The sequence below is a fragment of the Gadus morhua genome, chromosome 12 (genome assembly GCF_902167405.1).
Source record: "Gadus morhua chromosome 12, gadMor3.0, whole genome shotgun sequence".
NCBI lineage: Eukaryota > Metazoa > Chordata > Actinopteri > Gadiformes > Gadidae > Gadus > Gadus morhua.
In genome coordinates this window covers 18,263,397-18,335,485 of record NC_044059.1, presented here as the reverse complement: position 1 = coordinate 18,335,485, position 72,089 = coordinate 18,263,397, and the positions used below count along the sequence as shown (strand labels likewise).

General features: G+C 42.6%; 3 protein-coding genes across 3 annotated transcripts in view; all 3 read right to left on the bottom strand.

Annotated features, from left to right (window-relative positions):
• LOC115556372 (uncharacterized) overlaps positions 1 to 2,452 on the bottom strand; it is an 8,341-nt gene extending 5,889 nt beyond the window's left edge. Inside the window, exons 1-4 of the mRNA XM_030373596.1 lie at positions 2,283 to 2,452; positions 2,078 to 2,194; positions 1,766 to 1,841; positions 1,423 to 1,680 (exon numbers count right to left, since the gene is read on the bottom strand). Of these exons, the coding sequence (XP_030229456.1) occupies positions 1,423 to 1,552 (130 nt within the window). The 5' untranslated portion in view covers positions 1,553 to 1,680; positions 1,766 to 1,841; positions 2,078 to 2,194; positions 2,283 to 2,452. The remainder of the gene's footprint in view (positions 1 to 1,422; positions 1,681 to 1,765; positions 1,842 to 2,077; positions 2,195 to 2,282) is intronic.
• LOC115555032 (uncharacterized) lies at positions 2,279 to 7,297 on the bottom strand. The gene is made up of 7 exons (XM_030371712.1): positions 7,062 to 7,297; positions 6,260 to 6,413; positions 5,734 to 5,950; positions 5,526 to 5,652; positions 5,083 to 5,155; positions 4,924 to 4,979; positions 2,279 to 2,344 (listed from the first exon to the last, which is right to left on the bottom strand). Exons 1-7 carry the CDS (start codon positions 7,230 to 7,232, stop codon positions 2,279 to 2,281), a joined length of 864 nt encoding a protein of 287 aa, XP_030227572.1. The 5' UTR covers positions 7,233 to 7,297.
• A 26,556-nt stretch (positions 7,298 to 33,853) lies between these two features.
• Positions 33,854 to 68,824, bottom strand: artn (artemin). The gene is made up of 3 exons (XM_030373485.1): positions 68,450 to 68,824; positions 52,972 to 53,158; positions 33,854 to 35,014 (listed from the first exon to the last, which is right to left on the bottom strand). The coding sequence occupies exons 2-3, from the start codon at positions 53,153 to 53,155 to the stop codon at positions 34,605 to 34,607; spliced, it is 594 nt and encodes a 197-aa protein (XP_030229345.1). The 5' UTR covers positions 53,156 to 53,158; positions 68,450 to 68,824; the 3' UTR covers positions 33,854 to 34,604.
• Positions 68,825 to 72,089: the final 3,265 nt, after the last annotated feature.

The following is a 72,089-nucleotide window of genomic DNA, read 5'->3' as shown; positions in this document are numbered from 1 at the left end:
CAGTGTTGCTGACCACCTTGTCAGACACACAGTTCTGTAGATCACAGTTATTACTGAGGGATCTGGTGTTCAGCAGACAGAGTTTCAGACAGGTGAGTGGAGTGTAGCAGGTTGCTTTGAGCAGAGGGGACAGGACACTGTGATTGACGGGACTGACCGTAAGGGCTGTGCGAGGAAGGGGGTGGGGCCCAGTGGACCAGAAGGAGCGGATGTTTTTGTTGCTGGTGTGAGTGTACTGAAAATTCCGTCCAGAGCCTCGGTGGATGTATTTTGGTCGTTTGAGAATGTCCTGGTGGGATGCAAGCTGAGGTGGTTGGGTCCTTGAGAAGATCCGTAGACGTAACATCTCCGTTACCGAGTAACTGAGCGGCAGAGATGCGCTCGTTACGTGAGAGTCAAACATAGCGCAATCCAGAGGAACAGGTTAAAATCCACAGGTTGTGAAGTCGGAAGAAGCCAGCGGTAGATCCAGGCGATTATGGTGAAGCCACAGAGCCAGCACAGCGGAGGCAGAGGAGTGGAGCAAGCCGGTTGTAGCTACGCTGGAGACGGGGAAGCCAGTTGGACGGCGCCGGCGCCGGGGGTTATCACCAGTCTAGCCGGCCAGCAGGTGTCATCCACCAACAGCTGCACGACTCCACGCACAAAACACAAAACAAAACACGCAGACGTTTAACGTTCAGAAATAAATAAATAAATCAAGAAAACTGACGCAGTCACTTAACTTAACTTTGTAGTCCGATCCAAGGTCCAGAAGGGTCCAGAAGGGTTTCAGACAGAAGGTGTTGAAAGTAAGCAAAAGAAAACTGATGAAAAAGTTAAAAGACTAGAAAGAAAAAGAAAATCGCGAAAAAATAATGTTCAAAAATGACGTTCCGGTGAGCAGCAGCAGCAACAGCGTTCAAAAGGCAACAGCGTCCACCAACTGTACGACCTCACGTAAAAACACGTAGAAATAAAGAAAACTGGCGCACTGACAATAGCGAAAAGTGACTATATATAACTAGTAGACTTAGCTAAACTACTAAAGACCAAAAAAAACAGCAAAATGTTCAATGCAATCGTGAGAAATATCGGAAATACTGAATAAAAACAAGCCATACAGAGCGGCGTTAGACTCGCCAGCGTCCCCGTTACTAGGCTACTCACATATGTTTGAGTAGTATGAACATTTTGATTCTATAATATAAACTAGTGACCACATTTATACCAAATTAACGATAAAAATATTGTCATTTAGAGCATTTTCAATAAGTAATTTAGGGATAACGATTTAAGAAAAATCCAGACTGGTGGCTTAATTTATTTTTCTTTGCGGGGCTGTATATTGATGGAGTGCTGTGGAACACAAATTAACAAAGCACCAACAAGAACTTTGACCTCTAATCATATTCAGCCACACAATGTAGTAGTATGTTGTACCTGGTTCCAGCCACTGCTTGTTCCTTGCTTCTCCCTCCAAAGGGAGATGTGCACAGGAGGGAAATCCAGGACTGTCATGTTCATGGATGTCCTGAACATGGTTCACCATGCTTTGCCACTTGGCCTCCATTACATTTGGATCCCCATTAGGTGTGGAAGCTGCAGTCCAGTATAGGTGGTTGACAATCGATGGCCTCCACAGGTTAAGGTCCTCACAATCCCCCTCCTTTGCAGCAGCATCTAGCGCTTTTCCTATGCCTGTTTCAGAACATAAACACAATTTTATGTTTCTATTTTAACCAAGTGTTCATCTAAACAAACCTATAAACATCAAGTTACTTACTTTTACCAACATGCCAGATGTCAAAGAAGTGACTTGTTCCTTCAGGGCACAACTCCTCCCGCACCCACTTGGCAACCTAAAGAATGAGACAACATTTCTTAAAATTAGTAAGTCTGGGGTGCCAATGGCACAGTGGGTACAAATATGTCTAATAAAGCAAAGAAAATATCGTACAAAAATAAATAAATTAGTAAGGCTTTTTTGAGCATTTGCTCCTTACAGCGTGTCAAAATCAACAGCCCACTGTAAAATTAATGTAGGGGAACATATAATGAATACACTGATACATATGTCTTTCTTGTTTGTCTTTACCTGGCGATTTCTATCGGTAATAAGGGCTGAAACTTGCAAGTGTTGCTCCTTGAGAAATGCTATTGTTCGCTTCAAACCCTCCAGCTCACACCAGTTGCTGCTTGGTACCTCTGAGCTCTGTAAAAAACATTAATCAGTCATATAAGAAAGTGTGCCACATCAAAAAGAGAACAACTGATTTGTGTGTCCACTAATGGTAATTTACTTGGACAAGTTGAAGATCCAAAACCTGTTGATGCGGTCCTCAATCACGGTGTAGGTCCCATACTTGGCACAATGACCAGGAGAGTCTGACCTATGATTGTCATGAATAGCTTAATTAATTAAAACATTTAAAGGCCCACTATGCAACTTTTTTAGCCAAAATTACATTAAGTATGCAGGTTGAGAGTTATGCTGATGGTTCTGCATCCATTTCTGGGTCGATTGGTGGGTGTGTCATTTACCCATGTCGCCTCTCCAGTGAAAAAGCGCATATGCAACTTGATCTGTTCGGACCGACACAATCCGGATGTGACGCAGCGGAAGTATCCTCGAAAATGTAGTCAGATTGTAGTTTCGAAAATGCTTTATGGCACAGACACACACCCAAACATGGCACCGGCTAGATATAAACAGCCAGTTGCGAGGCAATTGTTGCATTCATCATGGATCAATCGACTAATGGTACGGCCACACCAACCGCTACGCGCCTAACCTGACGCTTGATCATTGTGTGTCACAAAAATGGTTCAACGCGCCTGTGGCTGCGCTAGAGTCCGAGGTAGGAAACCCAAACGCCGCCGTGTTTGGGTGCATGATAGAGTTTAGATCGGGTTAGATTAAATAATCTCGGATATAAATAACGATCTCATCTCATCTCATCGTCATCCGTTTATCCGGGGTCGGGTCGCGGGGGGAGCAGCTCAAGCAGGGGGCTCCAGACTTCCCTTTCCCGGGCCACATTGACCAGCTCTGACGGGGGGATCCCGGGGCGTTCCCAGGCCAGTGTTGAGATATAATCTCTCCACCTAGTCCTGGGTCTTCCCCAAGGTCTCCTCCCCAATGGACGTGCCTGAAACACCTCCAAAGGGAGGCGCCCAGTGGGCATCCTTGCCAGATGCCCGAACCACCTCAGCTGACTCCTTTGTAAGTAAAGGAGCAGCGGCTCTAATCCGAGTTCCTCGCGGATGACTGAGCTTCTCACCCTATCCCGCGACGCCAGCCACCCTTCTGAGAAAACTCATCTCGGCCGCTTTTACCCGCGATCTCGTCCTTTCGGTCATCACCCGACCCTCATGACCATAGGTGAGCCTTGCGGCTCAGCTCTCTTTTCGTAACAACGGTGCGGTAAAGCGAACGCAATACCGCCCCCGCTGCTCTGATTCTCCGGCCAATCTCACGCTCCATAGTACCCTCACTCGCGAACAAGACCCCGAGGTACTTGAACTCCTTCACTTGGGCTAAGGACTCATAAATAACGATAATCGGGTTAAATAACTTCACATGGTGTGTCTGGTGTGTTTCCAGCATTCGTAGTGTTGATCAGGAGAGAAATAGTCCGCCAAGACGTTGAGGTTGCTTAGCAAACAGAGACTCTGTCCATGCAAGTGAACGGAGCGTTCACTCTTCGTCATAACTATCAAACCGAACATCCTTCACATTCACCGAGCGAACATTATGAAAGTAAAATGCACATTTCTCGCTAAAAATGTTTCCATAAACGCATTTAATGGCGTAACTATGTTACTATTTCCACCCAGAATAAAGAAAGATGTCGGCCGTATGCTTCTGTGCAAGGGTCACTACAGTAACGAATTGCTTTACGGCACAGACCCCCAAACACGGAACCGGCTCGATATAAACACAAGTAACTAAGGGATTGTTATATTCATCATAGATCAGCCGACTAAAAAGAGACAGAGAAACCCAATGTCGGAGGAACAGAAGAAGAGAAAAGGGAGACTGACCGACCGAGAGGCCAGACACGAGTAAACGTTGGGCAAGCTTTTCAGGAATAGCGTGAACTGAAAGAAAAAGAAGACTGCAAATCAGACGCCGACTCGGCCGTGTTGCTTTTGAAATTGAAAGTACCCTTGGGTGAACTTTGTCTTCGTGGTATTCTTGATTCTGATAGTCTCTGTACAAATGTGTTTGCTCAACCATTTAGTTGTGAGCCCTGTAAAAATTGTTTTCTCGACCGTTTTGTTGTGAGCCCTGTATGTTTCTAGCTTGCTTGCAACCATATAAACACCTTTGTTTCCATGGGTGTTTTGCTGTTCGTCTGTCCCCCAGATACAGACTGAATCCCCGAATCCAGGTTCTTGTTTATTTCGATTATTATGTTGGCCAAACCTCTTACACTGATTGTTCTGTTCAACCTAAGATAAAACAATTATAACCTAGGGTATAAATTCTCCCGGTGAACTATAAAAAAGGATGGATTTATGTTTATTGCAATGCAAATACACCCTTTTAAAAATGTATAACCTTGCCTACACTTTATGAACATCTACTTCGGACATGGCTCAACGCATTCGCCGGCTTCTTTGAAAACAAATGCACATGGCTCGCGTAGAAGTGCATGGGGAAGGGACGTCAACGAGTTGTTACGACAGTGTTGTGAAATATCTACTACGAAGCTGTAGGGGGCGCTGTGTAGAGTAATGTGCGTGCCAAAACCAAGAAAACAGCGAAGATATTCCCGAAGTTGCATAGTGGGCCTTTAAGCCAAAAAACACTGCAATGGATACTGTTACTTAGCTACTCGGAACCACAAAAATAAACTGAAGGCGATCTCCACACGCGAAGACGGGACACATGCAAAGATTTGGCAAGGATCAGCAAACAACACACGGCACCCTCACTGGCGACCAATAGAAGCTGGCCCTATGCTGCTGGCGGTCACCGGTAGGGGGGAAGCCTGAACATAAAACACAAAACGAAACAAGCCCAAAACCAACACACTACGGCACGTAACGGTAACATATAAAAGTATACAAGCGAGGTGTTATACCTGCAGTCACCTGAGAGGATTAGACCCCCCCCCCCCATCTCCTTCAGCTGGCTGACTATGTCAGCTTGCTCATTCTTCCACGCCTGCACAATGGTGGGAATTGTGTAAAGGCGTTGATGGCGGAAGAATGTGTTTGCAGTAAAACATTGAAGGCCAAACAGTTTTAACATCCTAAGTGTTTGTGTAGCCATACAACCAGAAAAGTGGATGGCCCCTCTAAGCATCAGGTTGCAGGCTGGCATGTTTCTATGAAGCACTGGCTGGTTCTGCCAGACACGCTCGAACCCACAAGCTGCACAGACCTAAGAGATGTGTATGAAAATGACCATTAGAACAGTCAAAAAAGTGAATTGATAAAGTAAAAAATGACAACACAAAAAACACACAATATATACAATATAAATACAGGTTAGCACACATCTTTACTTTTATATGAGTACAATATCCTCTTACTTGCTTGATCTGAACAAATGTTCCCTGCTGCTGCTCCACGTTACCATTGGTTTCCCCACAACAGGCAGGACAAATGATGAAGAGAGCCATCAGCTGGGTGAGACAGACAATGAACTTGTCTGCAACTCTGGAAAAACAAAACACTTATTATTTCTGACGGACAGAATTTTGAAAAAACAAAATCTAAAAGTTAAGGAAGTTGTCTTACCCGAAGTCCCACTGAGAACCCTGCTTTGGCTCTGACTCCTCCTCAGAAGATGACACGCTCATCTCTTCCACTTCACTCCATGACCTGTCATCTGGTTGATCTCTTGAAACAGAGGATGATTCATCCTCTGTTTGTACTGGACTGGGCAGTGGAATTGATGAAACACAGAGTTCGGTCTGTGTCCCCACACTGACAGTCTGTGTCTGTACCTGGATAGCTAGGTTGAAAGAGATTTACTTAATATACTGTAAATGTAAAACATCATATATTCAATGGCCACTACACCTAAACAATATAATGCAATCAGATACGACAAACCTGGAATAAAATCTACTTTTACAAAGTATCGTTTAGTTTTTGTAGTCATTTGGTCTGAGGTGTTCTTATTCATGTAAATTAAAGTGGATATACTGTTGAGCTATCCCAGCTATAAAATAGATAATTATTGTGACAGTATGTAAAGAGTGAATATGTTGGCTAAGAACATGTAGAGCTAAAGCAAGATATAAGAGTTAAGTCACACTACCTGATGAACGATAAGGAGGTCTTATGTGACACTGTGAGCCAAAGTGAAGCACAGATTTTGGCTGAGAAGCCAGTGAAGCGACGGCCTCTTGCTCCGAGTCTTCACTGGCTGTAGGCGCATCTGTGGCTTCAAAACGTGCCGTATTTCCCAGCAACTAATAAGAAAAACATTACATATACAATTTCATTTCAAACTGTTTAAAATCCCTGATAGCCGATAGCCTGATAGTCTACTAGTTTATTTAGAAACGTCAACATATCGACAGGCAGTCTAGTGCGCACGGTGCGCACTGACGTAGTAGGAAAAACCGCTCATGTGGTAGCCTAGTGCCTGATGTTCGGGAAAGCACAAATACCGCTCCAACAAAGTGAACAGCCTCGGAAACTGTCTCTGAATAACGTTTTAACCACAAGAAATCGAAAGTCGTCTCAAAGGAGCATCATCATGGCGTCAGCCTGTCAGTGTCAATCACCTAGCCAAAAAATCGCTGACTCACCCCCTATCCCATATATATTTAATTAAACTGTATTATTTTAAAGTTGTTTTATAGCATTTTGAATATTTGAATTGCTTTATGTTCTAGTCGACGGTTTACGGCTAAACAGGTAACTGTTAATGACGATGATTTCATAAAAGTTTCATAAAATAGGATGCTGTTGCTAGCTAACATTTTAGCATGTTTAGAGTATAAACTGATGGATTTTACAGGACAGCAAAGCTGCTTTACAATAAAAGATACTGACCATAAGTCATTATGTTGACTAACGTAGGAAGTTAGTAAACGTCAGAAAACAAAACTTACAGTGCACAGTTCACGTTTCCGAATCGTTGAATCTCTGACCGGTCCGTGATCTTCACTGCCGCCGGTGGCTGAGCCCGAAGCTGCGGCTGGAGCGGCATGAATTGAGGGAATCACACCGGCTTTCAGCCTCACTCTTTTCTCGCTCCGAAAACCCATCTTGAACTCCATCATGTCCCCGGAAACATAGTCCTCAGCAGGGGTCTCATTTATAACCGTTGCGTACGCACAAAACGGGGCTGAAATTGGCGTACGTGACTTTTCACGCCAAGGTTGTGATCTATAAAAAACCAACTTGACGGGAAAATGTGCGCAGCCCTAAGCAAACTCTGACCCATGCGTACGCATGGTTTGGAGGAAAAGGAGAATTGGCGACACAGACGGTGTGGTGGTGAACTGAAGTCAGACCGAAGAATTGCAGAGTGAGAAGAACGATTATGTTTTATCATCGCCCTTCATCAATTTAATTTCAACCCGTATCATGCGTTAAATCCTAATCAGAATAATTTAAGTCCACTGCGTTATTTCTCAGTTATAACTCCAGAAATATCTCCTTATAATAGAAATAAAAAGAAATTCTCTATATTTAATCCCGTCACTCCATACTGTCCACTGACGGCGCGACTGCATGGAATAAAGCATCTGTCCAACATGTGTCAATAACATAATATTTTTATGTGACACTGTAAACACATGATCGAATGTCAATTAAATCCCAAGCGTGAAAAACCAAGCCACACTCATCACAATCGTTGTCCGTTACTCTTGATGCTTTTCATGACAAATCAGGCATTAAAAAGGGGTTATGTTCAAGAACATTTTACGTGGGTAATTACAAACTGATTATCCAAGGAGTTCTCGTCAGTCTTATTACCGTAACCCTATAAATACAGAGGTGAGCGCCGTGGTAATGCTGCACCATATGGCACTTCTGGCGGACCATGCAAATGGCAGGATTCGGAGGGAGAGGGTATTTAGGGACCATAACGATTTATTGGTAGGCTAGATAAAAATATGTAACTATGTCAGACCACTTCTTTTTTTAATTCTGGGACAGTGCGCTCCGTGCTACTGACAGAGTTCACTGCTGCAGCAACATGTTGCCACTCACTCTGCTTTTTGTTGTTGGCGATCCCAATCCCGTGACCGCCGAACAAAACTACCTTTCGGGCCTCCATCTCACCCACAAGTGTCTCCACTTCAACCTCCGTGAAATTTCGCTTTTTTGATTTTCTCAGTACTTCTGCCATTGTTTCCAACAAGACATAATACCGGCATCTGAGTCTGTTTTATATGCAGATCGCATTCATGAGGTCATTTGCATTGACCATTTATGGTTAAAAAGGGGCGTGTAGAGGGCGGAACGTGAAGCTGATTCAGCTGCGCACAATTGTAGTCAGTATGTGATTTATAAAGCAAAGATTGCGTACAGGTGTGCGTACGCAGTGTTTTATAAATCTGAATATTTTTTGGCGCACGCAAAACTTGGCTTCTGGGCGTACGCACCTTTTTAGTAACGATCCTACGCACAGTTTTATAAATGAGACCCCAGGGGCCTCATGTACTAAGACTTGCGTGGATTTCATACTGAAACTTGGCGTACGCCAAAACCCAGAAACTGTCTTACGCACAAATAAATTCAGATGTATCAAAGTGTGCGAACGCATGGATCCAAGCACGTTTCTATTGTACATCTCGATCAACGTGGAATTGAGCGCACATGCCGAGGTGCCAAACTCCTCCCTGTCCACGCCCTCATTTAAATATGCAATTTCATTTAAATAGGCCTCTGGGCCTGAGATTCACCACTTAAATCCGATCACCTGGCGCCATGAACAGAGGCAAAAAACGAAACTTCACGGAGTCTGAGCTCGAGATTTTGCTCCACGAGGTAGAAATGCGCAAGCAGCTATTGGAACCCTGTCAACAGGGATAAAGGCAAAACAAAAGAGAAGTGAGTGGGAGTGTGTTTGCGAGGACGTCAATGCAGTGGGCTCTCAGCAGCGCACACACTCTGAAATTAAAGAAAAAAGTGGTCAGACCTCAAGGTGGAGGTGAAGCGGAGGGTTTCTGCCCACCGCCGAAGCGTGACCGCAACAGGTGGGGGGACGGGAGTGGGGGAACTCTCCCCCTTCGATTTGAGAGTGGCCGCTTTGATCGGTGACACAGCTCTCACCGGAGTGGTGGGAGCCCATGAAGGGGACGCCGATCATCCCCAAGGTAAATATGCTGAAGTCATAAATGCTGTAATTATACTGGTCATAAAATTGGCTGCTTGCAATACACATAAGTCGCGCGTAAAGATGCCAGGATATTAAAGACTTTGACTCGTGTTTATTAACTTAATTTTTTTATTTTTGAATAGACAAGCAACTAGAGGGCACGGATTCGGATTTGACCATTTGCGATGTCCTCTAACAACGCTAACGCAGCCATTTTTAAAACAATTGTCTTCATCCATTGCGCATGCTTTTATAGCCACCCATATAATTGCAAGGTGTGTTAATTGTTCATTAGTGTGTCTCTGATGTGCAAATCACTCTGAGTCATTGTTTTCACCTTTTTTCCCAGTTTCCCAGCGTCACCTCTAAGTGTCGCCAAAGGAACAATAGCTGTAGAAACGTGCGTACGACAGCTCTGGAGCTGGCGTGGGGACCGCACATTTTTACGGTCATTTCACGTTTTGTACATCTGAACGTGAGCGTGGAAAAGGACGTACGCCACGTTTTTGTGCGTACGCAACCTTAGTACATGAGGCCCCAGGGCTGTAGTGGAGGGTAAACGCACGTAAACGCCGCACGTACGCACCTCAAAGTTCCCTGTGCCTTGTATTCTGCCGTTGGAATAATCGGAAATAAATTCAGCATCATTTTAAAACACCTAAGACAAGGTTTCATATTGTTGAACAAATAAACGCTGTAATCTGAATCATTTTCATCTGCGCTGTTAGGCCTATGCTATGATGGTCTGTGACCCTCCAATCAGTGCCTTGCGGCTGCGGCAGCGACACCAATCAGGATCCAGGAAAATATGTAAACAGGAAGTATGTAAACACATGGCCCTGCGCGTTGTGGATTATCATACCTGTCATTAATTAGCCATGGATATCAGGCGATTTTTGAAGAGACCTTCGAGTGTTCCCACTCCAACAGATGCCCGAAAAAGGCCTCAAGTACAAAGTAAGACTGAAGATGATCAATTCACATGAGTTGTTTTTGTGATTTATAAATCAATTTTACTTGACGAACTATTAAGTGACTACGAGCATTCAGATTGGCCAATGCGTAGTCATGCTATCCGTGTACTGCCCACGTCAAAATGAGTGAAAGTCAGTCAGAGTTTTACTATCCATATTAAACTCCGGTTTCGGCGTATCAACTTCGCTATAGCTTGGTCGCTATGTTAAAGCCTCAATTTGGAGATGCGAGTTAGGCGGTTGCAGCCGTGGACTCCGCGGCTGAACCGTGGATCGGGCGGATGACGCGACCAAAAAAATATTTCAATTTCAAAAATATATTTCAATTAAATTCGGGCGGTTGGCGGTTAAACCAATAAAAATATAAATATTTATAAATATTTGTATTTTATATATTATAAATATTTTTATTTTATTATTTATTTTCTTTAGTTATTTTCCCAGCAAACTGGCCTGTTCCCTAGAGGAGCAGTATGGGGAATCCAAGTTGAAACAACTTGCCCAAAGGTTCAGACTTGATGACAGAAAAATTCTTGAAGGCTATAGGGATTTTAAGGATAACTCAAGCATCATTCCAGAAAACCTTGCACCACTCCTGAATATCGACCATCTTATTCCAGTTAGCACTGCTGAGTGTGAGAGGGGGTACAGCTTAATGAACATCATAGTGTGCCCCCTGAGATGCAGTCTGCACTTGGTCACTGTGTCGTCCTTGATGTTTATTCAACTGAATGGCCCACCACTCAGCCACTAGGGGTGAAACGGATCAGTGTGTCCACGGTTCGGTTCAGATAACCGTTTTGGGCCTCGGTTTCGGATACGGTTCGGATTAGGATCATGTCCGTGGTAGTAAAAAGGCGGACTTTTTTTTGACGGAGGGTTTGGGGGAGAAACACAAAAATGAATGAGACCCACAGGCTATTTGCAATGTGTTAATTGACTGCAATCAGACAAGTTGCAAGGCTTTTTTGTGCAATAAATGTTCCCCTAAATGCATTTCAAAACATGGTGCACTGAGTGTAAGATGTAAGGGATAACGGCCGACGAGGCAGAACTCTGGCGACGAGCGCAGCATGAAGCCAGAGTTGCCTCTACCTGTCCATTATTTCCATCGAACCGGTCGACCTCGAAGGCCGTTATCCCGCTTATCACCCGTTTGTATTTATCTCCCGTATATTTAGAATATAATTGTATCAATTACTTTCTTTAAATTTAGGAATCGTGCGCTTGAACTTCAGAAAACAACCTATTACAGCTACCTCATTGGCTCGGGCAGCACTGGAGAGAATGCATTCCGCTGGGTCCTAAACACCCTTTTGTATCGGACGTAGGCTACAGCAGGCAAAATACGCTACATAAGGCAATGCCTTCATGAAACCGAAATCCGCGGATCTCCAGAATGCTCCGAACTGTGGTAAACGAACCGAACGGATTCGGATACAATTCGAATCCGCTGCAGGCCTATGAGCCACCACAAAGTTCAATCCAACACGTATGTGAAGTCCTGGCTGGTGAAGCACAGGGGAGCCATGAACCCCAGAACACGCCCCTGCAAGGCAGGACCTGACGTGGAGGACATGGAGGCCCTCTGGGCACTACTGTGAAAAGCATGCATACTAATACACACACATGCCATAGATAGATAGTTCTTAATCTACCCATACTTTTCTTTACTGTTGAAATTTGAATAACTTGAATAAACTACAAACACATTCATTGACTGTCATTGATTGATTTAATATGACTTTAATTGATAACATAATGGAATATAGCCAGGCTAGCCTTACAGAGTCGCAACACTTTGCGTTGCGTTGTGTCGAGGTCGGTCTGATCAAAAAATTCATAGTTTACCCACCTCTAATTTGACCACTACAGCCCTGGTCCTCAGGTCTAAAGTGAGCCGCGCAAATGAACGAGTGTTTGGTGACAGAGGCGAAAAAAAAGTCCTTTCTCTTCACCTGAACAAAATGCACCCAGGCTCGAAAGCCTGCTCCCTCCTTCCTCCGATCGGGGAAACTGTGAAATCGGTGATGGTCGGACAGTAGGTCGGAGTTGGAACAACCCCCACAGATACAAAACCTCATCTCGCCGATTAAAAAAAAACCAAAAAACGAATATGGTGAATACAAGACCGCTCACCGCGGTAACTACTCACAACTACGCATAGAGCTGAGGCAACGGTTTTTGAAGCCTTGCTCAAAATAGTCACTTTAAAACTGGAATTTTTGCCGATATAATATTTTTAACTGATAAAATCCTGCATTTCAATTTCAAAGGGCAATTTTCAGAGAATGTTATGTATAAATATTTTAAAAAAAATTAACTTCCAATACGCACTTTAACTTCGAGACATTCACCATTTTAACAAATAACCATAGGTAATACGTCTCCCATGTTGGGACAGAGACACACACAGACAGACAGACAGACAGACAGACAGACCAAAACACAACACACCGGGGGTCCCTTTGTGCAGGCTACAATTGCCTTATCAAACAGCCAGGAGCACCCAGGTCAAAAATGACACTTGTTGCCTTCAATAAGTGTGTGCTTGGAGAGAGAGAGAGAGAGAGAGAGAGAGAGAGAGAGAGAGAGAGAGAGAGAGAGAGAGAGAGAGAGAGAGAGAGAGAGAGAGAGAGAGAGAGAGAGAGAGAGAGAGAGAGAGAGAGAGAGAGAGAGAGAGAGAGAGAGAGAGAGAGAGAGAGAGAGAGAGAGAGAGAGAGAGAGAGAGAGAGAGAGAGAATACCTTATGGTGGCCCGGCTTAACTTCGGCACATTCACCATATACCTTATGGTGGTCTCGGCTTAACTTCGAGACATTCACCATTTTAACAAATAACCACAGGTAATACGTCTCCCATGTTGGTACAAACATTAGACAAAAGGATGGGGAGAGGGGGGGGAGGGGATCTGACGACTGGACCTGTGAGGACAAAAGGTTGGGGGGGGGTTTCACGATAGGATTTTTTAGAGAGAAACAAAAGGATGGGGAGAGGGGGGGGGGTCTGACGACCGGACCTGTGAGGACAAAAGGTTGGGGGGGGTTTCACGATAGGATCTTCTAGAGAGAAGGGGGGGGGGGGGGGGGGGGGAGAGGGAGAGAGAGAGAGGGGGGGGGGGGGGGGAGAGGAGAGAGAGAGAGGGGGGGAGGAGAGAGAGAGAGGGGGGGGGGGGGGGGGGGAGGAGAGAGAGAGAGGGGGGGAGGAGAGAGAGAGAGAGAAGGGGAGAGTGTGGGCTCTTTAGCCTTTGGCCTCCTACACAGCGCAAGTTGGCGCCTGTTTTCACCAAAGACAGTGACTACAAATATGGCGAAGGTTGATAACAAAAGAAACCGACGTCATGAAGACGCGCCGTCTCTTTAAACCGTACACCCGTAGTTACACTCAAGACTCGCGGAAGAAGCAAAGTATAAGCAATTTGACCCTGATTATTGGTCAAACGCCTTCATGGATCTCTATAAGAATATTGAGATTGCGGTAAATCTGCTTCCACGGCGGGTTAGCGAGGCACTCACAGCAGTTGGGTTAAAACTGCGCAAGTGTATACCTCTACGGCTGCGTTTTACACTATGCGAAATTGCACATTTGATTTTCTCATGAACCGGGCCGAGAGGAATGAATCCCATTCTAACTCCAGGTCAAACAAAGGCCTAGCCTTCGGTTTAATATGCAATTAAGCTAGATTAACGTTAAAAACCCTGACCTTTCCTCCCCCCACCGATATAGAGTTTGGAAGTTTATGGTCGGTATAAATAAACCTTATGGTGGCCCGGCTTAACTTCGGCGCTTTCACCATATAACACAAAAACCACAGGTAATACGTCTCCCACGTGGTACAAACATTAGATCTAGACGGGATCGGATACTGTCTATCTACGAACCCATGTAAAACAAACTCCTAGCCCTTTGCTTCGTGAGGCAGTTATTTGATTTAATCTGTTAGCGTATCCGAGGCCGTGTATCTAAACGGCTGTTATGAATTTCAATCCGATGGCCGAGACCACACGTCCCCTCAACCAGACGGAGGCAGTACAAGCTATTCACCTAAATGTGACTATTCTAACTATACAGAGTTCAGTCATGGACAACAGGTTCTGTTTACCTTTCTTGTGGCGCCTGTAAGTAGCTTGTACTGCTTCCCGACGGCCTCGCGGTCGCTAGTCTCGGTCCGGAACTTCCCAAGAACGTCAAGGGTCACCAATTTATTACGTAGTTCTTCAAGGAAAGGGTCGAATCCAAAGGAATAGCTTTAAAGAGACTTTATTTAGTATAAAGTATTTTCGGTATGGTAAACTGATACTCTGAAGCAAAGAGAGATTGAAGATGTGCCTTAGCACGTGCGAGTACTCTCCTAGCTGAAAAATAGACCTTTAACCCATGTCCAATCGCTGCCGGAAGAAATCTGAAGGCCTGCACAATCTGCAGGCTCTTATGGTCTGAACAGCGCGGACCGGAAGTAGTGGGAGGAACCGGTGTGACGTAACCCTCGGCTTCCTCGCCTGGTCTGTGGTGCTGCCTTCGGTGGCTAAAGTATTTATTGCAGCCTTCAGTAAGGTCTTGCTCCCCTTGTGGCTATGTGTAGTATTTACGGCTTATATGTTTGGTCCTACCCCCTAGTGGTTAAGCGAGGGAAATACAGCTTGTGTTCTTAAAATACGTAACAGCATCTGCTACATATCAAGGAACCTGAGTGTTGGGGCCTACTAGGGAAAGAGGGGTGTTGCTTACTAGGGAAGGAGGGGTGTCGCAGGGAGGCCACCGTCTGAGTAAGCTGGTTAAGCTGTTCCTGTTGTTGCCTTAATAGCTCTTTCAACTCCCCAAACTCACCCCTAGATGGAGGTACTGGGGAACCTGAGCGAGGACAGCCCTGCACACCATACTGTATGCCATAGGCCGTTGGAAGAGAGAAACTACGTGCCCTAGCACCCCCCGGATATCCCTCCTGTTCCCATCGAATTGCTTCCTTGAGTACTTCCAGCAGGGTGGCCCGTGGCTCACGACGGGTTAACTGTTTCAGCTCTCTACAAAGAGCACCGTCCAAGACATGCTCAATAAATTGGTCACGAAGAAGTACCTCGGCATTAGCTACGCCGCCACTGGGGGCACGCTGTTGGACCCGATACATCAAAGCCATCAGGGCTAGGGAAAACTCTTGCAACGTCCCACCTTCCTGCTGCTGTCTAGAGAAAAAGGCTTGCTGCAGGGTCAAATATGACTGATTACAACCATACAACTCCTTTAAAATGTCCAAGACCTTAGCAGGGTCTGCTCTTTCTGTGCTAGGACGATACTTAATTTCGTCCTTCGCCTCTCCTTCTAAATGATCAAAAATATAGAAGGCCTGTTCAAGCAAAGACAGACGGCGAACGCGCATGCAAGCCTGCAACTCCTCTATCCACTCTCTTATGTCAATGCCAGTCTTACCATTGAACACAGGGCATTTTCTATCTCGAGGAACGACCACTAGCCGCTCTGTGACAGTGGACGGCATAGGCAACGGGTCGGGTGCTGCTCCAGGATCAGGGGGAGGCCGCTCTTGACGAAGGCGCTCGTTATCTGCCTCTAACTGGCCAATTATGCCTCGCAATGCTTGTAAGTCTTCCATGATAAGCAGTGGAATACTAGGTTATTAATGGAAATAGACCAAACCCTACCTTAGATAGAATTTTGGGGACCTTGGAACACGGGCTGCTGCTCTGTTGACCCCACAAAGAAACAAGACCCACCTCCAGAATCTCAAATTCAACCTGAACAAAAAAAAAAAAAAAAATTTTAAGAAAAGAAAGAAAAGAATATATATATATATATAATAAATGTGCGCAGCAAATCAAAAAAATTATACATAAAAAAATAAAAGAACTCAAGTCTCAGCCTTTAAGGAGTGTGTCCTGCTGACAACGCCAATTGTGACCGTGGCAAAAATTTGTTGAATGTCGACAACGCCACCTAGGGGAGGGGATACCCCAGGACCAGAACTGTGCTAGCTAACATGTGCTATAGCCACCCCCGAGACGCTACAAAAGCTTCAGGCAATACAAGTTCGTACAGTATGGGCCAGAGACTTGAGTTCAAATGAATATAATTTATTAGAATTACTGGATACTAATTACATGTCTGGTCACCACCTGGGACACACAAAATAGTACACAATAAATCTAGCAGACTGGACGAATAAACTAAATGAAAAGAAATGAAAAGAACTGCAGAGTTCTTCAAGGAAAGGGATCGAATCCAAAGGAATAGCTTTAAAGAGACTTAAATAAAGTATTTTCGGTATGGTAAACTGATACTCTGAAGTAAAGAGAGATTGAAGATGTATTCTAAGCACGTGCGAGTATTCTCCTAGCTGATCAAAAACATAAACCCATCTATGTCTAATCGCTGCCGAGAGAGTTCTACCGGCCTCCACGATCTGGAGGCTTTTTATGGACTCAGCAGCGCGGACCGGAAGAATTGTGAGGAACCGGTGTGACGTAATCCTCGGCTTTCCTCGCCTGGTCTGTGGTGCTGCCCTCTGTGGCTAAAGTATCTATTGCAGCCTTCAGTAATGTCCTGCTCCCCTTGTGGCTATGTGTAGTATTTACGGCTAATATGTTTGGTCCTACCCCCTATTGGTTAAGTGAGGGAAATACAGCTTGTGTTCTTAAAATACGTAACAGAACCGACAAATTAAACAAACAAAAGCATAAAGCAGTATGCAGGCCAAGCGGGGACGATGGGCAGCACACCACTGCGTAGCCTTAGCCTATGAAACAAAGAAAACGATAAACCGTGCATGCAGGTCAAGCAGAGAAGATGGGCAGCACACCACTTCGTAGCCTTAGCCTATAAAGCAAAGAAAACAATAGATTGCACATGCAGGTCAAGCAGAGCCAGGAGACGCACAACACTGCATAACCACATTAGCACAAACAATAAGCAGCATGCCATGCAGGGTAAGCAGGGAAGACGGACAGCACACCACTAGCCGAATACACATAAAACAAAGAAAACAATGAAATGCGCATGCAGGTCGTCATGGATGTGAGAGTGAATTTGTGGCGCAACAGAACAGCAGCCCTTCAGTGACGTCGGGGTAATTGGCCACGATCCACTTCAAGGCATGGGGCCGATGAATGCCTCAGTTTGGAACCGCCGGTCATGGAGAGCGAAGTCGCAGCACATCTACGGCTAACAGCACAACCGGAGAAGAGATAGCCTTTAGTTTACATACGTTGACTGACGAGAATATTCAATTAATAGCAGCCTACTTCCAGGTGATCCCAAACCAGCACCTAATTTGTAAGCCACGCAATGCGAAGCAGCCAACTTCCAGCCTACGCCACCGAGTAATGGACGCCCCGGAAGCAAAACAACGGGTAGGACATATCCCTCCCGATGACGTCCACCGACCTTATATTAAAATAAAGTCCGCCCCCCTAATCAGGATGGCTATGGCTTGGCCAATCATACCGAGACCGGCCAGAGGTATAGCTCAACCTGCCACATCTGGTAAAAAAAAGGTCGCCCTGGAGAAATACCCCTCAGGTCAGAGTTGAAAAGAGAGAGTGCCGTAAAGCAGAACGCAAGTGGCGAAAGACAAATCTCAATGTTCATTATGATATGTTCAAAGAGAAACTACGTACTTTTAACCTAGAACTAAGAAATGCAAGGCAGTCTTTCTTTTCTGACATCATCAAAAACTGCAACAATGCACGTGCCCTGTTTGCTGCTGTTGACAGGCTAACAAACCCTCCTGTGACAGTAGCGTCTGAACATCTTTCCACGAGGGCCTGCAATGAATTTGCCTCCTTCTTTACCGAGAAAATTCGTAAAATAAGACAAGCTGTTACCGCATCAATACCAGGTTCAAGATATGTTTTATCTCTGTACCCATTTAAAATAAATTCAGATGCCATGACAGAGTTTTTTCTGATAAACAAGAAAAACCTGGAAGACATTGTACCTGAACTCCTCCTCCTGTTGCCTTGACATTCTGCCCACAGGCTTCTTTAAAACTGTCTTTAACTGCATGGCCTCAGATGTCCTAGCAATTGTCAATATGTCCCTTCGCACTGGTGTATTCCCACAGCCCCTGAAAACAGCAGTCATCAAGCCACTCATAAAAAAGACAAATCTAGATACGTGAACAATCTAGATACATTAACAATTATAGGCCGATATCCAACCTACCATTTTTAAGCAAGATCATTGAAAAAGCTGTTTATCATCAGCTAAATAACTACTTAGCAATGAATAACTGCTTTGATGTCTTTCAGTCAGGTTTTAGACAACACCACAGCACTGAGACCGCACTGCTTAAAGTCCTCAATGACATCCACTTAAACACAGACAGTGGCAAAAGTTCTGTCTTAGTTTTACTGGATCTCAGTGCTGCGTTCGACACAGTTGACCACAACATATTACTAGATCGTTTTGCAAACTGGGTTGGACTTTCTGGAACTGTGCTAAACTGGTTTGAATCCTACTTAAAGGAAAGAGACTACTATGTGTCAATAGGCAATTTAACATCCGAGCGAACAAATATTACATGCGGGGTCCCCCAAGGTTCCATTCTTGGGCCTCTTCTGTTTAATATATACATGCTACCGCTAGCTCAGATTATGAACAAGAGCAAATTATGTTACCATAATTATGCAGACGACACACACATTTACATAACCATATCACCAGGAGACTATAGTCCGATTCAAACACTAAGTGCATTGAACAAATCAAAGACTGGATGTGCCAAAACTTTCTTCAATTAAACAACGACAAAACTGAAGTAATTGTCTTTGGTGCCAGGGATGAACAATTAAAAGTCAGCGCACAGCTTAAATCTGTTATGTTAAAAAGCGAGAGACGCCGAGATCGTTTAATGGCCTGTGGCATGTGCCACCGCGACCACTGACATACCATGGCATATGCCGTTCTGGAACGGTAACTGCCGTTCTGAAACGGTAACTGCCGTCGCGACCACTGACATACCATTGCATATGCCGTTCTGGAACGGTAACTGCCATTCTGAAACGGTAACTACCGTTCTGAAACGGTAACTGCCGTCGCGACCAATGACATCCCATGGCATATGCCGTTCTGGAACGGTAACTGCCGTTCTGAAACGGTAACTACCGTTCTGAAACGGTAACTGCCGTCGCGACCACTGACATACCATGGCATGCCGTTCTGGAATGGTAACTGCCGTTCTGAAACGGTAACTACCGTTCTGAAACGGTAATGCCATGGCATATGCCTTTCTGGAACGGTAACTACCGTTCTGAAACGGTAACTGCCGTTCAGGTGGAACGGTAACTGCAGTTCCCAACAATGGTATGTGACACCAGCATAACTCCTCCGTATAATTTCAAGACAGGTATTGCCATAAATGTAAAGGTATATATATTTGGTATTTATTGACACAATATCACAACATAACGCCGTAAATAAAGGGATTTACACGTTTCTCTCGTCCGTGCTGTTGTTAGGATATTTCCGATCTGTTTGTTGTTGCTTTTGTAATGACAGATGCTTTTGAAAACAGCCGGACTTGCTCCGGTGACGGTAGTTATAGCCTAGCCTTCTAGGTGGCCATAGAGCTATAGTCTATTGCTTTGTTCCAATATCCATACTATCCGCAGTCATTATACTTTATTTTAGTATGACTTCTTTTTTATATAGTTTGAGTACGTAGTGCGCTGCAATTAAGATCAGGGCGAAAGGAAGTGTAGTGAAAGGACCCGGATGGTATACTCAAAACGGTCAAACCGATGAGTGTGGATTGATGTACACCTTTCGTGCTCCACGGCAGCGATCTTAGCTACGTAGCTGAAGAGGCGGAGCCAGGCTGAGCCAACGTCGGCGCATTTTCTTTAATAGGTCCATGCATTTTCCACGTATCCTGCATTAATGGAGTCATTTTGTAGTTTTAATAGCTTTATAACTACTATGTGTAAAGAGTTCACCGTTCAAAGCGAGATGTTTATTGCGGTTGCGATCGTAGTTTCCGGTTAGTGCACCAGAGCCAGGTCCCTATAGGGGTGGCACTGTAGGCTATGGCTAGACATTCATCCTTTTTTTCCACTCGTGTTTTATCAAGATGTTCTAGTAGCGTAGCCTATAACAAAAGCCTACTAGGGCTTTGACTTTTGGCCAAAAATCATATTCGAAGTTTGTTTGTTTATTAATATTAGTATTCGAATATATTCGAATATTTATTAATAATATTTTGACCATTAAATGCCTTCAGTAATACCTGGGCTGAATCCGAGTACTTAGTACATACTATTTATGTTCAGTGTCTACTACTTGACCGTACTACACTTGTAGTACGGTCTACAGCTATGCGTAGAACGCCTAGAACGGTCTACAGCTATGCGTAGAACGCCTCTGAACTCTTCCGAACACCGCCGTAACTCCACCGGATGTTTGGAGATGACGTGTCTCCCCTCAGATGCCGGCAAAATTACCTTGATAAGTTACCTGTTTTCCATCTTGTCATCGTTGCTATTAAATTAAAAATGTCTTTTTACTTAATTACTTACTTTACTTTTTTACTCTTTTTAATGTCTCTTTTTTTCGCCGCTTTCTATGACGTCTTTCTAAGCCGCTGTTGGTAGTGTCGGGTCAGCCATCTCTTCTTCGTTCGTTACCACACCCGTAGTCTGGTAACGTAGTGACCTACCGTTGTATACTGTGGCGGTAGTACGCATTCGGAAACGTTTTCCGTGCTACACAATGCGCACTGAGCATTCGGACGCGCTATATTTGTGGCGTACTACAAAATGCATACTATAAGTATGAGTATTCGGATTCAGCCCTTGATTGGGCTTTGCGAGGTTTGTTTACCGGCGTTGCTATGGTTACCGGTCTTGCGTGTTCCAACTGTTTATTATGTTTCTAATAAATCGCTGTCTAATCAATACTTCATTCACTGCCTCTTCCGTGGTCATTACAATATTATGAATAGACTGCATGGGTTCTCCGACGTCTCTCCCTCTTGGCCTGCCCATAACAGGTTCGAATATTAAGGGCTGCCTAATATTCGTTCGAATTATTTTTATTTTTTTTGATATTCGAATTATATTCGAATCACGAAGTTCGAAGTCAAAGCCCTACTGTATGACTGCTTCAGCTCATAACTATTCAATAGGCCAAATATTAAGTTTTGCATTTGTTCTTATTGGTGTTTAACCAAATAATTTAAGTAGGCCTATAGGTTCCTATCATTTAACCCTGATCCAGTGTCATAAACCTTTCTATATCGACATGATCCAGTGGTATCATGGCATACAGGCCAAAAGTTTTTCCGCTGGCAAGCCAATTATGTTAATCGGAAGTTCCATTTCCTACTGGAACCACCGTTTTTCCGCTGGCATGCCACTCATGTAAAATGGTATTACCAGTTTCTACTGGCACCTACCGTTTTTCCGCTGGCATGCCACTCATGGAAAATGGTAATTACCAGTTTCTACTGGCACCTACCGTTTTTCCGCTGGCATGCCACTCATGGAAAATGGTAATTACCAGTTTCTACTGGCACCTACCGTTTTTCCGCTGGCATGCCACTCATGGAAAATGGTAATTACCAGTTTTTATACTGGCACCTACCGTTTTTCCGCTGGCATGCCACTCATGGAAAATGGTAATTACCAGTTTCTACTGGCACCTACCGTTTTTCCGCTGGCATGACACTCATGGAAAATGGTAATTACCAGTTTCTACTGGCACCTACCGTTTTTCCGATGGCATGCCACTCATGGAAAATGGTAATTACCAGTTTCTACTGGCACCTACCGTTTTTCCGATGGCATGCCACTCATGGAAAATGGTAATTACCAGTTTCGACTGGCACCTACCGTTTTTCCGCTGGCATGCCACTCATGGAAAATGGTAATTACCAGTTTCTACTGGCACCTACCGTTTTTCCGATGGCATGCCACTCATGGAAAATGGTAATTACCAGTTTCTACTGGCACCTACCGTTTTTCCGATGGCATGCCACTCATGGAAAATGGTAATTACCAGTTTCTACTGGCACCTACCGTTTTTCCGATGGCATGCCACTCATGGAAAGGAAATGGAACTTCCGATTAACATAATTGGCTTGCCAGCGGAAAAACTTTTGGCCTGTATGCCACGACACCACTGGATCATGTCGATATAGAAAGGTTTATGACACTGGATCAGGGTTAAATGATAGGAACCTATAGGCCTACTTAAATTATTTGGTTAAACACCAATAAGAACAAATGCAAAACTTAATATTTGGCCTATTGAATAGTTATGAGCTGAAGCAGTCATACAGTAGGCTTTATTATAGGCTACGCTACTAGAACATCTTGATAAAACACGAGTGGAAAAATGGATGACTGTCTAGCCATAGCCTACAGTGCCACCCCTATAGGGACCTGGCTCTGGTGCACTAACCGGAAACTACGATCGCCACCGCAATAAACATCTCGCTTTGAACGGTGAACTCTTTACACATAGTAGTTATAAAGCTATTAAAACTACAAAATGACTCCATTAATGCAGGATACGTGGAAAATGCATGGACCTATTAAAGAAAATGCGCCGACGTTGGCTCAGCCTGGCTCCGCCTCTTCAGCTACCTAGCTAAGATCGCTGCCGTGGAGCACGAAAGGTGTACATCAATCCACACTCATCGGTTTGACCGTTTTGAGTATACCATCCGGGTCCTTTCACTACACTTCCTTTCGCCCTGATCTTAATTGCAGCGCACTACGTACTCAAACTATATAAAAAAGAAGTCATACTAAAATAAAGTATAATGACTGCGGATAGTATGGATATTGGAACAAAGCAATAGACTATAGCTCTATGGCCACCTAGAAGGCTAGGCTATAACTACCGTCACCGGAGCAAGTCCGGCTGTTTTCAAAAGCATCTGTCATTACAAAAGCAACAACAAACAGATCGGAAATATCCTAACAACAGCATGGACGAGAGAAACGTGTAAATCCCTTTATTTACGGCGTTATGTTGTGATATTGTGTCAATAAATACCAAATATATATACCTTTACATTTATGGCAATACCTGTCTTGAAATTATACGGAGGAGTTATGCTGGTGTCACATACCATTGTTGGGAACTGCAGTTACCGTTCCACCTGAACGGCAGTTACCGTTTCAGAACGGTAGTTACCGTTCCAGAAAGGCATATGCCATGGCATTACCGTTTCAGAACGGTAGTTACCGTTTCAGAACGGCAGTTACCGTTCCAGAACGGCATATGCCATGGTATGTCAGTGGTCGCGACGGCAGTTACCGTTTCAGAACGGTAGTTACCGTTTCAGAATGGCAGTTACCGTTCCAGAACGGCATATGCCATGGTATGTCTGTGGTCGCGACGGCAGTTACCGTTTCAGAACGGTAGTTACCGTTTCAGAACGGTAGTTACCGTTTCAGAATGGTAGTTACCGTTCCAGAACGGCATATGCCATGGTATGTCAGTGGTCGCGACGGCAGTTACCATTTCAGAACGGTAGTTACCGTTTCAGAACGGTAGTTACCGTTTCAGAAAGGCAGTTACCGTTCCAGAACGGCATATGCCATGGTATGTCAGTGGTCGCGGTGGCACATGCCACAGGCCAATAAACGATCTCGGCCCTACTGTAAAAAGCACACACCAAGCTAGAAATCTTGGAGTAGTCATAGATTCCGACTTAAATTTCAAAAAACACATTCAATCAATTACTAAGTCAGTCTACTACCACCTTAAAAATATATCGAGAATTAAAGGGCTAATGTCTCAGCAGGACTTAGAAAAACTTGTCCATGCATTTATTTTTAGTAGACTTGACTACTGTAATAGTGTCTTTGCAGGCCTTCCAAAAAAATCAATCAGACAGCTTCAGCTAATTCAAAATGCTGCTGCTCGAGTCCTCACTAGGACCAAAAAAGTGGATCACATCACCCCAGTTCTGAAGTCTTTACACTGGCTTCCTGTCAAACAGAGAATTGATTTTAAAATATTGATGTTGGTGTATAAAGCCCTAAATGGTCTAGGGCCAAAATACATGACTGATCTGCTGATCCGCTATGAACCGACCAGAGCTCTTAGGTCTTCTGGGACAGGTCTTTTAAAAATCCCCAGAGCTAGGACTAGACAGGGAGAGGCGGCATTCAGCGTTTATGCGCCCAATATCTGGAACGGACTGCCAGAGAGGTCCGCTGAGACTCTCAGCTTGTTTAAATTGGGTCTCAAAACGTTCTTGTTTCCCTTTTAACCTGTAATTTTTATTTTTTGTTCAAATGTTTTATTTATTTTATTTAAAAGTTATTTCTATCCATGTTTTAAATTTGTTTCTTTTTTGTACGTGTGTTCTTTATTTGATTTTAACCCTGTGAAGCACCTTGAGTGGCCCTGTGTCTGAAATGTGCTTTATAAATAAAATTGCCTTGCCTTGCCTCACCACAGCACCGTTACCAAGGCTTGCCTAGAAAAGTCTGATTAGAGCATCTTTGAGGGTCTGACACAGACTCTCAAAGATGCTCTAAAGAATGGAGACATAGGGATGAGCACGGATATGTGGATGGACGACTACCGAAAGCTAAGCTATATGGCTATAACGTGCCATTATATCTCCAGCGAGTATCAATTAGTTTCCAAAACTCTAACCACTGCAATGTTTCCCGTTGAGGAAGCGAAAACGGGGAAGAACATCAGGCGCGTGTGTTAGTGCGCCTGCTGGTGAATAAATTTGGCCTAGACCCTTGCTCCCTCAACCGAATAGTGTGGGTGACCGATCAGGGCAGTAACATCGTCAAAGCCCTGGAGCCGTACAGAAGGCTTTCCTGTCTAGATCATCTGATAAATACGGTCTTTCGGCATACAAATAGACGCACTTGCCGACAGCGCGCCTGACATAGGAGAGATTATATCGGCTAGTCAGATATTTAAAACAATCTGGCCTGGTTGTGCAATTGTCAAAAACAGTGCTACAGATGGGGGAGACACGATTTAGCACTGTTTATCTCACACTCAAGTCAGTGCAAGACATATACCCAGAGCTACGGGAGAAGCTGGAGACCCGCAGTGAGATTGCGCGCATCGAGAATATTGCCCCTGATACATTGAGCTTTCTGGTAACCTTTTTGGAGCCATTCTATAATGCCCAGAGTGTAACGGGGGCGTTTAGCAGGACCCAGGTGCACAGACTGACGACGAGCGTGGAACAGTGTCAATAGTTTATTCGGATACAGGATCGGCAGGCAGGATAGTCAGACGGGCAGGGATCAGGAACCGGCAGAATAGTCAGACAGGCGGGGATCAGGAACCGGCAGAATAGTCAGACAGGCGGGGATCAGGAACCGGCAGAATAGTCAGACAGGCGGGGATCAGGAACCGGCAGAAGAGTCAGACAGGCAGGGATCAGGAACCGGGAGAATAGTCAGACAGGCGGGGATCAGGAACCAGCAGAAGAGTCAGACAGGCAGGGATCAGGAACCGGCAGAAGAGTCAGACAGGCAGGGATCAGAGAACAGGCAGGATCGGTGGTAGGTCAGGATCTGAATCGCGGGAAAGCACTGTGAAACACAAGAGACAATCTGGCAGGGAATGTTTGGGAGGAAAGGACTGATATAGGGGAAACACAGGTGAAGGTGGTTGGGTTAATTGGGAGTGATCAGGAAGGCAGGCAGGTGAATGAGAAAACCTGGTCTGCCTCTGGTTTGAGAAACTGAAGAGACATTGCCAGCCCTCTCCCACCAACTCTCTGCAGCAAGCCTTTGTGCGCCAGAGACATGCCGAGTATTTAGTGCAAAAATCCAGGTGGGACATCATCCTCAACAAACTGAGGATGTTGTCCCCTGTAGATATATCTGAATTACATGCCCACGTTCGCACCCTACTCTTGTCTGTGGAGGAAGATGCTGCAGCGTTAATAATGGCTTTGAACGACCAGCAGCAAGGCCCAGGAGAGACCCAGACTTTGCAGAGTTGGAGAACCAGGATGATAACGAACCAGATGACGATGAAGTAAACATGTACATTTCACAGAGGCATGCCATGGATGACGACAGGGAGCTAATGAAATGGTGGAGAGTCAATGGATTGGTGTACCCAAAACTGGCCAGGCTGGCAAGGTCCGTCCTCTGCATTCCAGCGAGCAGCAGCGAGCGGGTGTTCAGCGCAGCTGGCCGAACGATAGAGCAGAGAAGGACCGCTCTGAAACCAGCAACTGTGGACGATCAATCTTGTTCTTGCATGACAACATGAAGAACCATGTAAGTAGGCTATTGCTTTGTGATTAATATGCTATTATATAATGGTTACATTTATCTACAGCAGGCAGAATATAGCCTTGCTTTAATCGATCCCCCATAGTTCATCTACAGGGCTCAGGCAGGAGGCTACCATCAGAACTGACGGCTCATCAACCTGGACTGTTTGAACCGGCCCAGTTTAATAAGACGCTTTAAATTAGTCTAAACCAACATTAGTTTGTCAATTTTGTATGTTCATCTTCTGGTATTGGAGTGTTATTATTGTAGCCCACCCTGCATCATTAGCCTATCCCCTTGATCCCTCGACGTGAGTCCCCGTTTTTGCCTTTGCCTTTGTAAAATATCAAAATATGCCCATTTGTTGTGTTCAAATTATTCTATTTACATGAAAGTTTTTTAATTTATAGGCCTTTAAGGCTAGACCATCCAAAGTTAATTCTTGTTAGGGGTCCAAGCCAACAGGTTGGAACCCTATTGTTTTTTAAACTATTTTTATTATTATTTTTATTCTTCCCCCCGTACTTGTGGTGGGACCACAGCCCAAACCGTAGATGCTGCGGCCACGCCAATTGCATGACTAGATCCAGGTCCGGCACCGCTACTCAGATAACAAAATCCAGACACGCCGGTCACTAGGTGGCGCTATACCAAGGGAAAACGCGTTTGGGGCTATAACTCCCATACCGAACCTCCCACAGTCAAAAACTTGTACCCACATATTCACTGGAGTCTGCTGCATCTTTTGGCATAAGCCACGCCCATTTGCGTCTATAATTTTTTTTATCCGACCTTCGACGACAAAACGGTAGTGTTTTGAATATTGGTTTATGAGCTAAATTAGACGTGGAAAATCAAAAATCTAAAAAAATCCAAATTTAGACATCGGATTGAGTCCAAATTTTACACACATGTTGGCGCTAACCTTAATGTCGTTCGAGAAAAAATTCGGAAAATTAACGAGGAAATTGTATATCTTATACAAAATTTCGCCATTAGGGGCCGCCATAAACGAGGATATTGTTCATCTTCTAACTGGCCAAAGCAATGTTCTGAAAACGCGTTTGGGGATATAACTCCCACACCGAACCGCCCACAGTCAAAACCTTCATATCCACAGGTTCACGTAGCGTTTTGAACACATGCTTCGCATTGTGCCGGCGAAATGCACATTTCTTGGACCCCTGCATAACTGCTTGCAGTTCTAGTTTATTTTTATTATTCTATCACGGCAAAAGTAGTTTGCAGTGTTCTAGACCTATTATCTGTCATTGTCCAATCAGAATCGTCAGATTCAAGTCGCGTTTCAAATGGTCCCGCCTCTATGGGCGAATTCATCGACGTGGAAAGTCACCCAAGCCTTCTCCGTTGACTCTAACTGTGTGTTCACACCAAACGCAAATTTTCTGCCCGTTTGCGTTGTCGCCAAAGTTTTGTCGCGCCACACATCATAATCTGTCGCTGCAAAAGTTTTGCTGCGCCGCAGTTTTGCAGCGCGGGAAGTTTCGCGGCACGGCAAGTTTTGCCCGCGGTGCTTCTGAATTCATTCACAACCATGGCCGACATTACGAGCATTGCATGTCTTTACCTGTTGTGGAAGGGGGAGAGACGTCGGAATGCCCATCGTTTATGGGTTCATGAGACCATTCGGAGCCTGGAAGGCTGGTGCTGCCTGGCACCCAACTGTGTTTTGTTTGGGGTTGTTATTCTAGCCCTTTAGTATACTCATAGTTTAGTTAAACTGTAAACACAACAACACTTAAGAATACTGATTTGTGGGTTAATTCGAGTTACTAAATAAATGTACGGTAGTGAACTCTAGGTCACTCCAAGGGAGTAACACTGATTGGCTGTTACGGCATGTCACTCAGTGGCAACGCCTCAGTGGCAACGCTGTTGAACGCTGATTGGCTGTCATCACGCGTTTGCTGCCGAAAAGTTGAAATATTTCAACTCGAGCAGCATTTGTCGCACGGGCACGGGCGTGCTGCGCTGCAAATCAAATTTTGCTGCCGGTTTTCTCGGCAGCAAGTGCTCCGGCAGCAAACCTGCAACGCGTCTCTACATTCACTTTGAATGGGATCTTGCTGCGCGGCAACTTTTTGCATCTTTTGGTGTGAACGCAGGGTTATATTTCTAAATGTTTTGATTGTGTGTGAACAGGAACATTACTATGACCCTGAGGCAAATACTGGCTATCTTGCTTGGAGACTCAAGACAGTCCAACGCAACGCGCACGATGGCCTCCGTGGGCATTCCAGGCCCAATCCCCAGGGCAGGCCAACAACCCAATGAGAATCTTTGTTGATTGCTGAACAGCTCAAGGATGAGGAGTGCAGAGAGGCCTTGTCTGTAATAAGACACTCCACAGATGAATCCGTGGTCAAAGAGAAGATGAGAGCCACCTTCGAATACAGACAGAAGCTGGTTCATTACCAGGATGCAACATCTTCAGTCTTTGACGTCTTCCCTCGTTTCCTTGACATACCCCGACTAGTAAGGATATCTATAGACTATTTGATAGTGTTATAAATATTTGAATACTGAATCCTTCTAAATGCAAGTAACCTGTATATGGATGTTGTATCTCTGTTTAAAGATTGACCAGGATTTCTCACTGATGTTTGGGGACGAAGTGTCTGGAAAGTTTCTTGCAAAGTGGCCTTCATATTTCAAGCCCAAAGTCATCAGAAAGCCAGAGTCTTCCTTTCAGTCTTCATGTTGAGGAACTGCGGGCAGGTTGCAACCCTGAGACTGAGAATGATCATGGTAAATGTGGATAGTCTTCCTGTATCAATAATATCTCAATTTGTTTTAATTATTCACATATGCAGTTCAGCTTTTTTTTAACATAATGATCAGCTGCTTTTTTTTCGTGTTTTGTCCTTTTTTGTCTTCAAGGCTGGGATAGTGATATGTCAGCTCTCCTGTTGCTGTTGCATCTTCTGCCCCCTCCATCAAGAGGCCATAAGAAAACTGTCAAGATCAGCGCCGCAGAGGACCATCTTGTTAGATTTGTTAAGGTATGTACCATGAACTTGTACTGTATGTAAATAAGTTTGAGATGTAGGTTGACAAAGGACTAAGAGGGGATCTGTTTATCTACTATAGTATGCTAAGCATATCCATTTGTGTCTTTGTAACTATAGCATGGAGCCAGCCTCACTACATTCCTGGATAAAGTTGATGCCAGACAGCCTTTCCTCCTCTGCACTGGACAGCAAAAGAAGAAAGTCGAGAGATTCTTCATCGTTGTGGACAACAAACCGATCCCATGTAACGCCCTGACGTCGGTGGCTGCTTTTGATGGGCTATTCAAAGCTCATTATGTTTTCATCCACTCTCATGATGAAGCTCTCTTCGGTTTCTACGCCTTCATTCAAACCACAGTCTACAACATAGATGTTGGAAGCGCAAAGGAAACGCCACGAGTCAAGGAGCTGAGAGCACGACTGCTACGTGAGCCTTAAATTCCCACCATTGCACAAGGAACAATTCAAGGAATTGTTAAAAAAAACTGTTCAGTGATTATGTTCACCTGTTTTGTTTGCAAAACACACCACAAAAATTGTTCGCTTCTATGTCAACATTTAAAGTTCCAACACGGTTTATACCCAGCCAAAAACCTACGTCTGAAGTGTGGAGAACAAGGATGTCCTTCGTCTTTTTGTACATACAATGCCTTCTTGACATTCTTGATTCGAATTATCAAGTGATGAGCCAACAACTTCTGCATCCCTGTTGCATGTTCCCCCTTTTATCACACAGAACTCTCTTGATAGTATGTGCGGCTCAATTGTTGCACACTTACAAGCTTCTGGTGTTTCTGAAAGTACGGTCTAAACTAGGGCTGAACGATTTATCGTTTTCTGATCTAAATCACGATTTCAGACAACGTGATCTCGGGATCGCCAAAGACACATTTTTTTCGGTTTTACTGTGCGTTCACGCGTCAAGTAGAGACGCGAATCGGGGGAATTAATATAATAATTGAATATATAATATCATGGCCAAAATCTGTGAGCCTCCAGATGGCCGTAGGGCTGGGAGCTCTCTTCGAGGGGTTTGTTTACCGGCGTTTGTTTACCGGCGTTGCTATGGTTAACAGCGTTAACATGCGTTCAACAGCGTGGCCACTAAGTCACATGTGTAACGTAACAGCCAATCAGCGTTCAACCGTCAAACTCAGTGCAGTTCAGTCCGGGGTGAACTGCAGCATGGAGGAGAAAGTGAATGTTGCCGTTTGCGACTCCCGGAGCTCTATATATAATATAATAGTATGTAAAATAATATTTGTATATATAATATCACGGACAAAAACTCTGTGCGCCTCCGGATGGCCGTAGCGCGGGGAGCTCTCATAGGGATTGGGCTTCTCGGGGTTTGTTTACCGGCGTTGCTATGTTTCCGGTCTTGTGTGTTCCAACGGTTTATTAGGTAGGCCTATCTAATAAATCTCTGTCTATTCAATACTTCATTCACTGCCTCTTCCGTGGTCATTACAATATTATGAATAGACTGCGTTGGGTTCTCCGACGTCTCTCCATTTGTTGTTATACTCTAATGCACGAATTAACTAAAAGAGCCATCTTTGACTGTCTTAAAAAAACAACTAAAAAGTAGTAGTACTTTTCTAAGTTAAGACAGTCAAATGGCGCGTTTCCACTGCAGGGTGCGGAACGGATCGGATCGCAAAGGTGCGGATCGGGTCGCGTTTCCACCGCCAAAAGTGGGCGTGACCCGGACTTAGCCGTACCCGTTTTGGCCTCGTTTTCAGGACTCCTCCGTTGGGGTACTGAAAACGAGACGAGACGCCTGAAAGGGTCCCGGGAAATTCTAGCTACACACCCCCTCTGTTGATTGGTCGACAGAATCATCACTTCCGGGTGACACGGGGATAAAAACAAACAGTAGCCTCGAGGTATTATTCTTTACAATTAACATGTCGCGTAAAACGCTTGCTTGGGCGAACAAGAAGGTGGAGACGTTCGTCTGCATTCTTGGGGAGGAAGACGTTGTTTACGATGTTTACGTAGCTGCCGCGGCGATCGACATCCGGCCTACCACAAAGGATACTGTCGGCAGTGGAAACGTGACCTCGGAATTGAGCTGGCACCCTGCAGTGGAAACGCGGCAAAAGATGGCTCTTTTAGTTCATTTGTAACAACTGCAGTTGGTCAAGGACTTTAGTTTACATGCATGTTTCTTAATGAATACATTTAAAATTAATTTTTAACTTTAGTTTTCATTCTTACATTAGAGTAAAGGCATGTCATTTTTTAATGATATGATGTCATGTTTGTAAATATTACTGTACTTGTGAATATTGCACTGAAGCTTGATTTGAAGAAAATCGTGAAGAAAATCGAAATCGCAATATCTGCCAGAAAAATCGCAATTCAATCTTTTCCTGAAATCGTTCAGCCCTATTGAATACCAGACTGATCTATTTATATGCACTGGAACATCCCATGACTTACCTGTGTTCAAGAAAATCTGTAATATCATAATACATGATCAGTGTGCTTTTTTGTACTGTTGACACCTTGTACTTTGATGAACATTTTCATGCATACTGTATAGAGGAGCAGAATAATGACAATTCTCTGATTTGCATTGACCAGCTCACCTATTTTAAACCATTTGACAAGCAGTATTCTAATGATAGTGAGATATACATTGTTCCATATTGTCACATGTTTTAAGAAGCAGTGTTTATGTGGTGAATGTTTTAAATACATTTTTTGAAACTGAAAATGACCTCATCATTTCTGCCATTTTTATTCTACGGAGCATTTTATTTTGGAAATCCAGAAAGCTATATTTACACCTATACAGTGTTAAATTTAGGCAATACTTCTATAGTTAAAAAACAACCTTGTGAGAGAGTTGATGTCTAACACTGCATAAAAGAGTTAAAAGGTTAACAGTGTTAAGGCATTTTACATTTTAACTCAACTAGTGTTAATAATAACACTAAATAAGTGTTAAGGTGCTAACAATTCAAAAAGAGTGAAATTAACTATGTGGTGTGGACCCATATAGACACTTTAAAAGAGTTGAAATCAAATCTGACAGTGTTAATTTTGGTTTGCCGACTTTGCTCACACTCACCCCTTTTAGAATCACATTCTCTCACTCTCACTCTCTCACATACACACATACAGATAGAGACAGAGAGAATGTTAACTTGTGTATAGCCTACCGGTAATTCCCAATTATTATTGATGTATTTTCACTTTTAATCTTGCTGAATTCTACAAGGCAAATAAATTAAGTAAAAACTTAGTTCCCCGGCTCCATTCGTCTTTGTAAGGAAATGTTCTATTTTGTCTTTATTATTTTGTCAGAATGCATCAGAATGCTTCGTTTTTATATGAAAAACACAAAAATCTTCGGGGGGAGGAGGGCCCCAGACACCCCTACAGGGGTTTGGGTTACAAACTTTCTACCCCCCGATAAAAAAATTCACCAGCCGCCACTGACGTCAGATATAACAGCCCATGTATTAAAAAATAATGTTGGGTTGAAATCTGTCTCGGGCTCATATTTACAGTTAATGTGTCGGGCCGGGCTCGGACAGAACGTGGACGGGCTCGGGTTCGGTCGGTTTTGATTTTCTCGATCTAAGCTCTAAAAGGGACGGATTGGCTGCACGGCATAGCGCTATGAATTCCTTGGTAATACCTTCCTTACCCAAGGCTCAGAATTTTCGTCTTTGCAATGACTCTGTATGTATTTGCCCCAGGGCTTCTCGTTTGGTGTGGATTTCAAGTGATTCTACTTGCGCGAACGATGCAGCGCCTAGTTTCCCGATGACGATGGATCCAGGCTTGTACGATCATTCTCAAGAAGAATCTCTCGAACCTTCGTAAAAACTGTCATAGCGTTTCCCAAAACTTCTCCTAACATAAACCCGCGTTCACTGCTCTAACAACGTTTATAGGCTTGTTACTGATACTGATAAGCTGAAATGGGCTCTATAGGAGGGGGGGGGGGGGGGGGGGGGGGGGGGGGGACGCAGGAAAGTTGATCCATCGCCTATCAGTGTAAGTGCATTAGATTGGTCAGCGTTAGCCGTCAGCTGATAGGGGTGCATGACCGTCCAGCCAGAACTAGCTACGCCCATGTTTCGTTTTATTTGCCACACCTTTAGCAGAGTTCCCTCAAATGTTGTTATTTGATATAGGAGAGTATACTGCTTTTTTTTAAAGATGAACATACTCTTATTATAAAAAAAACATTCAGTGCACTGAAAACATAAGAAAATACAGTCAACTTCAAAGGAAATATTGAATAAAAGGAGTATAATACAAACAAAGATTTACCAAAAAAACTGTGATTTACAATGAAGAATTTATGGTTTTATGCCTCAATGAAAAATAGTTAATGAATAATAGAACAAGTGTAGTTAGTCACCCACTTAGTTATTTCAGATGTAGTAACAATGTGATTCCTTAAAGGAAAATAATATATATATATATACACACACACACACATGAATTCGACTAGTTAGTAGGTGGATATATCTATATCCCAATATCTGTATATATCACCCTGGTCAAATGCATGTATTATATGGGCCATGAACAGTTGAGTTATTGCTTTCCTTGAACCAAAGTCAAAATCACGATCACAAAAGTACATTTTTGTGGTTTGAGGAAAAGCTTTTCTTGTAATTTGTATACTTTGTGGCTTCTTTCATGAGTAAAATGGCCTACAGAAAATGTAGTCCTTGACCAACTATTCAACATTGAAATCAGCCTCTCAAGTTTGTTTTCAAACAAAGCCCCGCTTTACAGAAGAGGGTCATAACACTCATAGCCATTCAATGACTTCATGAGGTGCTGCGGACGTCAAACTTTCACACTTTGCTTTTAGTCAAGACAGATTTTTACCTACTGGTAATATGCTTTGCTGTCTCACATTTATGGTTTATGCTCCTGGCAACTACAAACTGGGTATCAACCTCTGAAACACTAGACCGTACCCAGACCCCGGTTGTTCCGCTGCTTGGACGGGTGCTGCTGGCCTCGGGCAGGCAAGTCTGCTTCATCCACTGCATCTCTTGTGGGCAGAGTGAGCTAACTGGTGTGTTATGCAGACATGCTCCCCCGACTCCTCAACCCACACAGCTGCAATTGGCTGCTGAGAGCCTCCGGATGGTCTGCCAAATAGTCTGAGCATCCATGAAAGACACGGTTTCGTAGCGGGTGGGGCGGCAGCAGGGCTGGGTGCTGACCTTCCTATGGGACATGCTGCCGTTCTCTATCATGGCCTTGAGGGCCAGGTCGTAGTTGCCCCGTGCACCCTGGCACGTGCCGACGCAGTACTTGAACAGTACGATCTCGTCCGAGTCGAAGCCCAGGCCTAGGTCCCGCACGCGGATCTGCTTCTTCTCAATGCGGCAGTCTCGGAAGACCACGTGCTTCTTGCGGTTTGTTTTCCGCCGGGAAGTGCTCGGGGAGGTAGGTTCTGCAAGTGGTGACCGTCGCCACCTGCTGCTTTCCTCTCTGTCCAGCAGAGGGCGATCTGTAGGGGCCATTGAGAGGCACACGCATGACGTTAACAACATGTCACAACATAGAAATCAAAATTTACCACTGAAACTAAGTGTAACTCTTGATTTTGATGCCTTTGTGTTGCTACCAAGCAAGCAGCCTTGAGTCTGATATTCTCAGATAATTAATAAAAAAGGCTATGAATGCGTGTGTATATACAGTATATATATGTGTGTATATATATATACATGCATACATACATACATACATACATGCATACATACATGCATGCATGCATACATACATACATACATACATACATACATACATACATACATACATACATACATACATATATATATATATATATATATATATATATATATATATATATATATATATATTTTGTGGCAGACGCCAGGGAGGAGTGAGGGGATTGGGGATTGAAAGGAGACATTTGGCAACTTGGTGGCTCCACCCCCAAGCCATACATGGACTTCCTCCAATTAACGAGGCAGGTCTGAAGGCCATTAAGCTAGAGTGCTTGCTTTAAAAGAACTGAGCAGGCTAGCACAAGCCAGAGCTAGGGCGGGAGCTAGGGCTAGCAAAGGACAGGCAGGATCTCGGGCTAGCAAAGGTCAGGCAGGATCTCGGTGATCGCCTGAAAGTGCGGTACGGCTGACGAGCAATGGACAGGATTGAAATAATCAAGGATTACCGACTATATCATAAAGGAGGTGGATGACCCTCTTCCTACCCTGGTTTTGTTTACGAGGTAAATAAACCAACCTGAGTTGGACCTGCTCTCTGTGTTTTGTGATTTTATCTTTCAACTTGGTGACGTGGAAACCCCACACCCACTGGCCAGCTACTATATATATATATATATATGCACACAAAACATAATAAAATACATTAAAAATAATGTAAGTCAGAATTACATTACTTAACTTACTTTTTTTTTTTTTTACATGCGACTTATATTTAAAAAGCTTCTTCTTGTCAGTCTTAACAAGCAGAATATCTTTATTATAACCTCAACCAAGGAAGTTGTTTGTTGTCTGTCTGAGTGTTTGTGAGGCGGATAACACAAACGTGCACCTATGGAGTCCCTATGGGATCATATGGTAGGAAAAATAAAACTTGTGTAACATGTGTAAATCTGTACGATACGGATTTGTAAACCATGCTCTCGGATACCATGCGCATGGTTTTGTATAGCCGTTCCTTCACGCACAATCTGTGTGTGAAGGATTTCACACACAGATGTACACTCGGATTTGGTTTATTATGCACAGCAGGGATTCCTTTAAAGCATTGTGACGGAGAACGAAAAATGTAATCAGACCGACATCTATACAGTTTGACTGAATGTAGTTTTTATCTTTTCTCATTTGACTTAACAGTTACGTTGGCTTCTCAATCATGTTAGAGCCTTCTCGACTTGTGTGCTATAGTTTAATAGAGTTGCAGCATGAATTAAAAAAAAACACCAACCAAAGTTTTCTAATTGTGTCTTTAAACTCAACCAAGAGAGTTTATCACTGTGGTTTTCATAAATATGTTTTAACATTGTTTTGAATATATTGTTGAATTCTTTAATTTAATGATATTTGAATGTTTGTTAAAAATAAAGTAATCTCTGACTGACACAGCATAATTTTTCTCTTGAATATATCTTGTATTCATGCATTAGGCCTGTGTAGGAGAAGTAATGAAGAAACATTATTTGCAAAAGTAATATTTGCAAATAATGTTAATTTTATAATGGTTGCACTCTGGCCTACACGGTTGCAAGAGACGGTTTACAAAATAAACTACTGGCCCATAGACTACTTACAAAGTGAGGGAATATATGTCCACCTTCATGTGTGGATGGACTAAGGAGTAAGGAATAGTTCACTCAAAATATATTATTATTTAATCTAACCCTATTCTCCATGGATCAGTATTGATTAAAAAATATGCATATCTTCCGTGGCTATTATTAATTTCATAATGATCCTTACTCCATGAAGTCAAGCAGCAGAAGATAGGAGACAATCTGCCATTACTACTGGGCCATTTTTGGGTGACTGAATATGAATAGTCTTGCATGTCACTATTTAAAACACATGGCGTTTATCCTTTGCTGGACGGGGTGCTTAGAAAATCAAGAGTTTTTCCCCTTATTGCTATGACTCAGCTCATAGCAACAACTTGGCGCCCTCAAAGCCAGGCCCACTTGGATCAACCTGATTACCTACCAGAGGCTTCATTCATTGTGAAGGTATTGTGGCACCTCTGGTTTGTATGAGGCACTTGAGGTAAGGCAGAGTTCATGTGGTTGAAGTAAATGTAGAAAAGAGGAAACTATTGTTTTTTTTATCTACTTTCACAAGCGTGCTGAAATGAATAAAGATACTCTACAATCAATGCTTTTTTTTTCAAACTGGCCTTCAGCGCCACTATACGCTAGGTAGGATGATCCCAAGTACTAAACAGATTCTAGTCAGTTCATGCCTCATTGTTGTGCGTGAACAAGTGAACGTTGTTAGAGATCAGGGTATTTGTTGGGGTGTGGTGTCAACGCACATAGGGGGTGGGCAGCGTAACTGCACAAAAATGTTCCCCAAGGCTAAGAAAAGAGGGTCTTTTCAGTTTAACCTATAGGTACATATCAATCCATGTTGAAAAATGTCAGAGCTTTTCCATTAATTCATATAGAAGAAAGGAATGCAACATTATTTTTCATGAAACTCAACTGTTTTTATCTTTGGTTGAAATCACTTTGTCTTGGAGCTTGTGCAAACCATGGATATGAAACAAACCTGTGGCCCCTATTGTACGTGTGATTATCGAGCTGAGAGGGACTTTTGCCTTTAGCGTAAAGAAAGTTTTTGCGATCCATATTTAATGTAGATAAAAATGGTATCCACATTGACCACAGGACATGTTTATACTTAGCTGAATTCTATAAACCATAAGCATTGTATCTTTTATAACATATTGTAAACCACATACTATTAGGAAGACCTAATTTTCTTTCTTCCGTTAATTACGAATTTAAGATATAATTGTTTCAATATTTCAATGAATCAAGCAAATTCATTAATTTCTTTAGTATGTGGGTCCCCGATTGTTTTATGAATTGATGTTTCCTTTCAATCCTTGGTACTTCATTCGTATTCAAAAGGTTAATATCACAATCACTTCTATTGAAATCTGAATGTTTTATTTCAATCAGATCCTTTTGTATTACATTGGACCCATTGGACTACATTTATTACATGCTTTTCCACATGTATTGTCTTTGTGGACATGCTTTATACTCTGCACAAGACTTTTTTTTGTTACATCAAACAAGTTCAGTGATATAATCCACCATTGACGAACAGGTCATGGTGGATACAGTACAACATTAAATGTAAATGTCATGCCCCTGGCTGTCAAGTAGACAAGACAATGATGAATGACGGCAATCATCACACTGGACAGGTTATTTTTAACTTGTCATACCTGGGGGTCCATTCTATGTTGACCAAGGCTATACATGTGTTATGCATTATGACAACAGTTACAAGGCATACTTGCTGAGGTTATATTAGTCATGGGGGAGGGACTATTTAATGATCACTACCAGTTGAAATTTGTTCATAGAACAAGCACTGTTACAAAATTATTATGATTAAATTTAAGAATGTACTGAATGACTGACTCTGGCACTCATACCCATCACCAATTTGTAAATTCTTATACATTTTTAAGTATCTTTTACTTTAGTTTTTAATTTATTATATTTTATCCTATTTTTAATTGATCACTTATGTCCCTGCTTGTTTATATTGTGTTATATATATATCACTGTTTGTTCATTGTTATTGTCTCAATGTATGCACCTTATTCACCAAACCAAATTCCTGGTTGGTGTAAATCCCTTCTTGGCAATTAAATCCTTTCTGATTCTGATTCTGAATGTCGCCATCTTAATCGATAATTAAAAACATCTATGCTTTAAGGGTATGTTACACGATACGATACAATGCAACCAATGTCACAAAAAATATTTTGAAGTTGTGTGTTTTCCTGTCTAAATAAATACATGTAAGGCCAATGCATAAATTAAAAAGCTTTTAGCGGATGCCTTGTACTGGACCCCTTTGACCGCTAGTTGTCAGCTGGTCTCGCCTCAGGGCCCCCATGTGTCATTAGTCAATGACGACCCAAAGAATATCTGTATTTGCCAATATAACGGTAATCATCCAGGCCTTCATGATGTGTTACAAACATTGAGCCAAAAAAAAGCTTCAACAACTTGGGCTCAACTCAATTCAATAGTCAGCCATTGAAACATGAATTCACATGGAAACATTAGTTAATTAAAGGGCTTCTTTCCAAAGATTGAGGTTTGACATACGCTCTGCGACCCACTCAAAGGGCCCACGGGTGGAGATGCACTGCCTTTACACTGCTTTAATTTGCACTTGTTTGCTGTCCTGTACTTATGCGTATGTTGTCTCTGTTACATTGGGCAATGCAATGAAAGATTGAAATAATTTAATTGAATTAGAATATATGGAATGGAATCAGGCGCGTGCTGTCTATATGGGCAGGTGGGGCCGCAAACTACTTGCCAAAGCATGCTCCCAAAAAGATAGCTCCTCAGTAAATCATTGCTCCAAATACATTTTTAATAATGTGATTGTCACATAACTATCTATAGTTTCTGTAGGCTTTCCGAATTTTGGATGATGGTGGCGATTCTAGTTGAGTTTAAATTGTCATGCAATGTTGGGGCAGGGCAGCTCAGTGACCGTGTTCCTCCGTATGTTTATCGCATAACCCTGCAGGCTGCAGGGTTATGAATTATTAAATTATACCGCCAGTGTCTTTCGTCATTTCTACATCAGATGCAGATATGGCGAGTGGTGTTGCACCTGTAAGCACATGAGTCGGCCTTGTGTATGTTAAAAGTGCTATCTTACTACTATAATAGCAGGCCTGTCGCACCAGTGACTCAAGTTACTCATGTGCGCATGTGCCAAGTAGCCTGCAGCTCATAAACACACACACACACACAGCAAGCACGCACATACACACCACATACACACACCGCACACACAAGCACATGCGCACGAACATACATGGAAACGGACACATGCGCACACGCACACACACCGCACGTCAAGACAAAGGCAGCGACACACTCGCTGACGTAAGACATTATGTTTTTAAACATAACCGCCCTCGACACACGCGCAGGTAAGAACACACACGCACGCGCACACACCGCAGCGCACTCGCCCTTAAACATAACGGCTTCGCCATCAACACACGCGCAGGTAAGAACACACACGCAGGCGCACACACCGCAGCGACACTCGCCCAGGTAAGACGTTATATTTTTAAGCATAACGGATCCGCCATCGACACATACGAAGGTAAGAACACACACGCACGGGCACACACCGCAGCGACACTCGCCCCGGTAAGGCGTTAGGTTTTTAAACGTAACGGCTCCGCCATCGACACACGCGCAGGTAAGAACACACACGCACGCGCACACACCACAGCGACACTCGCCCAGGTAAGACATTAGGTTTTTAAACATAAAAGCTCCACCATCGACACACGCGCAGGTAAGAACACACACAGTGCACACACCGCAGCAAGACTCACCCAGGTAAGACGTTATGTTATTAAACATAACGGCTCCGCCGTCGACAAACTCTCCCAGGTAAGACGTTCTGTCTATAGACTATAGAAATTGCGATAAAATAAGGGAAGAGACAATTTCTCACCTAGACAGAGGCAGGTCGTTCATTTTGACATACAAAAACCTTTAAATTCAAACATCGCGCCGACCGGCATATCAACACACAGTGACGTGATCTTGAGTGACAGTGTCCCTATAACAGAACGAAAAGATGTCAATAACACGGTATGGTGAATTATGTCTATAGAGTCCACCACAAGACTACACTTTAATCTCCTCCTTGAGCCTCCCGAAATGTCTTTACACTTTGTTGCTCAAACTTAATATTACTCCCCTCCTTGAGCCTCCCGAAATGTCTTGCGATATTCATATCCCCCTTCCCCCCTGTGGACTGTTCTAGTTTTTTTTCTGTTTCTGTTTTCTGTTTTTATTTTTCTTATGTTGTGTGTGCATGCCATGTTTGACGGTAGGCTACTACTGCCTTTCTTGGCCAGGACACTGGAAGAGATGTTTAATCTCAATGATGATTATTATTTCAACTAACCAATAGTAGCTGCCTTGCATTTTAAAATGTCAATGCACTTACCAGCCCTGCATAACAGTAAAAGCTATTTAATAATTGAATTGCATGCATAGTATACTACGCTTTCCATTGAACGATTCCCCCTGTTAATTACAACTAGAGGTTGAGCGAGCGTAACGTGCACGCGAAAACTCTAGTATAAATAAAGTTGCCTTGCCTTGCCTTGCTGGTGATTAAAAGTGTTGAGTTTCTGTTAAAAAAAAGATTTGAGAGGTTAAAATTGGAAGAGAAGATAGCCATCAAACAACTTGGCCCAGACAGACCGGACATTAACATTATCCAACAAACAAAGGATAGTGGAACAACTTACAACAGAACTTTCTCCCAAGCATGGTATGAAAAGGAAAAATGGCTATGTGGTTGCTCAAAGAGAAACACTGTGTTTAGTTTCCCATGTGTACTTTTTCGAGCAAGTGTGTGCACAGGACAAAATAGACCCAGGGTGTGAGTGGTGTGAAGCATATATATATATTAGTGCTGTCAGTTAAACGCGTTATTAACGGCGTTAACGCAAACCGATTTTAACGGCGTTAATTATTTTATTTTTTGGCTCAAAACAAAGAAGTAGCCTAACTGCTATGTTCAAGGCACTATAGGCTTTTTTTTTTGTATCATCCTGTTTTGATCAGTATATGCCAATGTTGTTATCATTAAAAAAACATTTGCACAAGGCAAGCCGATGAACTTCTCCATGTTGATAAGAGCATTAAAATGAGAACAATTAATGGGACGAAGAAATCAAGGGATATTTAGCATAGAAAAAAAATAATCGTGAGTTAACTATGACATTAATGTGATTAATCGCGATTAAATATTTTAATCCCTTGACAGCACTAATATATATGGAAGCCCATTCCCGCCAGTAAAAAAAATAAAAAAATAAAATAAAAATAAAAAAATAAAAAAAATCCCCATTGTAAGTCATAATTATGAGATAAAAAGTCGAAATTATGAGATAAAAAGTCATAATAATGAGATAAAAAGTCATAATAATGAGATAAAAAGTCATAATAATGAGATAAAAAAGTCGAAATTATGAGATAAAAAGTCGAAATTATGAGATAAAAAGTCGAAATTATGAGATAGGAAGTGCGCATGCGCTCTAGGTGCACTGTTTTCAAGGGTCCCTTCATCGTCACCATCATCGCTGGCATCCCCAACCATGTAAAAGACAAGCAACCCTGAATAAGGTAAGAATTACAGCTATGGTTACTTTGGTTAAAGTCTTTCAATAAGTACACCGTTACAACTAAACATATTAGATCTCTGTTCCTCAGTGTGCGCAATACCCGTCCATATTCGGGGGGGTCCCCATCTCCCGATTTTTGCGCAATACCGATCTAATTGTTGTCAATATGCAGTAGGCCTATCAGTACAATATTTCATGAATGCAAGCCAAGACAATCAGTCTATAGTCTACATGACATCGCACACGCACACACTAACACTTTTTCATAATCCAACATAGTATTCATAGCAACGCTGACATAGGAGGTTGCATTGGCTAAAGTTGTTTGGATACACGTTGTTTTATAACAAGAGGCAAAGTTGTGCATTACAATGCAGACACGACAATAATTGGCACCAATCTGGTGCACTTACAGAGCAATCAACTGAATAAATGCCGCTGAATTAATCGGAGACTGGCACGCAATCCGTGCACTTGCAAATGAGAGCCTGCAGTGTATAACCGATCCTGTGACATTATTTAACCATCCATCTACAGCAAATATGATCAGACAGATAGGCCTACGTATTGAACACATAGGCCTACACAAAGCACATTCGTCTAACCGCGGATGTGAATCCAAATTGTGTGGGTGATACATTCAAGCGCTTTTGCTTGCTAGCCATTTTTAGTATAACTCGACAGTTATACTAGTCTTTACGCTGTTTGGCGCGCATGGCTAATTTGCATAGAGCACAGGACTGGCTGGCTCCGCTCGGCAAAAAATAGAAAATGTTTTGAATTCTGAATACCGGACATGGTGAGCATAAAACATTAAAGTGACCATTAATATATATATTATATATATATACAGGTGCTGGTCAAATTATTAGAATATCATGAAAAAGTTGATTTATTTCAGTAATTATATTCAGAACGTGAAACTTACATATTATATCAATTCATTACACACAGAGTGATATATTTGAAATGTTTATTTCTTTTAATTTGGATGATTAGTACTGACAATTACTGAAAATCCCAAATTCAGTATCTCAGAAAATTAGAATATTAGTTACGACTAGTACAAAAAATGATTTTTTAGAAATGTGGGCCAACTGAAAAGTATGAACATGGAAAGTTTCAGCATGTATGGCAATCAATACTTAGTTGCAGCTCCTTTTGCCTGAATTGCTGCAGCAATACGGCGTGGCATGGAGTCGACCAGTCTGTTGCACTCCTCAGGTGTTATGAGAGCCCAGGTTGCTTTAATAGTGGCCTTCAGCTCTTCAGCATTGTTGGGTCTGGCATCTCGCATCTTCCGCTTCACAATACCCCATAGGTTTTCTATGGGGTTAAGGTCAGGTGAGTTTGCAGGCCAATCAAGAAGAGGGATACCATGGTCCTTAAACCAGGTACTGGTAGATTTGGCACTGTGTGCAGGTGCCAAGTCATGTTGGAAAATGAAATCGTCACCTCCATAAAGTTGGTCCGCGGCAGGCAGCATAAAGTGTTCTAAAACTTCCTGGTAGACTGCTGCATTGACCCTGGACCTCAGGAAACACAGTGGACCAACAGCAGCAGATGACATGGCACCCCAGACCATTACTGACTGTGGAAATTTTACACTGGACTTCAGGCAACGTGGATTCTGTGCCTCTCCTGTCTTCCTCAAGACTCTGGGACCTTGATTTCCAAAGGAGATACAAAATTTACTTTCATCTGAAAACATAACTTTGGACCACTCAGCAGCAGTCCAGTCCATTTTGTCTTGAGCCCAGGCGAGACGCTTTTGACGTTGTCTCTTATTCAAGAGTGGCTTTACACGAGGAATGCGACAGCTGAAGCCCATATCTTGCATACGTCGGTGTGTGGTGCTTCTTGAAGCACTGACTCCAGCTACAGTCCACTCTTTGTGGATCTCCCCCACATTTTTGAATCGGTTTTGTTTGACAATCCTCTCCAGGGCGCGTTTATCCCTCTTGCTTGTACACTCTTTTCTACCACATCTTTTTCTTCCCTTCGCCTCTCTATTAATGTGCTTGGACACAGAGCTCTGGGAACATCCAACCTCTTTGGCAATGACCTTTTGTGTCTTGCCCTCCTTCTTTAAAGTATCAATGGTCATCTTTTGGACAGTTGTCAAGTCAGCAGTCTTCCCCATGATTGTGTGTCATACAGAATCAAAACGAGAGACCATTTAAAGGCTTTTCCAGGTGTTTTGAGTTAGTTAGCTAATTAGAGTGTGGCACCAGGTGTCTTCAATATCTGACCTTTTCACCATATTCTAATTTTCTGAGATGTTGAATTTAGGGTTTTCATTGGTTGTCAGCTATAATCATCTTCTTTTTGGCAAAAAACACTTATAATGTATCAGTCTGTTTGGAATGAATGTATACATTCTACAGGTTTGACTTTCTAAATGGAATTAATGAAATAAATCAACTTTTTCATGATATTCTAATAATATGACCAGCACCTGTATATTATTTTTTTTACAAAATTTGAGACCCCCCTCAAATTTTGCTTTTGAGGCTTTCAGGGGGGCTCATGGGTCAATCGGGGGGGTCGAGCCCCCCCCGGACCCCCCCGTATTTCGCACACTGCTGTTCCTGTAGCTTTGAAAATGTAGGCCAGCTATTTATTTAGTAGGCTACGTTCACACCAATATTAAAAACAGTGTCAGTACAGGTCTGCATGCGTCTGGTTATACTACGTAATGTGCTGTAGACACAGAGCCCTCTCCGTTGACGTAGAGCCTACGTGCGAATCCAATATTTTTTGACTATCCGTCGAGGCAACGGAGACGGACGGAGACGGCAAGGGCTGTGATTGGTCCTCTAACAAAATCATTTCCGGAATCACTTTTCCCGGTTTGACTTGCACCTTATTTACTTTGTACATTGTTTACTTTGCACATTAAGGACTAATAAAACACCAAATAATATTAGACAATATTATTTCAATTGCATGGTTAATAGTCAACATATAAGATCGATCGGGAGGCGAATTGCATTGCGTATCCGACATCCCGACGGAGAACTGCGAATGCTCGATGGGTCTCCGTAGTCACGCCTCTTGCATACTACCTCCGTCGACGGATGGGCGAGGGCGTGTCTGACGTATGGGGGAGTAGTCTTTGTGGACGCAGCCTGCCGCCAATCAAAAAATTAGCGGGTAGCTCTTCCGCTGCTATTTGACACATGTAAACAAACAATCCATCTCCGCTGATCACAGTGAGGGAGGAGTGAAAACACCGTGCACCTTGTCAGAGACACAGTTTGGTAATCTGCTACTCACAATAATACTCATAATACGCATGTGTTGAGCATAGACTGTAAAATAAATTCAGTGGTGGGGAGCCGTTATGTCATAGTCTCCACGGGGTAAGGCTTTGCTAGTTTACACGGTGACGCTGTAGTTATGTATTCAAAAATGTCAGCCCCCCCAAAACACTGTCGAACCTTAATGTCCTGTCTGTCTGTAACTTAATGTTGTACTGTTGTCTAATAGTTCTCTCTTGAGAATGAGACCCCTGTCTCAATGAGATTACAAGTATAAATACAGGTTAAATAAAAAACAACAAAGCTTCATGCAAGCTAATTATACCATTCACAAGGTGGCAACAAAAGACCACTCTATTACAGTCTCAAACATATTTAGACAGTTTGAAATGTAGCCTACCTAATAATTCAATGCTCTGTTTCCATTATTACCAGCAAGGGCGTAGGAACCGGGGGGGACGGAGGGGACGTGTCCCCTCCAATTTTCGAGACAGGCGCATTTGTCCCCCCCAAAAATTATACCGCAAAATATATATATATTTTTTTTATATTTTACTCGCTTTTATTTTGAAAGCGCAATACAGCGTCTTGTCACCTGCCACATGTATGGCAGCGCGTAGGGTTGGGGGCGGTTGGAAGTTATAAGGACTTCAGGCTGGAAACGCCTTCGAATCGCTGCCTAGAAGAATAGTTGCCTGCTTTCCATCGGGGACGTAAGCGCCGCTGTCACCGCTGCTGATCGCTGCCAGCCTGCAACTCTAATCGCGTGATCTCGTGATCTCGCGTGAATACGGCTGTCTCGCAAGACAGCCATAAGCTGCCGCATCCCATCAACGGCTCAGACTGTTTGAGATGCGGGTGTCTGCAGCTAACGCAACAGGTTAGAGCTGTTAAAATGAAAAGACGGCAGTAGAATAGCAGAGAAGTTTTAGTGTCCTCCGCAGGCTCAAAACCTGGCTCCGGTCCACAATGTCTCAAAACAGACTCAACCATGTTGCTGTCTGTCATGTCCATCAGGATAGACTTGACTTACTGACAAGAAGTCAATTTGCAAGCATTTCGTGGCGGCAAATGACAGGAGAAGAAAACATTTTGGCTCTTTTGCCTAGGCCATAGTTTTTCAACCTTTTGTGTGTCACGGCACGTTTGACACTGTTGGATTACACTACAGTGCTATCTAGCTTTTATTTGTATCAGTTCTACACACTAATTTACATTTATCAGTTCATTACATCCATTCTAATGTCGTTTTCGTTTGCCTTCACACACCAATCAGTTAGTGGAAATGTTAGAATAATATCACATAGGCCTACTCGAGATTAAAAACAAGTTACATTTACGTTTACATTTAGGGCATTTAGCAGCCGCTTTTATCCAAAGCTACTTACAATAAGTACATTTGTCATAAGAAGTGCATCAATATATCGCTGTCAGTACAGAAAGGATGTTGATAGAACCGTTGGTGTATATGTTAAAATTATTGATGCTGTTTTTCCCTTTAACCTTAACCTTTGCCTGTGTGTTCATTGAGGCATAAGATAGGCTACAACTAAGAAAAGAAAAGGTATTCAGAAAATACGAATTCAAATTTAGATCAATATTTTTCACACGTTATTTATCAGTCTACAAAACTGTATGATAAGGCCTGCAATTAAATAATTGATTTGATATGTATCAGTTCAATACTGCCATTCAAAATGTGTTTTCCTTTACAAATGTATATTTTTAGAATAATAAAATACATTTGTGAATGTTTTGCAGTGTAGTTCATTTATGACATATTTCTCTTCGAACCATCAATGAATCTGTCAGGTTTCCGATATGTGTCCCCTCCAATGTTAAACACGTTCCTACGCCCCTGATTACCAGTATGGGTAGCTTTAGAAAATCAGAAAACCAAGAGCCATTCTTCATAGGTGAAGAATTTAGAGCACACTAAGAGGTTTTGTCTTTGTTTTCTATTAAAACATGAAATTGCCTGTGACGAAAGATTATTGTGTACAGATCAGCTGTATTTAATTTATTTAAGTAATATTAAAGTTTAGATTTTATTCAACAGGGAAGCAGAGGTTTTCTGAACAGTCAAACAATGGATTAGCTAAGTGATTACTTAAGATCCCGGCATGTGCCAGAGGAAGACATACAGCGAATGGAACAGGAGAAGGTAGTAAATATAGGAAATACTTAATTTTGACAAATCACACATGAACATTAAAAAACCGTTTGGAAGAGCTTTGTAAATAATATCTGGTGCTGTATATGCAGGTTGTTCATTGTTTTAATTTCCTAAAAATTCATGAAATATTTTCTTTATTTTACTTTATTTTAGATTGATTCCAGTGTCATACACTTGATGACAGATGACCAGCTAGGAGAGTATCTGCCATCCTATGGTGATCGGCTGGCAGTTTTTGGATTCTGCAGACGAAAGGAAAAAGAACCCAGCAGTCGCAAGTCAAAAATCTTTGAGCGTCTCAGAGGAAGGCTCTCAAAAAACAAAGGTGATCACGTGTCTGAGAGAGAGCATCAAACACCTCCAAAGAACGCTAAGAAAAGTCAGAGAAAAATTGAGTTGGGATGGATGCATTTCAGAGAAGGAGAATTTGTACGCACCAAAAAGGGTGGGGGAACCAGAAAAGAGAGTGTCACAAAGGACAGTAAAAAACAGAACTTGATTGAAAAGGCTCTGAGGTTGTTTTTTCCAGATGGGAAAAATCCAGAGGGGAGCCTTGCTGATTTTGATATTGATTTAACAGACTTCCAGAAGCATTCATTGGATGGTGGTATCACAGTCGGGGAACTATATGAGAAGACAAAGTTACCTATCTTACGTTTCTATTTAACAACCAAGAAAAGAAAAAATACCAGTGACATAAATCTGGAGGAAGACAACAGTGATGCAACTGAAGGTGAAACGACACACGACAGACCTGATATCTATGGCTACTCTCCAGACACGTCTGCAACAGACGCTGTAGAGATAAGTACTGCAGATGTCATCTTTGTTGGAAACAGCACAGTATTTCCAAATGCAAGCAGTCAAAGTGTTTCCCTTCTTTCCACCACCACAGTCGACCAAACTGATACATGTAATTTGCCAGAAGGTGAAACATTACTTCAGGTTTGTGCGTTAGAAGACAGCGACATTGTAACTTTCCACACAGAGAGCTTTTCTGGGATGGAGTACTCCAGTCTTGACGACACCTTGCCTCTCTCAGGCACTGTCTACTGAATCACTCCTGCCTCCTTCCATGAACATGTTGCAGGAACAAGCCAATCAAAGAGAGAGAGTGAAGAAAATTATTGTTCTTCATCGTGGACAGATTCTTAGAGAACTTATTCAAGTGTTTTCTGAGCAAAGTATCCTGAAGGATGACTTGAGCTTTAGAGTTATTCTTCCCGATGGAAAGTTTGAAAATGCAGTGGATGATGGAGGTGTTTTGAGGGATGTACTGTCAGAATTCTGGAATGACTTTTATGAACAGTGCACTCTGGGAAATTGCTTCAAAGTGCCATACCTACGTCATGATTTTGGTCAACAAGAATGGGAGAGTGTAGGCCGAATTATTACATTTGGCTGGCAAAAAGAGAAGTACCTTCCTGTAAAACTTGCACCTGTACTTCTGGAGCAAGCTGTTTTGGGCTTTGTGGAGAGTGATCTTGTGGACAACTTTCTCAAGTATGTCTCAGAGTCTGAGCGAGTGATCTTTGAATCTTGTTGTTCAGATTTTGAAAGTGTGGACCAAGAAGAATTGTTGGACATCATGGATATCCACAACTGCCGGAGGCTTCCAGCAGCAGATAACATTGAGCAAATCTTGAGGGAGCTTGCTCACCAAAAACTGATTCAAGAGCCTGCCTTTGTCATTGAACAGTGGAGCAACATCCTTGCACCTGTTAGGTCAGAGCTGAAAGGGATTGCAGCAGATGAAGAACTACAACCAACATCACGAAAGATCGCAAAATCAATTACCTACCCTAGTACCCAGAATGCCCTGGAGAAACAAATGGTCAAGTATGTAAGTGCATACCTTAGGGAGTCAGACATCCAGCACCTCTCATTTTTCCTCAGATTTTGCACTGGGTCAGACTTGTTCACAGGAAAGAGCATCACTGTCAGTTTCACACAAGTTCAGGGATTTCAGAGAAGACCAATTGCTCATACATGTGGCTGTTATTTGGAGTTGCCAGTCAGTTACGACAACTACCCAGATTTTCGACATGAAATGAACAAAGTATTAGAGAGCAACGTGTGGGTAATGGACATTGTCTAAGGTACAAAGATTTCAGCTAAAAGGAACTGGACTGCCATTAGATGTTCATGTTTAGGCTTTGTAAGATTTTAGACTTTTGGCTTATGAAGGAAGTACTACAGCTACAACTGTTTAACCTGTCACAGCTTTAATGTACTGTCCACATTTTTCTGCTGCTTTTGCCACTTTTGTTTTGTTGACTTTATTTTTTTAGATGGTCAACATGTGTTTTTAAGTGGTATGTTTAAATGCAGAACAATTACTGTGAATACTTTATTGTTTATATTGCTAGACTTCACCAATAACCTGAGTCTAAATTATCTTTTTTCAAACATATGGTTATTAAATGGATCACATTGTAATGTATAGGACTTTTGGAATCTAAAAGACAACAACCAGCTTCACAGTTCTTTCTAAGAAAACACCCCTTTACATCAGATACACTCAATATTTAGTGCACAGTACTAAATGATCAAAGGTCAAAAGAAATTGCTTTTGAGTCTGCTAACTTGCATTTGTTTTAAAATTGTATTTCTTTACCCGTCATGTTCAAAATACTGTTGTGAAAAATGCGCTGTAATTGTTTAAGTAGTTTGAAAAACTTTACCTAAGCAACAAAAAAGATAAACTGTCAGTAATTTTCTTACTGAATTTAAGTTCAGAATGTTATTTCAGCACCTTAATCTCAACATAGGTTGATTGAAAGTGTATTTGATTATTTTGTTTACAACAAAACAAGTACATGTCACATAGTAGTCCAACCTTGTAATCATTTACGTTTTCTCTTTTTAATTTTACGTTGTAAGCATATTTTGTCTTACTCCATTCAGGTTCTGTTGTTTTTATTCACCAAAATACAGTTTGGCATTTCAAAAACATTCAAACAACAGCCTAAAGATGGGTTACTTTCAAATCTCCCTGCTGTTAAATTAAATTGCAGTTGAAGTAGAAACATGCAGTTTTGTATACTGTGTTTGTTTAAACATTTGAATAAATGAGAAATAAGTTATTACATGTGTGGATTTTGCATTTTTACTCAATTCTTAGACATTCAATGTTAAGAAAACAAAGTGATTTGTTTGTTTACATTCAGTATTTCAGTTCGTCCTTGAATGAAACGGGAAATAGAAGTTAATGATCTAGATCTAGTTCATTGTTGATCAGCTGTCTGAGTTCAATATACAGGTTAACTGTTTCAAACACATCATTTGTTAATGTCAGATTATATTCTGACATCAGTTCAACACAGCTATGGAACACATCTTCATCACATGGGAAGTCCTTGAAGGCACACTCTTCAAGGCAGACTTGAACCCTCGCCAGGTCCAGATGGTGCAAGCAGTCTCTGCCGCCGTACAGGTGAGGGACAGCATGCAATATGGAGGGACGTCCATGGGGTGATCGTGAGTTGTGGACTCGACGGATTCTGTGGTTGTTCCAGGTCGATACAACCTCATTAAGCTCTTCCTATAGGCAAATCATATACAGTTTATATAAATAGTAGGCATTGGTGATTACTGTCTAAGTCAAGTAGTCCTGACGGTGCGATTTGTCTTCTGATCATAACATGGTGGGTTGGCACAAAAATAAAATTGCAGCAGTGCAATACATTTTATATTTCACAGCTATCAAAATGTAAAGGGGCTGTTACATCATTATGTCATGCCATTTTTTACACAGGTAGGCCTACATTTTAAAATTATGCCTACTGCTACTTGGAATACCTCAACCCACATTATTATTGCTAACCAGAAACAATAACACAAGTATTAATCTTTCTCTGCACAGAACATAGGCAATAACTTTTATACATATGATCATTTGTGGCTCTTAAAAATATTATTAGCTCCCTTCTTTATCTCATAATGTCTTTGATCCAGAACTGGATCAAAGACTTGTCCAAGAAGTTGTCTGAGAAGTAGCCGTCTGCTCTCAGTTTGTCAAATAGGTCCATCCAAAACTGGACACATTCACTTCGCAAGGTCAGCCACCATCGTTCAATTCGCTGGTTTCCAGTGCTTGGACCAAAGGTTACACTGTCTGTTTCAGATTGGTTAGCAGGAAAATGCATAAACCGTTGCATTTCAGCCATATGGCCATTCTCTGTTCCTAAATCCAGTCTGAGTCTGGCAGGGCACCCACCAGCATTGGTCACAGCATCCATAAAGTAGCCAGCGATGATCTTTGGGTCACTGTTTGTTTTATAAGCTTCAAGCCATATCATCTTCCTGGAAAACCCATCAATGCCTCCGCTGATAGCAATTCCAAATGGCTTAAGCTTGTCATAGCCATCGATGTGTCAAACATAGTTTGGACCACAGCTGTGGTAAACACGTCTTCGCAGTCTGTTTCTTGACCTCAGATCAACACCTTCACCATCCAATAACTGTAGCAATATTCGAACTGTTTCTCTGTCAGTCACAATTCCATGTAACCAACATTTTTGATGCATCCACCTGTAACCATGGCACTGACCAGATGTTTCTAGTTGCTGTTCAATGAAGGTTGCCACCTCAGCCACATCCGTTTTATTCTTTCTCCGCCAGAGCTGCTTCTTGCTTAAAATCCTTTCAAGGGTGCGTTTGCTTAGTACAATCCCATGTGATTCAGCAAGCAAAGTAAGTATTTCATCAGTTGTAAAGCCACGTTTAAAGAAGTCCTCAATGTACTCACAATCCATTTGCCTAGGCTTAAGAGCTGCTACTACGTCTGCTGTGAGAAAGTATCTCATTATTATGACTTTTTAATCTCATAATTTCGACTTTTTATCTCATAATTATGACTTACAATGGGTATTTTTTTTATTATTATTTTTTTTTATTTTATTTTATTTTTTTTTACTGGCGGGAATGGGCTTCCATATATAATATATACATATTAAAAAAACATAAATCGTGGGTGTGTTTTTAGGATGAATTTTAGGGTCACCGCACGCAACCAAATGGAATTTAATCTAATTTAATTTAATTTAATTCAATTTCAATTTGAACTGAAGCAGCTCTTACCCAGAGCCGGCCATGGGTCATTGGCCCCGTTGTTCATGTCTGCCGTCAGCTCCTCCACCAGGGCGTTGTGGCCAGCGGACCAACTGAGTTTTCTGTAGATGTGGAGCTCTGCAGGTGTCTCCTTCTTCCCTTGCGAAAACACGTCCTCTGCTAGTGTGAGCAGAAAGGCCACAAGCCAGAGCATCACCTAGCAGCAACGAGGTACATCACAGTCAGAACAACAGTCAGTGCTGTACTGTACAGTTAGTACATCTTCCAGGTCTGACTGAAGATGAGCATTCATTTACAGTCATCGCTGCACAGAAATCTACCTAAAGTGGCATACTTGTTCTGTTACGTATTTTAAGAATCTAAGCTACCCACACATAGACCCAATGATGCAGGACCAAACATATAAGCTGCGTTACCCTCACATAGCCACAAGGGGAGCATGATGTTATTGAAGGCTGCTCCCTCTTCACCTTTAATTAAGTGAAGAAGCCGAAGCCATAACGTCACTCCGGCCACGCCCACTAGGCAACGCCCACTGCATAGGCCACACCCACTTGACGTCCTGTACGGAGGACGTCGAGTGAACAGGCCAGAGAGCAATAGGTAGACGGCGCAGCAAGCCACCCGGGCCTTAGCCCGGGGGGCTTGAAGTAGATCACGGTATTTTCCTCTCACTCGCGTTAGAAACAATTCCCTCCGTATAGCTTCACTTACCATGCCGAAACACGCCGACGACTTTATAATAAATGAAGTAAGTTAAAGCAACCCGGGATTGGACAACTTTCTTCGAGAATATGCAACAATATGGTGACCCGCGACGTTTGGAAGAAAGTCCCGAAAATCCCGGGGGGCGCGACGCTAAAACAACTTCAACAGGCCACACACGTCTGAGGTAAGTATAAATCATTGTTTTAAAGATTAAATCTGAAATAGGATTGATTATAAGAACACTTAGGTGTAAGCTTGTTTTAGCCACCGTCCGATTGTGCTGCTGCAGAGGCCTAGCATAACAACACGTGTAGATCAACGGTTGCAAGGAACTGTGAAGACCCCCCCCCCCCATCCCCCCATCCCTTTGTTTACCTGGGCGCTCCTGGCTGTTTGATAAGGCAATGGTAGCCTGCACAAAGGGACCCCCGGTGTGTTATGTCTGTCTGTCTCTGTCTCTGTCTCTGTGTCTGTCTGTACCACGTGGGAGACGTAGTACCTGTGTTTTTTTTTTGATTTATATGATGAATGTCTCGAAGTTAAGCCGAGATAAGGTAATCATAAGGTAATTGATGAATGTCTCGAAGTTAGGCCGAGACCATCTAAGGTAAATAGTGAAAGCGCCGAAGTTAAGCCGGGCCACTATAAGGTTTATTTATTACCGGCCACAAACTTCCAAACTCTTTACGGTGGGGTGAGGAAAGGTCAGGTTTTTAACGTTAAACTAGCTTAGTTGCATATTAAAACGGAGGCTTGGCCAAGGAGTTCAAATTGGATTGATTCCTCCCGGATCATTTCAAATCTAATGTGCAATTTTGATTAGTATACAACGCAGCCGTAGAGTGTAACCACGGGGTGTTAAAGAGACGGCGCGTCTTCGTGACGTGGGTTTCCTTTGTCCAGACGTCCGCCATCTTGGGTCTTGCAGAGACCAAGAGCAGCGGGGAGCCCCCCCCCCCCCCCCCCCCCCTCTCTCTCTCCCTCCTCTTCCCCCCCCACCCTCTCTCTCTCTCCCTCTCTCCTTCCCCCCTCTCTCTCTCTTCTCCCCCCCCCCCCCCCTCTCTCCCCTCCACCCCCCCCCCTTCCCTCTAGAAGATCCTATCGTGAAACCCCCCCACTCCCTTTGTCCCAGTCTTCACAGGTCCAGTAGTCAGACCCCCCATCCCCCTGTCCACAGGTCCAGTCGTCGGATCCCCCCCTCCCCACCCTTTGTCCCTGCAAACATTCTCTTCCCCTACCCTTCCTTATTCATATTGCTTAAAGAAGATCGGGAACGGTGAGACGGGGGCTTCGATTTAACTAACAATAGAGAGGCCTCCCACCCTCACACCTAGCCATGTGTTGGAACCAGGATGTAAATTTAGCCTTTGCAACCTGTGTTTGTGTGCATAGATCTTAATATTCTCTCTCTCTCTCTTCAGGAAATAGCAGTATATGCAGTAACGAATGCCTAACACTCAGACATTATGTTTTTCAAGGTTGCTGGGCCCTTCTGTCTGTTTTCATGCGTTTTGTGTATCAAAACAGGAGTGCAATAGACACGGGTTGTGTCATGCACAATGATATTAGAGAACCAGGATGGTTCAAATAGACACAGGGTTCAACTGCTAAAATAATATGTTTAATTAATAAATGATGCACATTGTTTTAACCGGTGCACAAGGCGGGAGTTAGCTCAACTGCTGTAGTTCAATTACAATAACATTTGTTTCAACCGATAACTTCTGAATTTTTCTTTTAGGTTCAGTTTTTGTTTTGTTTATAGAATATCACCATATATTTAATACCAAGATGTGCATAATTGTTGTAAGTTTGGATGACTCTTTATTCTACCTAGTTTAGACGGTTTTGATTGACCTAGCTCAAGATTCACCAGGTGTCAGACGTAGGATTGTGACACTTCCTGGGAGCCCCCGAGCCACACGTCGACTGCACCAGGTGTCAAGACGTAGGATTGTTGCACTCCGAGCCTCCGAGCCACGCGTTAATCGACTAATCGTTCCTGCAGAGTTCTGAGGTGGTAACGGTGGAGCTCAATGGGAGGCTCCGGGAGAGTACAATCGCGGGCTCACACGGGGAGTGGTGGCGGTGGGGCTCATGGGGAGGCCCCGGGAGAGTTGTCATTCGCGGGCTCACACGGGGAGAAATCGGGTGGGTCAGTAAGTCAGAAGGTTGAATTAATGTATCGATTTGATGTTGACCAACAAAAAACTAGATAATTATAATAATAAATACTGTTCATGTAATGGTATAGTTAGGTCTGGGACCTGCGTAGCTAAAAAAACTGTTTTGGAAATAGTAATGAACGTGTCCGGGACATGTGTAGCTATAAAATAAGTAAAGATAAAACTGAGTTTTACTTTACTTAACTTTGCTAAGACATATTCACGTTTGATGTGGTATGCAGAAAGTGGCGCAATAAGATATTGTGCAGAGAATAAGGCGTATTCACGTTTGATGTGGTATGCGATGTACATAGGAGTGAATCAAAGTGTGGACAACATCAAATGCGAGCAATAGGTAGAATAAATGAAGATTAGGTCATCCAATATGCATAGTTAGTGTAGGACAATCGGGTAGTATGATGAAGGTAACTGTTATTATGAGATACGGTTCACACAGAAGTGATATTGAACATGCTAATTTTAACATTGTTAATTCCCTTTTACATCTTTTTGGTTATAGCAACTTGGTTGAACTACGGTGTTGTTATCTTTGGTTGTCATTCAATGCACATGGCTGAAGCAATGCGCAAGGAGGGATGTAGTGTGAAATTAAACCAAAGTAGATACTGTAAAACAATTAAAATTAGAATTCATGGAAATATGTTTTTGAACAACTAACTGCTGTACATGAGTTTGTATTTCTGCAATAGAAGCAAAAAGTTCCAGAACCAGATGCAGACACACCCGGAGCCTACAAACTACCACCGCCGAGCAAGGACTAACAGTCACATGAGGAGATCAAATAACAGCAGGATTTGAATCGCACCGGATGGGTTGGTGGCCAGGGCACTGGTATGATTACAATCCCTCAGGTTAGAATTGGCAGAGAACTCCGGCATTAATGACCCTTTCACAGGATGGATGGAGAATATGTCTGGGAGGTGGAAAGGCAGAATCCAGTAAGTGCCCGTCGCGGGAATAAATGCAGAGACCGTGTTAATTGTCACCGACTGCCGTTGTATTCCCTGCGCACGAGGGCTACTGCATCTGCTGATCACCACAGCAGTGGGCGCTACAGAAGTGCCAAGTGCCATTCAGGCTTACATTACCTGAGGGGCCCGACCCTATCCAGCTGCAATATGTAGAATAGTCAACACCTATACTATTCTAGTAGAATCGACTGTATTTAAGATAATCAATATCCCGGATTTACTTGAATAACACATTTTAAAACAACCATACCAGACTATGTTTATTATTTGGTAGTATTGCTTGGTTGCGAGTGCAACCCGTTATTTCTGAATCGCTGCATTGATAATGGTACTGTTGATCTTTGAGACGGTTGTTTACAGGCCACCTGTTGCTGACACGACGACGACGGAGAACCTGTTTGGAGGCTCCCATGATGTAGGAGTAACCTCTCTGAGTTGAGCCCTTGACAAGGAGGGACGAGTCTTGGGTTCATGAACTACAGGCCCGACGGCGACAGAATCCATGCCCAAACCACCCACATGTAACAGCGAACCAATGCACGAAGATCACCTGAACCACCCGAATCCATGCTAGGCTATCAATAATCTTGAATTTTTTAAAATTGTATTATGACTACCAATTTTTACTTTACTTTTGCACATGATGAAAATTGTATGACCTTGTAGCACATGACCAAAAAGTATTAGCTCAGGATTTCTATGGATAGTTTTGTTTGTGTGCTGTTTGGCCATGTGATTGTATGTTAAGAAGATTTGTGTTCATTGTTGTATTGTTAAATAATGACCTGTATTTCCAATAAGACCCACAACGTGAATGCCGTCTCAGTATTATGGGGACGCGTAGTGGTTTTTCCCCTCTCTTCAAGAGGTCTTTCCGCGACGGTTGATGGTGTTGATGATTGATCCTACTTTGACTATGTTTTCGGTGTGGTAAATGGTGTTTATGATTTAAAATATTATTGTATGGTCATCTAAGATGACCAAGGAGGGACTGTTACGTATTTTAAGAATCTAAGCTACCCACACATAGACCCAATGATGCAGGACCAAACATATAAGCTGCGTTACCCTCACATAGCCACAAGGGGAGCATGATGTTATTGAAGGCTGCTCCCTCTTCACCTTTAATTAAGTGAAGAAGCCGAAGCCATAACGTCACTCCGGCCACGCCCACTAGGCAACGCCCACTGCATAGGCCACACCCACTTGACGTCCTGTACGGAGGACGTCGAGTGAACAGGCCAGAGAGCAATAGGTAGACGGCGCAGCAAGCCACCCGGGCCTTAGCCCGGGGGGCTTGAAGTAGATCACGGTATTTTCCTCTCACTCGCGTTAGAAACAATTCCCTCCGTATAGCTTCACTTACCATGCCGAAACACGCCGACGACTTTATAATAAATGAAGTAAGTTAAAGCAACCCGGGATTGGACAACTTTCTTCGAGAATATGCAACAGTTCTTAAATATTTTGGTCAGTTTGTTAAGACCCCAGGTTAATGGTTGACATGGTCTATGCCCAGATGTACATCTATGCCCAAATCTAACCCACTCTCTTGACTCTTGAGTTTTAAAGGCACGCCTCGGTCTCTAAGTCTGTGAGCATGTGCGAGTAAACACAGAATTAAAAACAGAATTGAAAAGAGGCGTGGACTTCTTTGTTTGTGGCCACTATTGGAGAAAGCTACCTAGCCAGGACTGTTTGTATGCACTTATTTGGGTTTGAAAAAGCAAAATAAAGCTATGGGATGTGCTAAACACTTCTTTTGAATATAATGGAGGTCAATTCATGAACAACTGCCCAATATACGAATGTGTTGAACAAAAATTATGGCTGATTTACATCTGGACACTGAAAATGCAAAAAAAATGACCTAGGGTCTTAACAAGCCCCCACCTTTAAGGTTATTTCAGGTAAGCTACAGGCCTTTAAAACAAAAATATGTATCATTGAGGCAGGGGATTGGCTGTGTAGGAATAGTGCTAGGAACAGTGGTTTCCAGCATGTAGATATCATTGAGCAGGACAGTCTAACTAGGCAGCTCAAAGGTATAATATGTAACATTTCTGCCTTCAAATAACAAAAAATGAAATTTTCAAAGCCAGGGAAATACTTTTTATCAAGCTAGGGATGTTCAATTTGGTAGACTGTCAAGGGCGTCATACCCCGTTCTTCGCCTTATTTACAGGGTAGGCCTACACGCAATATGTTGATATAGAATATATGATAAAAATAAAAGTACAAATATATGATATAGCACTAACAGTGCTCTTTGGTAGTATAAAAGCTAGGAATACATAATGTTGAATAACTTGATTATGAGACTGAATTCACAATTCTTCATAACGAGTAACGTCAGAACGTGGTGATTGCAGTCAGGAACGTACCAAGTCGATGACAAATACACTATATGAAACACACTACAGTATACATACACATACACACAGAATATATGACACAACGTGTATACATATAAATATACTTGTAATATAAACAATATAGTAATGACATGCGTCACAAGATGCATGAAGATACGGTTGCTTTACAGAGCGCAGTAGAGCTTAACAGTGATAGCCCTCTTTTTGAACAGCTCTAGTCCCGGGAGTAAATTTCCCATTAATTTCTCCATTGACTTTTCGTACAATCGTTATATAAAGAGTTTTAGGCTGGAACCAAGCCAATCGTTCCTCAGGCTAGTCGTGACCATAAAAATATTTGGAAAACGGAAGAATAGTCAAAGTTATAATTTGTATATAGTCTTTATAATATATTCTATATCAACATATTTTTCAACATGTAGAGCTAATTTCCTCCACAGCTCTTACAACAACTCTCTAACTTTCCATTAATCAAATTGAAAATATGTTGGTAATGGATTGAGTTCATGGCAGCAGCAAGCCCCAACCGCAATCCACCAGTGCTCAGCGGCCAAGCTTGGTATTGCAGCTGTTTAAGCGGGCTGTGGACGGGTCCCTCAATTCAAGGGGCCCAGAAGTAGATATCTCCGTTCACTCCAGTACTATCCAGTCCATTCTACTTGCTGTAGTTAGTAGAATGGACTGGCTGGCTTTGCGAGACTACTCCAGTACAAGTGGGGAACAGGAATTTGTCTCCGCAAAAAATGTCTGAATATCAATCAATTAATCCTAATTATCTTTATGCTATGTACTAAAAAAAAATAAGTTTTCTCTTTTCAAAACGCCACCTCAAGCGTTTTATTAGCCGTTTTATGTTATTATTTTTTGCTGGAGAATGAGGGTTGGGCAGCTGTAAGGAGTCGTAGTGAAACAAATGTTGTTTCGGCCCGGCATTCGAGAGGGCCTATTGCACGGCTCCGTTAACTTCCCGTGTCCGAGGTTTTTCCTTTTACTTAACATGAATGACATTGATGGTTTTTAGTCACTGTGGTGACTTTTTATCACTAAAAGTGATAAAGGGATTTTTAGACTGGTTCAGCTGCTGCTCAATGACTCACGTTCCTCTGCTTGCGATCATTGCGATTCACCAGGTATTGATCCATTTATTCAAAAGATCCAAAGACAAAGAACGGGTGCATTACGGTATAATTTTCATAATATTTTTAATAGCCTAATAAACATTTCAATTTTTCATTTGCTTGTGACAGTTAACAATGTAGGTGTATTACAATTATTTATGTGGGTAGGCTACTCCAACCTTGTTGCTGATCGATGTGTAACCATTTAATTGTATATAAATTATTGATTGCATTTTTTATTAAAAGTTTGAAGGAATCTGTTTCTTAAAGGGACACTGTGTAAAAATTACTCGAATCTAGTGGTACAATTGTATGTTGGATTCAAACTAATAATGTTCGCATGTTCAAAAACGACGGTGGGCAGTATGTGCCAAGAAGCTGTGTCATGACATCCAATACTAGGCCTACCTCATCGAGTCATTCGAGTGATGATGAGGTTCGTTATTTCAAACAAATTTTAAACTGCATCTAATCATTAGTGTAAGCTAATGATGTATGAGTAATTATTTCTCGAGCAAGATAGTGAATTATTTCAGTCATCATTCATGCTGGCTCAGAGTGAAAACGCGTTTGCATTTCCTGTACTACCTAGTGTTTTTTGTCCTTCTCGGCAGTTCATAGACCGGAAGAACATGGAAGCCTCCATGAAGCCTACCTGTCCTATGTAACTACATATTAATTATTCTTCGCTCAGGAGGATAAGTGACATTTTTGGCAGAGATAATTTTACACCAATGAGGACTTATTTATGAATGAATACGCTGATTTGAGGTAATAAATTTCTTAAAATATTACACAGTGTCCCTTTAAGCAATAACATTGAACTGTATTTTTTGCGACAATGCGACTGCGATCGCTCAGACCTCTCGCTTATGATGCTACAATGCTAACAATGCTAGAAACAATGAATATTTCTGCATTCGGTATGTCATGAAATAGGGCGTGGCTAGGCTCCAATGATGTGAAAGCAAATCTCTCCTTGATGTTGCACTGCGACATTGAGCAGTGTTCATAGGAATGAATGGGCGCCATTTTGGAATCCGCTGTCCATTCTATAATATGTCCATGGGTGTACTTCTCGTTGTTTGAACCATGATTTGAGCAAGCATAATTTGGGAGAGGGCATGCCTCTTTGAAAAGAGTTACGTCATTTCTCACCTGGGAAATTCCACGTGGTAATTCCAACCAACCAGGGCAACGTTTTGGTATGTTGAGAGTATCTTATGTCCGCTCTTATTCAAGAGTAAATGCCCGGAAGTTGTTTTCCTGAAACTACCGCGAGTTTTGAAAGCCTGGTGACTCGTCGCATCGGAAGTAATCACAGGTATTTCTGTTTTTCATCCCAGAATGCATTCTGACGCATGGCAAACAAAGCTGCATGCCTCATCTGAAACTCGCCTAATGCTAGAAAACAAGAATATTTCTGCATCCGGTACGTCATGAACGTGGCTAGGCTCCCAGGATGCGGAAGCAAATCTCTCCTTGATGTTGCCCTGACATAGACCTCTGAAGTCCCGCCTCCGAGGCTCTTGGTTCCATGTTTAAATGTCTATGGAAAATAGCATGGGGGCAGGGGCATAGCTTGGGCCGGGGCTTCCATCGGGCCCCCGCACGGCCAAGGCCGCTTAAAATATCTACAAGTGATTGTAGAAAGGAACTGACCGCTTTATATAGACTCTCTTCTCTCATAACATCACAGTCAGGGTGGTTCATATATTTTCTCTTCCTTAATGTATGTAATTTGGTTACAGTAGTGATATTTTGGCCACGAATAAAAAAGTATATACAATCGCACTTAGGCTACTTCATTTATTTTCTTTTATTTTCAACATTTACAAAAGAATAGGGCCTACTTGGAAATCTGTTCGACCAATCAACGTGATGTTTTGAGTGTGCATACGATGTACCCTACATGTTACTCCCGTATACCACAATGCAATGCGGTCGTGTTTTTCCGAAGGGGAAGAAGAAGCTGATTAACCGCGAAAACAAATACTTTTAATGATGGAGTCTCCGTCTTTGTTTAGAAATGTCAACAATTGATTTGGAATCTAACATAGAAAATGTAACATTCAAAATTAATTTAAAAAAACTTGAACAAGGAAATGTAACATTCAACATCAATCCAACCTCCAGATTTCCTTGTGAGTGCCCGGATTCTTTACATGATGTGGGCGCATCTGTCTGCGTCACGCAAATACCCGGCGCATTTACTGACGCACATGAGGTTTAGAAATGTTCGGCGTAGTGTCAGAATTCTCGTTTGTTCGTTGCCTATATACTGCACTATATCATGAACACTATATAGGGAATAGTGAGTGAGTGTATAGGGAACGATTTCGAACACAGCTAGTGTCTCCAACTCTAACATATTGTTAAAAGCTAAGCCATACCATTGCAATGTTTAGCAAGCTAAAAAGTGGTGCTAAAAAAGGTAAAGAGAAGAAAGACCTGGATGCGTGCAATTCGAAATGTTTGCACTCACCATACCAGTGACAGTAGCCACGGCAGAGCGGTCATTTTCCAAGCTCAAATTGATAAAGACTTCCCTAAGGTGCGCCGTGGCACAGTAGCGATTGAGTGCATTGGCCATACTCTCCATCGAGAATGAAAGAGCCAGAAAATTGGATTTCACCTCTATTGGCGCGTTTCCACTGCAGGGTGCGGAACGGATCGGATCGCAAAGGTGCGGGTCGGGTCGCGTTTCCACCGCCAAAAGTGGGCGTGACCCGGACTTTGCCGTACCCGTTCCGGCCCCATTCTCGGGACTCCTCCGTTGCGGTACCCAAAACAAGACCAGACGCCTGAAAGGGTCCCGTGAAATTCTATAAATTCTACACCCCCCCTCCGTTGATTGGTCAACAGAATCGTCACTTCCGGGTGACGCGGGGATAAAAACAAACAAACAGTAGCCTCGAGGTATTATTCTTTACAATTAACATGTCGCGTAAAAAGCTTGCTTGGGCGAACAAGGAGGTGGAGACGTTCGTCTGCATTCTTGGGGAGGAAGACGTTGTTTACGATGTTTACGTAGCTGCCGCGGCGATCGACATCCGGCCTACCACCAAGGGTACTGTCGGCAGTGGAAACACGACCTCGGAACTGAGCTGGGCTATACCGCCCCCTCCCTACCGCACCTTTGCGATCCGATCCGTTCCGCACCCTGCAGTGGAAACGCTGCATATTATCAACGAGTTCGCTGAACAGAAGGCACGCAGAGTTAACTTCTGAACGGATAAGAGCAGTTGTTATTTTATTATTGGTTATGGCCGCTGTGCCATGTAGGAGTATGTTACCATTGGCCATTTTGATTAGGCCATAGTTTTGCTGTTTGGGAAATGTAGTTGTGTGGTCAGCTGAATGGAGTATTTATGTTTTGTTTTTGATAGTAGGCAGTAGGGGTGTAACGATTCATGCGATGAATCGATTGTCAGTCCTACCGATTCAACTAAATCGATCTGCTAACATAAATAAATAGAATGAATCGCTTTGGCTTCACCAATAATCGATATAAATGCTTTAAATTGTATGAATCGATTATGATTACCGTAATTTTCGGACTATAAGCCGCGCCTTTTTTCCCGTTTTTTGATCTTTAAAAATATTTAAACTTTGACGCGACATTCGCGTGATGACAGCCAATCGGCGTTCAACAGCGTGGCCACTGAGTGACATGTGTAACGTAACAGCCAATCATCGTTCAACCGGCCAACTCAGTGCAGTGCAGTCCGGGGTGAACTGCAGCATGGAGGAGAAACTGATTGTTGCCGTTTGCGACTCCCGGAGCTCTTTATATAATAGTAGGCCTATATAATATAATATAATTGTATAATAATATCACGGCCAAAAGCTCTGTGCGCCTCCGGATGGCCCTAGCGCGGGGAGCTCTCGTAGGGATTGGGCTTTTCGGGGTTTGTTTACCGGCGTATGAATAGACTGCGTCAGGTTCTCCGACGTCTCTCCCCCTTCCACAAAAGGTAAAGACATGCAATGGTAGTTATCTCGGCCGGAATTTGGCAGCAATGGTGGAAAAAGTAACAGACCGGGAAACAGAACCCTTTTTTTGAATAAGGGTCCTATGTTCCCTGGTCACATACATATCGGAGAACATAGGACCCTTTTTGGGAAAAGCGGGGAACATAGGACCCTTTTTTTAAAAAAGGGTCCTATGTTCCCCAGTCTCATACGAAGAGGGGAACATAGGACCCGGGAACATAGGTCCCAGGGAACATAGACACGCTCCCACGAAATGCTAACCTTAGCTTAGTTTTTTGTTTCTGTTCGCTGTACAGCGCCACGCCCATCAACTGTGACCGGCTTGCTGCAGAGCGTGAGCGCCTTGGGAATACCCGGACAATATAATGGATATAATATGGACACATAAGACAATCAATATTCGGTATTTGTTATGGATTTATTGTACAAATTCCCTGAAAAGATGCACGTTCCAGGATGAATTGAAAAGCTCCCGTAAGGGCTGAGATGGCAGAGGACAGCTGATTTGGAACGGAACAACAGCTGTTCGCTTTCACTGGGAAAAACGAAGGAACTTCAACCTACTTGGGCCTACTAATTAACGTTCAAAAGCTATTAAATATTCAACCAAAATATGCAGATACTGTCAAAATTGGTTCCAGGGAGTATATAGGGATTATTAATGTTGTTTTTGATGGTGTTTTTTTCTGGAACGAGTATTCGAATATTCGCTTGGAAAAACCAACGAGTATTCGAAGCCAGAAAAATGGCATTCGGGCCAGCCCTAATGGTAATTAAACATTAAAACACCTGCGGCTTATAGTCCAGTGCGGCTTATATACGTACACATTTTAAATTTAGCTGCTGTGGCTTATACTCCGGTGCGCCTTATAGTGCGGAAAATACGGTAATGTTTTAAGACTTAGTTTACACGTTTATTTTGTGAAGTGCAGCTCGGTATTCCGTAACTCTGTCATCAGCTAGTCAGCTTGCAAGGAAGTCCCACAAGAGTTTTTTTTCTCCCTCACCCTCTACTGGTGCATTTCAAACATGGCAGAGAGCGGCAGCGAGATTGATAATGCACCAGCAAACTTGAAATCCAAAGTGTGGAAGCATTTTGGCTTCGCAAAGAATAATGGTAAAATTGACAAGGGGTGTCACATTATTGCATGTTTATTTCACGGATATAGAATTTTGGTTCAAAGTTACTGAATCGAATCGTGGTTTACAGAATCGAATCGAATCGTTCCAAAAAAAAAAAATTGTCCTTGAATCGAATCGCCAACTACTGAATCGTTAATCGAATCGAATCGTCTGAAGCCAAAGATTCACACCCCAAGTAGGCAGTGTGTTTCAAATACGGTGTACGTGGTCCTAATAATGTTTCGGTGATTTTGACGTGTGATCTAGGGATGCTAAGTCTCTGTTCATGGTTCTGATGATGATTTTGCGTTTTGCTGTTGGCTTAGGCCCTATGGGGGAGAGGATGCATTCGCGTGTGTGGGTGTGTGTTTGTCTGTGGGGGGGGGGGGGGGGGATTTGGTGGGGGGTCGGGGGGGGGGGGGGGGGGGGCCTAGCACAACTATGCTACGCCACTGCATGGGGGTTTTGAATGGTCGTACGTGACAAATTCTGTAAGTGGTGAAGAAGTAAAAGCTGCTAACGTTTTGAACTACACACTTTTTCCATCTACATTCCACTTGTGTTTTGGATTGTCGGGCCGTTAAAGTATGAATCTTTGAGAAAGACAAATTAACCTTGCACCAATTGCGTGTTGATTTGTGATATGATCACACTAGGGATGCATTTAGAAACTGTCACTGCCACTAATACAAATAAATATATTTAAAGTGATCTATTAACTGATTCCTGTTTGTGGTTTATATGAATGAAAACGTGTACATACTATTGTAGTTGATTTGGTCATCCACTGCCCTCTGAAGTTCTGGAACTGTGATCCAGAAATACTGTCTGGGGGTAAAATAATCTCCCCCCATTGATACTGTTCAGCCTCTATGCTAACCAGCTTTAAAGGAGGGGCGATCTCCGTCATGACTACATGTCTATTGGGAAGACGGCAGCCAACACCTCAGTGTCTTTAATTACTAAACTGACATGCGATACTTATCTCTGCAATGCTTATGAGGTTAATATTTTAGGGGCACTTGCAAAAATGACTGTCTGTCGTTGCCACCTGCAGTGTGTAAAGGGCCCGGATCAGATGTATGTGATGTAGTGGAAACAAGAAAATGCAGAAACATATCTGTACTTGATAAACAGGTGCCCTGAGGAAGCGGCACGCTTTAGCATCCTACAGTGTAGTACCTCGTAATGTTCTCATTGATCTATTCTGGTTCGCCCATTTTTACTGTTTTACAAAACTCCAAAACAATTGCAATAAGGTCAATTATTTGCCAGAATGAAAATTAAAATACTTTTTTCCATATCTTAGGCTTCACACTATCTGCTCATAATTTCAATAGCATAAACTGAACATGAAGTGAAGAAGACTGAACTAATATACATTGATATAATAATGAATAAATACGCGACCGTCCTTCATTTGAATACAAATGGATTTACAAAAATATACCTTGGGATATATATTTGGGATACAAAGAGAATAGCTCATGTACACTACAAAGCATGCCACCTCATCGGTGAAACATGCTGACGGTATTTGCAATGACTTGTCATGCAGGGCTGGCACAGTGAACCGCTAGTTCAGAGACATGGTCGCCTGGCAGCTTAAGGTTGCTGGCTTAACCCTGGGCTCCTGCTGGCTTGACTGTCTTATTGTACTGGAGCCTCGTCTGTAACTGAAGAGCTTTCTCAACATGCAGTGTTGACATTCACATCGAACAATGTATGCCCAATGTATGCCTTCCATGCCAAAACATTTTTCTGATTTTAAACTGGCCAAGTTGGATTACAATTTGGCCAGTCTTAAAACCAGCTCGTTCATCCCCTCTCCAGAAAGGTGCATCATTTCATAATCAACATTTAGAAATCAGATGAAAGGGTCAATGAGAGTTATACCTATATTCCTCCGATAAATTACCTATAAAACGTTGAGTAAAATCCAATAATATTAAAGGCTGAACACGCATATTGCTTTTAAAAGCTTTATTCCTCTGTGTGCATTTTTCTGTATGTTTTCTTTAAAAGCTTTTGACTTTGAAATAGTCACTACTTAGAAATACTAAGAAATAGTCAATATCAACTGTTTGCTAATGTACACATTGTATATAGACTAACCATATGGTGGTTATATTCACCATTGGTTGACCATGTATTTTGTAGGCGCTTTTATCCAATGAGACGACTGCAAAGGGGTTATAAAGAGGCAGATAAAGCCTCTTCCTAAAGGATGCTCACAGATAGACTCTGTGTATTAATCGTGCTGAAATTATACATTGACTCACGGAGATCATCTAAGCCTATATCTTATGTTCAAGAGTAATTTTATGTTGAGTTAAGCGTTTTAGACCCACTGCCACTAAGGTTCACATTTCCTCAATGGACTATGTTAAAATTAACAAACTAAACAAACCGAATTCTATGTTGGCTTGGTCCTAATTTATATGTTGCCATCAATCATTGCGCAGTGAATGACCAAATTAAATAACAATATTGTCACACTTTTGATATTGAAATGTTGTTGTAGAATGAGTTAGGTGGTTGTTTATTAGGTATAATAAGTTATTTATAGGTAGGCATTTATTAGGTATTTAAATAGGTCTACTGTGTATTCTAAATTATTTCATAATTTATAACATAGGCAGAACAGAGCCATTTGTCTTATAGACATCATATATAACATTATCGACAGTAAAACAACAAACAAACAGATGCAATGGCCTTTCTACAATGCTTTGATCGTGTTTTATAATCTCAAATTAGGTTTACTGTCCTTTTTTCTTAATGAGGAGAAAGAAAGGTAGATCCACATTCACGTCTTAAGGAGACCATAACCTTTCACAGTTAGTAAAAATAAATAAAAAAGAGATAAGTCAGGATAAACACTAGTGGTGAACTCTAAACTATTGGCTGTTGAATCTATTTTGCCTCACTTCAATGTTTGCAAGGTGCCATTACTGCGTCCCGTCCCCCCCGTTCCCCCCGTCCCCCCCTCCAAATGTTAACGAACCCACCTTTGTGGAATATGTTGAGGCGTCCGATCACGTCGACGAAAGGTGAGCAAAGGTCCCTGATTTCAACTAATCCACCGGCGGACCAAACTTTATATTTCGGTCTGATCTTCGAGTTGATTCCACGACTGCGCATCGTTGCGTGCTTCCATTCTCCACGTTTCAACCCAGCGTTGAGCCGTTGTGTGATTCCTAATATTAACCAAGATGTACAAAATAGTAAACTGGAGTAATTCGATTCATCTTAAGACAGAAGTGTAGAGCCTATAGAAGATGGATCTGTTCTGGAGATCTGGTCCTAGGTGGAACAACGGGCCAGCGGCTCCCACCGAACAGCTCCTCCAGTGAGGCAGGTGTGTGTGTGTGTGTGTGTGTGTGTGTGTGTGTGTGTGTGTGTGTGTGTGTGTGTGTGTGTGTGTGTGTGTGTGTGTGTGTGTGTGTGTGTGTGTGTGTGTGTGTGTGTGTGTGTGTGTGCGCGCGCGCGCGTGTGTGTCTACAAGAAGGTCCAAACACACATGTGCCTGCTGGCTCCCGATCCTTTTATTTGTTTTAATTTTTAAAGCGGGCGGCATTACATTACGACATCCATGCCTATCATATGACGCCGTAAATACTTTTAGACACAACTGTTTTCCATGCCAATGTGCGGCTAAAAAGTTAATAATGAAAAGTGAATCGGACTATATTTGTTTTCTCTTTGTTTTCTCTTCAACGCGTCACTTGGACGCGTTGTCTTTCGGTTATCCTCTGCAGCGATGCTCATCTCGGAACCAACGTGTGGGAGCGGCTATTGCAGCATGGCCTTGGGCATAATGGCCCTTCACTGCCAAGCAACGATTTGTTTTACTGGGACCACCTTGGCTTGGCCTGTGACCTGTCTATCCTCCGCAACCACCCGGAGGAATTGGCCCTCTTCGAAGGATCCATCACGATCCCTTGCAGCCTTGCAACTATCTGGTTGGGGTTGGCCACCAGATTGCCTGCTGTGTAGTTAAAACCTGTATCAAACTCATACCTTACATCAGTCATGAAGAAAACCAATCTACACTCAAAAGTACAGCTTCGTCTTGCCATTGCCCAGCACAAAATAAAATGAATTAAGACAGCCGTGAGTCACATTCAGTTCACGTCAACAGCTGTTCAGAGTTTAGAGTTAGACCTAGATTGGTGGAGGTGCCCCTCTGTGTGTTATAACTTCAGAGGTTTCTGAAGAGTAGTTTGTGAGATAGCTCAGGGGTTCAACATTTACTCTCTATTGCTTCTGTAGGAAGAGGGCAGCAGATGTGAGTCAAGGGTCAGAGGAGCTAGCCAAGGTAGGCTACTGGACACCTCACAAGATATTATCACAGGAGCCAGATAAGATGATTGTCTCGTGCCTAAGAAGGCATTCTCCTTAGGAGTAATATAAGTGGTATAGGGCTATAAGACTTTTCCTTTAGCTAGGTGTTAGGATGTCAACAGTCATATTTATTTAATAATTATTTTACTAGTGTTATGTTAATATCTTAGTAAATAAACATTGCATTTAGGGGACTGTTTGAGAACTCAGTGTTTTGGCATTTTTTTTTAGGGGAATAAAAGTCAAAACTAGTTTAATTTGGATTAGCACCGATTAATAAAGGCAAGGTTATGATGGAGGTAAAGGTTATATATTGAATAAACAAAGGCAGGTTCGTCTGCTTCTATCAGTCAACTAAACATACTGTATGCAAGGCTGTGATGCAGGGAGTCCTGTCTTCACCACTCTTTGGCACAGCCCACATATTGAAACTTTGGCCTATTTCCTCAAAGAAAACAAAGTGACTAACCCATAGATTTGAAAATGTAATCCAAAAAAGCAACATTAAATGAGTTGCGCATTCAGGAAAATGTGTATATGTCCTATTACACATTTACACAGCTTAAACCACTGTGTGCACGGCACGCCAACTACCCTCTGGTCGCTCATTACGGTCACATATGGCCTCCTGAAACAGCAGTAGATCTGGAACTCTGGAATTGCTGAACATTAACATTGTTCTTTAAAACTATGGTTTATAGCTTAAAATAGAGATTGGTCTTTAGGTAATTCAATTTCAACACCAATTAAAACTCAATTTGGCCGCTGACAGAATGATGCATTTCCCAGCCCATCGCATTAACCTGTTCCATTAGTACCCCAAAATTCCATGAGTACCCCCCGCCCAGGGGCTGGATATGTTTTGGGCAAATTAAAAGGATGAGGTTGTTTCCCTTTCTCCAAACAATACTTAATTTAAGACTCCAGCCTTAAGGCATGGCTGTCCGAAGCATCCCCATGCAGATGTCTACATAGTTGTGGAAAAACAGAGTTGCATGTTCCCGGCCGAGGTAAGGAGCTGATCCTTCCCAGCAGAAGTGTCTCTTTTTGCTCGGGGTTTAATTAAACCAAATTACTGCATGGGCTAGAGTTTCACTCAGCCAAGCAGGCAAAGAACAGCTGTTTGAAATAAAAAACTGCGGCCACTGAAGCAGTCCTCTACCAGTTAATGGAAGGCCACTGTGGTGCCATATCCTTTTGTCCTGAACATTCCCATCCTGGCATTCTGAGGGCCACCTACATAGTAGAAGCTTCTGTTTTTGTGTGCACCCACCTCACCCCCACCCTGTCCCCCAGCACATCAAGGTCAAGGATTCACTTGAAATAGTGGCCACCTGTGCCTCCAAGTCCTCTTGACTTGTCTACCATCTCGTCCACTTTCTAAATCGGTCTGCTATTTACTACGGGTGCTGTCAGCCGCACTGCGCTAACACGAAGGCCCGTTGGCAGCACTCTCGCGTAACTAAATACCTTGAAAGGTGTCATCTTGTGTGGGTTTTATCCAGGTCAAACTTCAAATGATTACCTTGAAGTGTTATCGCATGAGTAAATATTTGTAAATCATGTTATGTATGGATTAGTTTAAGATAACAAATGTTGCTGGCAAAATATAGAGGTGTTCATTGCTTGCTTGAACCGACTTTAGATTACCTTTAAAAAATGGTTGTTAATAACTTGAATTTTTGCTGACCTCATTTCATTTATTCGTAATAATTATTCTAGTGGTGTCAAAATGATGAAGTAACAAAGAAAGCATATTTCAACATACCTCCATTGTTTCAAAAGTATTTTTTCCTATATATTTAAATATACAGCTGTGAAAATAAACAATTTACAGACAACATACACTTTCTTTTTTTATTGTTATGTCAGAATTGTCCAGCTCCGTTCTGTGGGTAAACCAAAAGGACCAGGCACAAGTCCCCCCACCTGATGCCTTTATCTCACCAGGGCCATCAGGGGATGGGCTGAATGGATAGATCAGATACAAGCAGAGCCGTGCATTGCAACACACTGTGGATTTGGGATAGGATCACATGGAATGAGTTTTTGTTATTAGCTCAAAAGAAAATGTTGTGCCTTATTTGATCAGCAACCGGCAAAAAATATGTCCTCCAATATCAATAGAAACCATACATTTTTTGCAAAACTAGGCCAAAGGGACCGGTAAAGAAATACAAATTACAAATAACACTTTTTACCAAGATTTGATCTATTGTGTTCACAACACAAACTGTAGCACTATATCCTTTTTTGAAATTATTATTTTTTGGGGGCACACAGCTCGTTAACAGGTTTTGACTT

Excerpts from the sequence above, each read along its gene's own strand:
- LOC115555032 (XM_030371712.1), bottom strand. The coding sequence starts at position 7,232 with ATGATGGAGTTCAAGATGGGTTTTCGGAGCGAGAAAAGAGTGAGGCTG. Across the intron at positions 6,414-7,061 it reads GGAAACGTGAACTGTGCACT|TTGCTGGGAAATACGGCACG; the intron begins GTAAGTTTTGTT and ends TTTTCTTATTAG. Across the intron at positions 5,951-6,259 it reads ACCTCCTTATCGTTCATCAG|CTATCCAGGTACAGACACAG; the intron begins GTAGTGTGACTT and ends CTTTCAACCTAG.
- artn (XM_030373485.1), bottom strand. The coding sequence starts at position 53,155 with ATGCTCTGGCTTGTGGCCTTTCTGCTCACACTAGCAGAGGACGTGTTT. Across the intron at positions 35,015-52,971 it reads TGACCCATGGCCGGCTCTGG|ATCGCCCTCTGCTGGACAGA; the intron begins GTAAGAGCTGCT and ends TGGCCCCTACAG.